The following is a 70,591-nucleotide window of genomic DNA, read 5'->3' as shown; positions in this document are numbered from 1 at the left end:
AAGAGAGTTCTTCCTCCCCACTTTCACCAATATTTTGGGATCTTCCCTAACAATATAAATTGCCTTGAGGCCACTATTTTTGTGAATTGGTGATGTATAAATGAAACTGAACTGGTTTGAGCTCAGTCAATATGAAGGTGAGGCGGGGCTATCCTCTTACACTTTGTCAAGGCGAGGACCCAAATAAAACAAAAGGGCCTTCGACTAAAGGAGATCGAACTGCTAAGAAGACAAAGCAGAAGTCCAACCAACAGGTTTACAGATAAAAACCAGTAGGAAACATGAGAGGCATGAATAGAAAGTGGGAGAAAAAACAAAGTGTCAAAAAGTTGTTTTCACTAATGCACTGCAGAGCCGACAGAGGTCCGTTTGAGAGCGTAAAGGCCCAACACTGTCAGACTGGACACGTGTGCTTCCTCCTCTGCTCTCAGTACCTTCTAATTTCTATATATATAAATTATTTCCTGTTATCTGCTACATATGATTAAGGAGAACTGTGCAAAAAATATTGATGCATGTCCTTTTTATGAGTGAAAATGGCTTCAGACACTAACAGGGGCCTGAACAGGGCAAAGCCAGAAAGTAAAATCACAGAAAGCCAGACGAAGATAAATAAACAATGATAACAAAGAGGGACATAGAATAAAGTCACAGATACCAACATGAAGATAGACCAGTAGGTAAAGGCACAGGAAACTGAGAATACTGAGTGGAAAAAGGGGAGGAGAACAGAGTCAGTGACTTGGATCATCCTCACCTCGTAACCCTCCCAGTTACAACCTGGTAACATGAGTAAGAGTAAAGAAAGTGGCACAGTGTTTGACTACAGTCAGAGATAAGGTGTGTCATCACTGCAGAAGCATGAGGAAGGAGCGATGCAAATGCTGATGTGGATAGTCAAAGCATGGCTAAAAAAACTGCCGCACACCCGGCTCTGGAATTATTAAGAAGATCGACTCCGAGAAAAATGTTGCTTCTATTAAACTAAGTAACTTTTTTATGCTAAAGTCTTAAACTAAAACTCCTGGCTTTGATATGGGATAGACTGGCATTTACAGAGCACCTTTTCGGTCTTACCGAACACTCAAAGTGCTTCACACTACCAGCCACATTTTCTTTTTTACACACTTCAACTCAGAATTTTATTCTGTGCATTTATGTGCATAATTTATGCACACAGGGAGGCCCAAAGCAAGAGATTTGAACCAAGAGACAAAACTACTTTTGCCTATTTTAACCCTCTGAGATCACAGTCATAGCTGGTACACTAACATGACCAATACCCTGAAAAATGTAAATAGTTTTTGATCTGTATTAGTTAGAATTATCATTTTATTTGCTCCCTGATTGCCTTGGGATTCTCAGGGGGTCGCTACTGCATGCAGCCCTGCATTGAGAACAAATTAACAAAAGCAGTAAACTGCATATTCTGACTGCCCAGGTTTAGTGTTCGGGCTTTCTGGTATTTTCCATATTTGTGAGTCGACTATGATCCGCTTGGTCCTGAGTGATGCAAATGCTGTAATCGGGTGGCGAGTGCGAGGGCCTGAGCAGATGTCTGTGTGCCTGCCGGTTTTTAATCATCAGCGGAGAATCCATTATGGTCCATTTGTGCTCGCCACATTGGTCATTTTGTGTGTTAGGTGATGTCATCGCACAGCCACATCCATTTATGCCATTTATGCCACTTTAATGGGCCCTTACAATGAACTAATTGTGAATGCTCCAGGAGGCGAACTTCAAGTAGACCTGACAGACTTAACAGAAATATAATGACTAATCGTGTCTCCAGCTGTCTGTGTCCACAGCAGAGTTTAATCAAGGCTTTAGGGTCAGGATTGGGTCATCACTGATAATAATGGGATTTATACTTCTCAGATAAATATATGTCATAGCTACACTGTAAGCCTTTGGTGCAGCTTGTACCTGATGTCGATGTAACCTCCACAGGTATAAATTCTGCAAACAGCGAATATGAAATGGCTCACCAACAGGATCCAATCTGGCCTCCTGGACACTTTGGCATCAGGAAAAGGAAGCAGAAAATTAGATTTTTTGTTTTCAAAATAATTTAACAGGAAGTGTTGTGTAGCAATTCCATATTTCATAACAGGAGATTATCATCTGAGTCATTGTTTTTTGTTTGTTTGTTTGTTTAACCTTCTCACTGAGAAAGACTGTTGTGGTCCACCATAACACAGTGAAGTTAATCTTTGGTTAAGGTGAGGAATTTCTCTGATTTATCAGAGTAGCATTTGAATTTGAATAACAGCAGATTGGCTGGATGTGGAAAAGCCGACTTTCTGACGACATTTCAGGCTGTTCGTTGTAAATTTTGTCGGTGAATCATCCATTAAGTGAGACTGTTTTCAAGAAGGAAAGGGACACGCTTGTCTTAAACTGATAATGCACTTCATAGCTGCTAGACATGAGCATGTTAGCATTTATATCCACCGTGCCTGAGTGCAGCCTCCCAGAGCTGCTGCCTTTCTGTGAACTCTTTCTCCTGTTAAAGCTCATTTCAGTCAAGATTTCCACCTTTAGGTAAATAAAGAGTCCATCAACACACTTCTCAGGAATATTTAAATATAGGATGTAACTCGGAGAATAGAGTCATAATAATAATGTGCAAATGCTTTTCCTCCTAATGCTCCAGGACAGTTTGATTTTTGCATAACCACTTGGTGACTGTGATATGAAAAGCATCATGGTCTGTCCAGGTTTGTACGCTTGCTGTCAGTTTGTTATCTCTGGTGCCACACAGACCCATGTCTTTACGGCCCAAACACTGTGTGAGCTGAGATAGAAGCCGGATGCCTTTTCCTGGGGGGATAAAATACGACCACTAGCTGCTCTGGCAAGAGACAAAACCTTAAACACAAGTCGTCTACTGTCTGCAGCTCAGTGATTCACCCAACTTAGCCTTCACATAAAAAATAAAGTGAGATCACTATCATGTTTATGTGATGATGACCATTTGATCCATAAGTATGCTCACTGAAAACAACATCTACAATTACATTTGTGTTTTTTTTAATGGTTTTAACATACCATCAGGTATCAGGTACATACCATCTACCATGCAGGAAGATTTAATGTGTGGCGGCAGAGGGTGAAAATCATCACAAGCTGCAGAAAGCATTTTTGAAAACTCTTGCAGAAGATGAACTATTTATAATTCAGATGCGATTTCTCCAAGTGGCTGTCAGACGGTCACAGGTTGGTGGAGTCTGTGCACGTTTCACTGAGGTTTCTTCTTCAAGCAAGGACACACAGATGTCTCCCTCTTGTCTGTTTTAAGCCACTTTCACTCTTCGCTGCAAGGTGAGCCCTTTCTCTTTCTCCATCTTTATTTTTTCATGCCTGAATGAATTAAAATGTATTGAAGACCCGCTGCTGTTGTCTCTGGTATGATGCACAAAAACAAACTAACCCTCTTGTGAAGAAAAAGTAAGAAAATTAAAATGAGTGATTTCATGTGTGTTTTTAAGTTTTCCTGCTGTTTCAGTTCCTCTGTTTTGGAAAATGACACAAATGCTCCAGCGGGTAAACAAATCCCTATAATCTCACTGACTTTACATGAATTTCATGAGCTCACTGGTCAAAGGTGTCCTCTGTCCCTTGGAATTTCCGACACCATAAACAGCTCGTAACAGACGGTGACAGACAAGGAGCGTCGTGTGGTCTCACACTGTGGCTGAAGCAGAGATTTGTCAGGTTTAAATTTAAGTCTGACACATATAAATGTCCAGCACCTGTGCTGCAAAGGAAAATGACAGTGATTAGGACGTGTTTGCATGCCTTTGTGGAAGGTCAACGAGGGGTAAAGGGATCTCAGCGTGCCAGACTGAGCTGTAAAAATTCAAACCAGGTTCTTTGTGCATGTCGAAAGACGCACAGTTGGCTTTGAGGATCAGCAGTTCATAAGATCGCAGTTAGATCAGCGATATAATCCTTATTTAAATTGTGTTGCTGTGTTTAAACTTTGTTTGTTTAATGAACCATTATTTTGTTTTTCCCTTTTTTCCCCTCTCCGTATTTCCTTTCTTGGATTCTACTAGAGTAGCTTTGCATGATTCACAGTTCAACAAGCTGTATTGTTAACTCCTCTTCCTTTAAGTCACCTTTCTTCTCATTGGCTACCCCTCACAAACAGATATTGCAGGTGGGTGTGGCTTTTGTGTTCAGAGCCATATTAGGGTATATCTGCTCTTTTTGACATCATTCAGAGCCAAGAATAGGAAAACTGTCTGGAACTGAGTATTTAGAGCAGTCTGAAGCCTGAGATTTTAGCTCATAGGGATTATTCCCAAATCCACCAATTATGTGAATTTTTGGCCATATTTAATATGACCAGCCACCATTATAACAGATTATAAATGACAGAAAGGAAGGAAAAGCTTGAAATGGGCCATTTAGAGTCACGTGTTGCTTTTGAGAATGTGTAGAAGAATACTTAAAGAATAGTTTTAAATGTAATGGATAAATATTTTAAATAAAGTAGATGGTAAACAGCAAGTGACATCAGATAAAAGCAATGGTTTAACAGTGACAACATCCACATCAGAATCAGCTCAAAGAAGCAAATTTGGATCAATACTGTTCATAGTTACAGAATAATTCAGGTATTTGTTAGATTAAAAATGTAATTTTTTATTCTGTTATGATGTACTTAATGTTGATGCAATTCAGTTTTCCATTTGCAGAAATGCATTTTTAGGAAAGAGTAACAAAGATACAAAATATGCAAGAAAAAAGACAGAAATGTAAAAAGCAAAATGCAAAAATTCAATTATACTCAATGATGTAATGAATACTTTCACAAATGTACAATAGCACTGTATTTTGCCAGACCTATTGCCATATTATATTCCTGACACAGTTGCTTTTTAACCCATCCATCCATTCATCAATTTCTAACTGATTATCCAGTTCAGAGCTGTGGCACAGTTTATCCCTAGTGCGAAAGATGAGCTACACCCTGAATAGGCTGCCAGTCTGTCAGGGTTAACACAGAAAAACATGCATGCAAATGTAATCTGAATCACTAATTAACCAAACATCCTTAGCGTGACTTTGGACTGTGGGACCAACCCACGCTGTCTCAGGGAGAACATGCAAACTCCACACAGAAAGGCTGATGGCAGGTTTGAAAATAAAAGGCTTTGTGTTGTGAGGCGACAGTGCTCAGCATTGACCCACTGTGCCACCTAAACCCATAAATATTAAATTAATGGACTTTTCTTGTTGTCACCACCTGATATTTCAAGTCCAGCAGGAGGTCAGCAGGTCACAAATGGTCCAACAAGAAGATCAGTATCAGCACTGCTCAGTACACAAAATCAAATACTTTAGACACAGTTTTAACCAAAGAGCTTAAAACTGACCCCAGAACAGAAAATTGTTGTTCTTTAACAGAAAAGACTTTAAAAATCAGAAGTAAACTGATATTCAATAAGAGCTAAAAACAGCTTATTATCTCAGCAACTTCCTATCTTTTTTATGTTGCTTTTGATCAGCTGTGACACTGATATTTAACGTGCACACTTCAAAGACATAAGAGCCAATTTGTTCTTTTATTTGAAAATTATTATTATTATTGTCAATGCTTGGGCATGCATATATTATATCCCATACAGTGATGTCATGCGGTATTTCTGCACTAGCAATGAGGTTTTGTTGTGTGTTTTCTTATGTTTGGATTTTGGTCTTCAGTTTATTATTCTAGCGTTTTTTTCTCCCACTATCTCTCAGATTATTTCCTGTTTCACTGTGATAGTTAGTTGTCTCTGATGTTTTGACTCATTGCTCCAATTACCCCATTGTGTATAAATAGTCCTGTGTTTCCGGATCATGTGCTTGCATTTTAAGCTTTGCCTGTACTTTACATCACCCGTGTCCTGTATTTGAGTCCTCCCTCCTGTACTCCACACACACAGAGACACTGTTAGTGTTGCTTAAATTAAAGTTTCTCTAATTATTATTGACGTATGCAACGGATTCTTAAAGACACCTGAACACACTGCAGTTGTAAACATTACATGAACATTTCAAAGTTTGTGAAATCACTAAGGTTCATCCATCCATCCACTTTCAGAAGATGGCATCTCCACTTTCTTCCATACTCCACTATCCCAGGTTGAGCTGACTTCAGTACCACCTTCAGTACCATCAACCCAGGCTTCCTGGTTTGGAATTTTCACATCCTTTCTGTCACTGGAGAAAAGACTTTCCACTAACCATCCCCACATGGTTAGGTTATGCTCCTGCCTCTCTCCCTTCCTAAACATTGTGTGCTGAGTCCCTTTTTTTATGTTCTCCATACCTAAAACTGTGTCCCTTCTATGCTATCAGTGACAGCATCGTCTACCGAGAAGAACCTTGGACTGAACTCTACCAAAACAAAATAACTCATAATAGTTTTCTTAAGATAACGACCCAAAACACATCAATGGACACTATGTTAAAAAAAAAAAGTTCCTCTTTTGAAGTTTTTGGGCATATATGATGCATATTATCACTCCTGATCCACTAACATTACAGTGGTAGTTGAGAGGGCACAACAGAGACTCCACTTCCTGAGGTTTCTCCAGAGAAGCTCACGGTGTCTTTTTACTGCTGCTCCATTGAGCACGTTGTCAGACTGCATCTCTACGAGGTATGCCAGCAGCTCCGTGGCAGACAGGCTAGCCCTTTAGAGGCTCATAAACTCTGCCCAGAAAATCACTGGCTGCACACTGCTGTGTTTGGAGGAACCTTTCAGTTCTCACCGCCTCAACGAAGCTGCAAGAATCACAAAAGATCGTCCCAAACCCGTGGTTCACTACCAACTCTGACATCTCCAGCAGAAATGACACAAGAGAGAATCTAACTTTACTGAATGTATTTGTGGAAAGAGGCTAATGGTCCACCAGCAGCTGCTGGCTGTCTTTATGTGGCTCACTCTGATAAAAATAGAGCACAATCTGCAGCCAGTGTTTACTTCACTGATATAAACATGAAGCGGTGCTTTTTGCTTTCACCAGTGGAAAGACAACATTTATTTTATTTTGTGTTGGATGAAATTTTAGACAGACTGTAAGCAGAGTGTTCATGTAAACCTGATTCATTTTCATCACCTTATTTGTTTTTAATTCATCTTTTTGGTCACCCAGTTGTCATCGTCTGAAATACAAGTTAATCAGATTTTCAGTCTTACTTTTTATTTTCATATTTGATGGTTTGATTATATTTTGTCATCATTTGTTTATTTATAGTCAGGGAGAATAGCTACTCCTGCTCAGAACTTAGTCAAAGTTGCAAAGAGTTATTAAATTTTTAACAGCCAATTTCCCATTTTTTAATGAAATTACATTCCTTTGTCCTCGATATAATTATCTGTGAACCTCGATGACTTCTTGGTGGATTTGAATGCTCATTTCTTTGTGCAATGAAGCCAACCAGTGACAGCAGAGCTTCTCACTTACTGTACTATTACATCAGTGATGTTCTGTTTTTTTCTTTAATATTTTATTTTCTTAATGTTTGTTTTCAGTCTTGTTGTAAATCATGTTTGCTTACATCTGATGTTTATTCTTCGAATCAGCTACAGTTTGTTGTTGCTGTTGCTTCCATGGTAGCACTCGTTTTGTGCAAGACTTCATGCTTCCACTAACTTAAAATGTTTAACCAATGTTTTACTGCTTGTAAATTTTAACTTTATTGCATGTGGACTGTTAGTGTTAATTTACTCTAGTTTCCCTGTATCCTCAATGTGCATTCTATATAAGTGTATGTTTTATAAATGCAGTTTACAAGTTTAGGTAAAGTAAATATGTAAAGCATTATGCTGTTAATAAATGTTTCATAAGGTTTTTATCTGAACCACCAAATAAAACGATGCAGCGAGATTGTGACTTTTGATTGAGTCTTTTATAAGGTTTATGTAGGGGATTCATGATCACTTTGGCCTTTGGTATTTTGCACGTCTGCCTTGCCTGTCTTGGTAACAGGCAGGTAAACACAGTGGGCTCAAACTCTGCTAGAGAAGCAGACACATGAACGTAAACAGACACACAAATCTAGTTGATGTGTTTTCCATCTATTTGTTTTCATTTTCATCTCTTTTTTCTTTGACCAAAGTCTTTTTAATTAATTAATCAATTAATGAATTACTTAATTTATATATAAATGTATTTATTAATTCATATTTTTAGTGATTTTTTCTTTTACCTTTCTGCTGGTTTTATGTGTCTTTGTAGTCCTCTTATGTAATTTTGTGTTAACTTCACATGTCTTTTGTGTTGCTTTGCATCTGAGTCATGTTTGTCTTTGTGTCTTCATGCAGTTGTTTTGCCTTTCATTTGCATGCAACTCACCAAGGCTGGTTTTGCTTTAAAGTTATGATGGATTTATCTCTTTTTCTGTTGTTTTTTCTTAGTTTTTTGGAAGCTACATTATAACTTTTGAAAGAGCAGCCTATATTTATGGTTTCTTGTTGCTTTTCCCGATCATTTTGTGTTTCTTTTTAAACAAGGGACTGGAGACACTCCATTTAACCTGTTTTCAAGCCTTATTTGGAACATCGTTATAATAAAAGTGTGTTCATTACATTTTCAGTAAAAGAAGGAATACGTACAGAACATGCAAGGAAGGCTTTGCGACAAGAAAAAAAACATATGTAAAACGTGAACTTATACAGGAGGTACAATTATGATGCTTTACATTTGCACCACATTTGTTTTGTTTTCTCATATTGTAGTTTATTTTATTGAGCTACATGCTATTCACCTTATTTAAACTATTATAAATTATATATATCTTTATGTAAATATTACAAATAGGCCAATAAATATTAGTGAAGTAGAAAAAAGCTTATTTTATCTTAATTAAATAATCTTATTCAGTTTATTTTATTTTTATTCTTTTAACAATGTCTTAAAATATAAACAGACATCTACTGGTTTCCATGCCAAATAGTAGCGTAACACTTTTCTAAATATTTTATTAAATTGTGTCTATAATCTTTTTTCATATATTTGTGCATTTAATGCACTTATTTATTTTTATATATTCCATTTATTCACTGTATATATAATTTTTTAGATATAGCACGTTTGAAAAAATATTTAATATACTGTATTTATATTTTATATTCTACAGGTTTCTCTCTCTGCGTTTATGTATCGTCACAAAAAGTCTCGCGTGATCTGGACTCAACGTTAGCGTTAGATAGCGTGAGGTCGGTCGTTAACTACCCGTGAATGTCGACAAAGCGCACTATTTAGCACAATTAACACAGAGAGAGAGATATCCCCGAGTAAATATGTTATGTAGTATGAGCGTGTAGTCCGAGCACCTTGCCTCTCGTAAAGGCACGGTGCGCCTGTTTTGTTCGCTAAGTTGGTTTCGGTGCCGCTGCTAACAGGCTAGGCGGCTAACACTCGCGCAGCGCACTAAACCAGGAAGGAGGGACCCGACGACCAGGCAGCCTGGCCTCAGAGGTTTGTCTACTTCTGCAGACATTTATTCTTAAAAAACACCTCTCGTCCATTCGTGTGGAAACGGGAAAAAGGTAAGCGAGTTTGATTTCGTGGTTGCGCTAATAGGTGGCGTTAAATGGTGAAAAATGAGTAACGTGTTCATTAACGTTGTTGCCTGCAGGGGAAGTATCGATAGCTGCAATCGGTTTTACTGGACTCCACGGTTGGGGTTGCACATTAAAACAAACCAATCATTAACACATCGATTTTCAATGTTATTTTGTAAAGATTTTTCTTTCTTTTTTCCATCTCTGTGACACCTGCTCTCCTAACCTCAGGCAGTCTTCTTGCTTAAAAACGCAGCCCTAAATGGTAATGGTTAACAAAATTAGTGACCCGATCAAACTCGAGGTTAAAGGTGAGTGCTGGTATCCACGCTGACCTTTATATAAAGTGCGCTTGTTCAAGGGCAAAATGAAATGTGGCTTTGTATGGAGTAGTTACAGGGCTTATTAGTGCATATTGTATAAAGCAAGGAGTGACACAAATCCAACACCATTTGAAGGTAACTGAGCACAGACTGTATAAAATAGATGGCTATAGGCTACACTCAAGGGTATTTTAGTGCATTCTTACCAACTTGCATTACTCCCATAAATCCAGCCTTGTTGTGAAACCCCATTAATTCTCGCCCCTGAACAGTTAACAGGGTGAGAAAGAGTCGACCCATAGTAACATATAGCCTCCCTTTTTTCCTTTCTCTATCTAAAAGCAAAGTTGAGGCACACACTGTAGCTCCTGCAACCTCAATGGTATTAATAAGCTTGTCCTCCATTTCTTATCCCAGCTGGTAGGTTTACACTATACATAATGAAACAGATTTTTTTTTTTTTTTACCAAAGTTCTAATATTTTAACCCACACTAAATGCATATTCGCCTCTATTGGGGTCAGCCGTCATGTGACACCAGTACAAATGACTACCAAATTTGCCTCAGTTTACATTACTGCATGTACATGCATTGCATGTAACTGCGTTGTCTGCTAGTCTTTCAGTTGCTGCCTTATTTCCCAAAGGGTTTGGTGCAGTGGATCGATCTACATGTTTGATTTGACACAGGTTTTTACGCCAGATGTCCTTTCATTCATCGGGGCTTGGAAAAAACTCTAGGAGCACACTAGCTTATGACCCTCTTGAGATTAAGGTTGGGTTTCCTCCAAGGTGTCTAACCAGGTGATTCATGTGTAAGTGTTAACTATTATAGGTTAAAACACAAAAAAAAAACCCACAGAAAACTGAGAACAGTCAGTTCGGCAAGGTTTAAAATAGGGCATGCAAATATTGTACGTGGCTTTAGGATATATGTGAAACCATTAATCACATTTTGCATGTCACTGTGCATGCCAAATATCCTTGCACGACATACTAACCCCACGTTGCTTTTCGATGCGTCCACTGGGGTATGAATGTGTGTGAATGTTAGCTAGAAAGCAGTTAGGTAGAAAAGGCATAGAAAAAAGTGCTTCTATGATTAAGTGAATGAGGCAAGTTGTGTTCAGTGCTCAGGTAGAGTAGAAAAACGCTGTATAAGAACCAGTTCATTTACCATTTACTTTGTATTTAAAATTGCACAAAGTCAGATGAGTTTACTGAGTGTGGTTAACTTGTTTATTATCCAAGTTTCTGTGCAGATGGTGATTATACATCACTTTGGTTGTGTGGTAGCGTTGGCTCACTCTGACAGAGCCAACACTACCGATCATTTTCTTTGTCATAGTACAGCATAACAGTTGGCATGGCTGCTATCATTGCCAATGAGAGAGGGTGGGGGTTAACCAGTCTGCTGTCGCGTTTGGATTGTAATATGTGTGAACCAAAAGGTAACTGCTGTTTGCGAATTAATAAAATTAGAATCAGTTATTTAACAAGACTAGTGTTTCTTGTGTTGACTAGTCACGCACACATCCCTAGTTTAAAGTAATGGTGAATAAAACATTAAGTTTATTTAGTTACTTTTTATTAGAGTCAGAAAATAGAATGGTATAAAATTTTCTCATTGGTAAATATCCTGTCAATAACAAGTTGTTAGCCAATAGGAATCTTCTCTCTTTAGTTATACAGTCAGAGCTACCCCAATCACGTCCAGTGGGGACGTTCAACAGAGAACAGGTATCACAACGGTTGTTATCAGCTTTCTTTCTGCTTCAGGCTCTGTACATGCTCACATAAAAAAGGGTGCTTTGCGGGTCATGTGACCCTTGTTCTGAGCAAAATGATCCCTGTGAGTGTCACCTCCACCAGTCAGATATGTTATCAAACGATTATTACCAATAAAATGCAACACTGTTGCAAATAAGACAAAATTAATGCTGAAAATTGTTAATCTTGAAATTTATCATACAGTGGTAAAATAAAGCTTTTGATTTGAGTTAATAGTTGCATTCTAAAATGTCTTCATTACTTCTAATTTAGCTATAATAAAATAGAACAGTATTCTGAAGAAACAGCTTTATATTGACGTAGCTCAGTACTGAAATACAGTGAAGACGCCATTTTGAAATCACCTAAGTTTAACCTGATTTGTTATTCTGGTCCTTCCAGTTTTCACCCACGGATATTTTCCGCTCGTAGCTTCAGTTTGTTTCATTCTTCGCTCATCATGCTTATAACCGTCAAGCAGCACTTACTGCTTTTCAGAGTAACCCCAAACCACTTCTACATTATTTATTGCACATTATCTGATAGTTGAGTCGGGGCATGACAAACACTTTAACATTCAGAAATGGTGTGCGGTGCAAGAGCTGAAGTTATTTTGTGCTTGTTTTCACTTCCTTTTTTTGGTCTGGGCCAGTGTGAGTGACGCTTTGGTAGCATACAGTAGGTAATGTGGCGAGCGTCACCTTGCTGTCATTATCATTCAAAGCATACATAAAGTCTGCAAAGGGGGCACACTCAGGGGTGCTGCTTGAATATGCTGCTGTGAATATAAACTCTTTATAAACTCGCAGCTTTTATAAGCTTAGATTTGCATAACAGTTTGAATTTTAAAATTAAATCAAGTCCTTTTGTTAATGAGAGACTCACTGCTTCAACAGGAAGCCTTTCGTGTAAGGAGATTGTTTTCTTTCCTTGGTATTAGACTGATTTTTTTTGTTGTTGTTTTTTTTCACTGAAGGAATTTTTTGGCTGACCTGAATATTTATCTTTGTTCGAACCGTGGGGACCTCCCCTGTGGGATTTCCGTCATAGGTTTATTCAGGGGACAAAGACGTATCTGATAATAGGTAGATACTTCTGAGCAGCCTTGAAAACAAAGCATGCAACAATATCGGGTTTGGATCAGATATTACTCAGATCCTGACTTGGAAAAGTAGATCAGACATCACTGTCAATGTGCTGATCTTTTAATTTCAGTTCTGTGTTTATTGGCCACCAACAGCAGGACATTGGTTACTAGTAGGAGAGCTCACAGCAGCAGTTTGGGGTTACTTTCTGCCTGCTACACAGACAGCTTTTCACATTTACTTTTGTACCTTAGACCTAAAGGTCCTACACCTCATCAGCTCTGTTTCCTTTTTCCTAAATATGCTCATCTTTCTCTCCTCCACACTGTTTTCCACCAACAAAAACACTCCATGGGGAACAAAAACTTTGAGGCGAGTGAGATGAACAAGCATTTTTTCAAGTGCAGTAAAATTAAAAGCTCTGAATTAAAAGTCAAAACCAGCAGTCAATTTTCTCTCACTTGATGATGATGATGATGGCTCAATCTAACCACTCCCACACACACAAATAATTTTCAAAGCATGCAGAGGTCCAGGCATGAACTCGTTTTGGTTATATGTACTGGGTAGATTCAAATAGGAATTATGTTCATTTAACACGTTAAAGAGAGGAAGTGACCACCTTGATTGATTAGCTATCTCCAGTCACTTTGATTATTTGGATCATCATACATCGCTGCAAGCTTAGTTCAATGCGTCCCTAGTCTTTATGTTGATTGACTAAACTGGGAGATGACTGCCACAAGCAAAAACCCAGCAACCTTGTGGTAGCCAGGGGTAAAAAGCAGGGCAAATGGAAGAGATAAAAAATGAAAGTCAGAAATGACTCATTGACTCAGTAAAGGCTTTATGGGCTTATTGCCGTGGTTTGGGCCCTGAGAAATTTAACATGAAAAAACAATCTATAGAGTGAATGAAGAGAGAAAAAAAGTAGTGAATCAGAGAAATAAAGCACCATTAAACTTGCCCAGTCCTCCTTACAACCCTGCAGGAAATTGCTGCTTTTAACTGAAAAGCAGGCTTTGTTTCATCTGCTGTCTGTCCCACAGACAGAAAAAAAAGACTGAGACAGGCAGCCTTCAACCTGGTCACTACTTTTTATGATGGCCTGTGTAGATAAACAGCCAATCTAAATAATCTTTGTTTCACAGACAAATGGAAAAGTGGAAACCAGACAAATTGCAATTTGAAGGAACCCTGAAAAGGGAAAAGGCATGGGTTCTTCTGAAGTAAAAACAGCCATTGAGCATTCACAAGTTTGGGGGGAAAAAACAAGTGAGGACCTTTTGCACCCTAGATTTGCACAAATAAAAAAAAACACTCAAGTGGTCTGCGGTGGTGGTCTGAAAACTTGCATAAAAAACCCATTGTTTAGCAGGTAGAAAGTGGCGTCTCTTCAAACCACAACATTCGGTTAAATCCCCCCACAGTTGTCATTTCATTGCTGTCTCAAAGTGAGATCTTAAAGGCTTCAGACTTTAGAGATGACAGTTTGACGTCATTATCACCCAGGATGCTGCCTCTTAAACATCCTCCTTGGTTCCTGTTGCTGTAAACGAGTTCTCCGCGCTTTACTGCACAAAAGCAGCTCCACCCGCTCCCAGCCTGCTGCTTTGTGAGAGTCTGAAAAACACCTGAAACACCCCTGCATCCAATTTAAAGTTAGTGGAGGGTAAAAATACTTTTTACTTTATCAGAAACTGGCTTGTAGATGAGTTATTCATAAAGTGTGGGCTGAGAGAAGTGGCTTACAAAAAATGTTTTATAAATAAGTTGGTGGTTAAATTTTTGATTAAATATTTACATCTAAAAAAATACTAATGAAAAATCATAAAACAAAAGCAAAGCTGTTGATTTTTTTAAAATTTACCAATAATAATCCTGCTTATTGATAGGAAAATGGATGAAATGGAGAGGTGGCTATCAGCAAGCAAAAAGAGCCATAGATGGGGGAAAAAACTCAACTAGAAATTCATCATAACATCACAATAAAACTGTGGCCTGTGATTAAAGTAGATTGGTACACGGCGTTCTTAAGTTTAGGAGTTGTTGCTGTAGATAAAGAAAGTCTCATCGTCTTATCCTGCAGTGTTGGGATAAAACACCATCTGCATCCCCCAAAGGCTTCTTTAATCCTTCACCTCCTCTGAGGTTTCTGTCAGCGTTGATTAATTAGTTATTTTTGGAGGTTACTTAACAGGAGACAGCGTCTGTTTACTTCACTGCTGCTCTTTAACTGTTGCACAAAACAATGTTTAGCAGAATTGGTAAGATTAAAAAAAAAAGAAGAAGAAGTAATTCAGCGATGAATAGTGTTGGACAAGCTGTCTTAAAGACAAAATCTACTTGTTGAATTCAGAAGCATTAAAAACCCTTGTTATTATTGCTTGATTAAACTACCAATCAGTTATTTTGGTGCAGTCTTGATTATTGAACATGATTTTTCATTAACTCAACAAAAGATTAATTTTCAAACCTGAACTTCAGCGCTAACTTGAATAAAATTAAACTAAAAAGAAGTACTGAAGTCACAGGTTTGCAACGCCACTCCCTCAAGAGCAACCGGTGCTCTACTGGCCTGCAGCTGTTGCACGCAAATTTAAAGAGCAGGTGGTAATCGTGAATTTCTATCTGGCTTTCGTAATCCTTTGATAGTTCAGTTGTAATTGAGATTAAAATCACCCAGCCCTATCATCACTGTGTGTTTAACTGTCACTTAAACCAAATCTTTACAGGGTTGTTATACATTTAGAGATTTGATCCTTTATTAGAAGAAAACAACAAAGGGAAAAAAGTGTGGAAGGTCTTAAAACATCTTAAATGTCACCTGTTGTTTTTAAACATTTGTAATTTGCAGTCATAAATAGCAATAACAAACAGTATTTTTTTTTGATTGATTAACCCCTCCACATGTTCCTTTTCTGCTGTTTATGTGGATCTAGGTGACATGATATAAAGGAGTTGTACTTTATTTTACCCTTGTTGGTTTCCCATAATATTGAAGGTGAAAAAGAGAATAAATTGCCTTCACTCTGGTTTTAAAAACATCTAACAGAGGGAACCCAGCAAGAACTCCCCCTTTTTGTTTCTTTTTTTTTTTTTTTAAGCCAATTTTTGTGAGATTTGAATTTTGCAAGCTACAATTTTTTTTTTCTACATCTGTTAAATCACGTAAGACTTTACGTAAGTCTTTACTTTATCTATACTCGGCTAGTCGTGTTTACATTCATTGTCAGTACCAAGTGGTCCGGTCCGAGCTGAGCCCTGAAAACAATCACACATTTGACCAAAGATATTCATGTTCATTGTCTTAACTCTTAAACACCCAGTAACTGCCCAAATATTAGGATTTCTCCATATGACACATAACACAGAGCAAAGTTCACCACAGAGCTGATTCTGCATTTCTGACTGAATTTATTTGATAAATTAATTTTTAAAGAAACAACAAGCCTCTCACATTTAGACCATGTTGTTTGTATCTTGTTGCCATCTCGGTGGCTCGACTGTGGATGTTGAAGTGTGTCTGATGTTGAGCCAGCTTTCGCTCCTCTTCAGCAACAGCCTGAATATCTTTTGTGCACAGAAGCTCTTCTCCTCCTGTCTCGTATTGCTGCCGGCTCTTGTGTACATGTTTACACCTTGATCCAGCTGTCTGCTGCAGACTCTAGGCCGGCCCATTGGCCTCGGTTGGTTGTGATTTATTTTCATGACCGTTCAAGGTCATGGGGGGCCGCAGGGTCTTGGTGATGGGTAAGAAGGTGTTGCGCACATTATTCAGTGTCTATCTGTCAGCAGGTTTTGAAGAGTGTAGCTGCGTAGTCCTGATATATTTTTGTTTCATTTGATGTTTGCCCAACATTACAACCTTTGGTACTTGTTTCATTTGCTTAGTGACGCCTGGAAAGTACATTCTGTGTTCAAGCAGACTGTTGAAAACACCTTTTCTTGTTCTATTTTTTTCAGGAAAGCAATACTTTTACTGGCCTGAGATCAAAGATGTCAAAGCCTCCAAATTCTCCTGCTCGGTCCCGCTCCAGATCGAGGTCTAGGTCCAGATCCAGGTCCTACTCCAGATCCCACTCTAGAAGCCGCTCAAGATCCAGAAAACGTCGTTACAGGTAAACACTTGACTGAACCGTTGGGTCACAAATATCAGTTTTTACATACTTTGACCTCATACTTAAATAAATAATAGATGGATGGATAGATGGATAGATATCATAAACAAGGAAAGCATATATTAGGTTGAATATAAATAAATATTTCAGTATGGCTCAGCAGGGTGGTGTTTTTGTGATATGTGCTGCTTGTGCTGGATATTGGCACTTATGACTCCAAGCAGCATTCCAGCAATGAAGAAAATAATATAATTATTAAGATAAACAAAAAACAAAATGGAGTAATTTTAACCCATGAGAATTTAACAATACCTGTCCACAGAAAATTCACATTTGTGTGTTAAAGGTGTCTGATTGTTACTTAGTAAGTAGCTTCTAAAGTCAGACCTACATTTGTCAAAGAGGTGTGGTTTCCTTTTGATGTTAAACGTAACTGATGAGCGTATAAGAGGAGATTTCTTTAATTAAAAAAAAATTGGCCTGGCGGTGTGCACATTTTACTCCTTAAATGGCCATGATTTGTTCAAAATTCAAATGTTTCAGAAAGAAGAGGAGATGAGCTTTAGGGGATATCATGGTAGCACGACGCATTCACAAGATACATTGTCATACTCAGACACTTGGCAAATAAACTCTCAAACGATGTGTGAATATGATCACCCGAGGACATTTGAGTCTCACGTTAGCTGGTATTCTCTGAACTTACTGGTTGTAAGTTAAGAGCTGGTTTTGTTTAGCTGGCTCTTCTCTGCTGTCCAGTAAGTCAACCAGTAAGACTGCAACCCTCCCACTGATGGGAGGGTTGCATGTCTAATCTTCTGACAGTAATTATTGTCGACAGTATCGGGAATAAATAAATGTATTGTTTTAGAGCTCTGATTTAAAAGAGGAGGAAGAGGAAGAAGTAGAGTTGAGTGAGAAGACAGCGCAACGAGGAAGAAATACATGATAAAATATACAAATGTTAAATGGTTGAATATAATTTAAAAGGGTTGATCTTCAAATTAAAAAGTAACTCATAATTGACACTTTACAGCATTTTTTTTTTAAGTCTAAAGTAAAGTTCATCGGATTTCATTTATCTTTCATAATTCTTGGGTATCTGTACTATCCTATTAGAAATCAATTGTGGTGTAGAGGGTTAGATGATAGAAGGCTTAGAGGGGAGTGTCTGCCCATTTCTAAAGGAGGTCAAAGCATTTATTTCCAGTAATCTTGCCTAGTTTGACAAACTAGACCTTGTTTGTTTTGGAACATACGATGTTTGGTATATGATGCAAGTAATAGTTGCTGTCATAGATTTTGGCATTTACTATCTAAGTAAAGTTCTAGGAGTCAAAAATGAGTGCAAGTGGGGTGTATTTGTGTACAAAGGTCTTTGTGGCTTTGGTGTTTACTGAGTACGAAATAACAAGGAAATGCTCTGCTCGTGTTTCACTCACTATCTGATTCGGCTCATCTTTCAGTAAAGCACTCATGCAAAGCGCTGAGCGGTTTCAGTAAAGATCGTTCCTAAATTATGCCTCACAAATACAGATGTTTTGCAGCTGCATGTATTTGTGTAGTATGCAGTATTTGCTCAGGTTCACTCTGTTGGTCCTTCATCCTTGACTCAACGCAGCTCATTCTAGGTTTGATTTTGATTTGCATGATTTGTTTTTAAGCAGTTTGCATCAGCGCACCTTCACTCTAAAAATCTACTGGCGTGCCTTTCCAGTCTGCCTGTTTTTGGAGCCAATAAACACATTCACAGACAGTTGTTAGATTGTTTTCTTTTTTCTTCTTGCCGCATTGAATGTCAATGATTTGTCAAAGCAGGAAATAGAAGATAAGAGTCACCACTCTTGGCCTTGTTGTTATCTCCCTCCCTTTCTGATGCCTCCTCCCTCTGGGTCTACTCGTTTTTCCGACACGTTCATTAAGGCCCGCATGTGCGAACAAGTGTTGTTGTTTTTTTTTTCGCGTCCTGTATTTGATGCAGCCGAGTCCACAACAGCTCTGTTTCAATGAAAAGGTCCAAGGGGTAAGCAGAGAAGATTTGTTTTCTTTTTCCAGGAGAGATAATCTGTGTTGCATGAGTAAAAGTTTGACTTTGATTTTATCTGGAATGTGTAGGTTAAGTTTCTTAAGTAATTTTGTTGTTAACGTAACCATTTGCTGAAATGGAACTCTTCTAATCACGGAGATCTGTAATGTCTGTTTTAGTTTACATGTGAGCAACCTGCTGCTCCTTCCAATCTGCATAAGGCCACAGTGCTCAGTAACTGAGCTCTTGTTGGAGTGTGCACCTAGATTAGGGTCTGTGGACCACTAAGGTCCATTTTGCAGCCCCAGAGATCCACAAGTGTTTAAAGGTTTAGTGTGATATGTGAGTCTCAAAGGTTATCAGAGTAAAAAGACCTGTACTTGATTTGGGCTCCATCTGCTGGTCAGGCAGCTGAAGTGTTTTTCCTGTATTATGAATCAGTATAAATTTAAGCATTTAACCTGCAGGGCTTCAACGTACTGCTTTCGATGTGTGTTTTCTGAGTTGGTTGTTTTTGGCTTGTAAGATGATGATCGTTGCTTAATTTGTTCAGCAGCAGCCCAAACAAAATATAAAGTTTTAAAGCAGACCAGGAAATAATCACATTATACTAATAATTTGTGCACTGATAGATTATCTAATCCTAAATTTTCTGTTTCATATCTGTTTTTAAATGAACAAAGCTGCATTTTGTTAACCTCTCAGCCTTTGCAAACATTTGATAGTCAAGTGGACATTTATTTTATTTTAAATCAGAGGTTGATCCGAAATATTGTCTTCCCAACTGTGCAGGATATTACGCTGGATTTGCATCAGAAAAGAGAGATGTGAATAATTTAACCTGCATTTGATTGGTGCAGATGAGTGGGCAGATATCAGTGGTAAACAGTGTTTAGTCAGAACATTTGCCTGGATTTTATTTTTAAAGCTCGTTGTTTGTACTCCCTCTTCCAGGCTGTTTCTATATGTGAACGTAATGGTTAACTGTAACAGGGTGATAATTACATACATGAGTTATTTTAACAGATTTAGCTTGTCTATTAAAATCTTAAAAATACAAAATTCCTGATGCTTAGCCCAGACGAGGCAGAGTTTGCCGGAGTGATTTTAAGTTTGAGTGGTTCAATTCAGGTTTTTTGTCTAGTTTTAGTGGCAGTAGTATAATTTAATTTTTGTCTTCTCGACAGCACAAGCTTAAAACAAAAGGACCAACGGTGACAAAAGAAGCCCACCTCGTCACAGAACTTTGGCTCAGTAACATAAGTTTTCTAAGACAGTTTTTCCTCTCTTAGTCATTCCCAAAGGCTGATTCTATCTACTGTGTGTGTTGGGATGATTCAGTCCTCCTTTCTTAGTCCCCATTTCTCAGTCCTTTAGTTTTTACTAACTGGTGAAAGACCTAAACCCCTTCGTTGGATGCCAATTTTTTTTACGTGCAGAAATCAGTACACAGCTACAGCATAGATGTTTGTTTTCAAAGCTTTTTGTAGCACCCACAGACTACTAATGTACTAAGATAAGAAACCTTTAGGTTTATCAGAAGTTTTCATTCAAATCTTATATCCACATGTCGAGTAGCACCGGTTGAAGTGTGTGATACTTTGCTAAGGAGACAACAGTTTGACAGTGATCTCTTTGTATTTGGTGTTGTGTGAATTACCTGTACTGACTTGTTCGTAATGTTATGAACAGCTTTTCAGATGTATCTCCTCTTCTCTCTCCCCCCTCCTCTTTTATTCAGTTCTAGGTCTCGTTCCCGCTCTCGCTCGCACTCTCCGTCCTATAGAAACTATCCTTCTCGGGACTATCAGAACAACAGAGGTGGCTTCAGAGGTTACAACAGAGGCTACCGTAGGCCGTACCACTACCGAGGTAGAGGCCGAGGCTATTACCAACGCGGTCATTACCAAAACAGAGGCGGAGGAGGTTATGGCTATAAGGGTAATTGGCAGGGTGGTGGTGGTGGAGGAGGAGGAGGCGGCGGTGGTGGTGGTGGCGGTGGCGGCGGCGGCTGGCATGATCGTCATCATGACCAGGACCACCATTCTCACAGCCCCAGGAGGGGCCGCTCACGCTCCCGTACACCCAGGAAGCGCTCGGGCAGCCGGAGCCGCTCCCGCTACTCTGATCGTTCGTCTTCTGGACGATCCCGCCATTCTAGGCGCTCCAGCTACTCCTCTCGGTCCCGCTCCTCATCCCCACGCCACCGCAGCAGCAAGGGAAAGCCCAGCAACAAGGATGCTAAAGACAAGCCAGTTGAAAGTCAGGTTGAGAAGTCTACTCCGGAACCAGATGGAAGCGTCATCGAGAAGGCTTCTGGAGGCAAATGGATTGACTACGACGCAAGCCCCAAACCAACCAGCCCAGAGACTAAGAAAGAGGACGCTCCTTCTGGTCCTGAGGTCAAAGGGCCCAACAGTGGTGGCACTATGTGGAAAACCATCAGCAGTGCATCACCTCCGGCAAAGAGCCCCACAATCTCTGGACAAACGGCCTCGTTCAGCGGATTTGGATTCTTCTCAAAGGATGATGCCAAAACTACAGATAAGACTGTGATCTCTGCTGCCTTCAAAAAGTATGTCCAGTACTTTATTTTAGATATTGAAATGTAATTATATTATTTTCTCTTTTTATTTTTCCTAACAAATCATGAACGTTATTTGTCTTTCAAACATGTTTAGCTTTTTTCAAAGATCCTTGGAAGAATACAGTTTAAAAAGGAATGAAACATAAGACTCCTGATTTTAAGTGAATTGAAAATGTAGCCGGCTGTTTTCTGAGAGGAAGTTGTATGAAATCCCACTTACTTAAGACGATGGTGTTGACGTGAGTATATAACCATGGAAATGTGAGTCATGGTCTGTACTGTTTGCATTGGGGATGGGCTTTTTTTTTTTTTCATAAGGTTGTTGGTGTCAAATGAGGACGACCATCCTGAAATTTGAATTGGCAGAAGGTCACCAAATTTGGTTTTAGTGCTTGTTTGTCTGCCATCAGTCTCTTGAGCAAAGTGAAGGGTAGTTCAAGCTTTTATTTTAAAAAACACACTAACTGGGGAATTAAATTAGCGGTCCTGGTTCTTAAAAGCAAATGTAGAACTGCCTTAAACCTGTTTTTTCTTTTTTTCTAAATGGCCAGCAAAGGGTGATGTTTTAGGTTGCAATAGACTTGTGGTTCTACAGAAATATGTGAGAAAACAGCCTCCGTTATTTCGTGGTGACTTTATGATATGCCCCCAGGCCATACTGTTTAAAATATGAAGCCATTTTGTAAATTATAATAATTTTTTTGAGTTAGAATGGACAATTGTCCAGGATTTGCTTGTTGGCTCACGAGTAATTAGTCGCAGGTAATTAGCAAATGAGCATGCTGTCAGATCCACCCCTTCACAAACCAGTGGGAGATGCTGCTGTCTACAACCCTTTAAGGCATTTTTCTTCAGAAAAAACAAGGTCTGCTAATGGATATTTGAATATGAAGTCATGAAATTCAGTAATTATAGAGCTCTGAAGGGCCTTAGTACACAGCCTAACTGCTAAAGTGGATCTGACATTAGCTGCTTTAGCTCATGTCCCTTGAATCGAGGAATTACCTTTTCATATTCTGACCTCAGTGACTTCAAACCTTGGCGATGTATATTTGAGCACTGGCCATTGTAAAAATAAATGGAGACAAAAAATAAGGTGCTTTTATATTGTAAGCTAAAGACCCTACAATAACAGACTCCAGGTCATGTAAATGGAGAGTCTTTTTTTTCACACATTAAGGTTAATTATGGACTTTGAACATTTATATTTACATTATATATTCTTAAATATATAGAAGGCATACATTTTCAATGCTATGCAGATGACACCCAGCTTTATCTGTCCATGAACTCAAACAAGTTAGCTGAACTACAGGAATGTATTAAAGACATTAGTTTCTGTATGACCTCTAATTTCCTGCTTAGAAGCAGTACAATAACCTCTGATAACTGAGGTTATTGTATGTGACTCTAATAATCTCTAACCAGATAGTTACTCTGGATGGCATTACCTTGGTCTCCAGTAACACTGTGAGGGATGTTGTAGTTGTTTATTAAACAACTAAACAAATGTGTAGGACTGTTATATTTCATTTGGGCAGTATATCTAAAATTAGCAATATCCTGTCTCAAAGTGATACTGATAAGCTAGCTCATACATTTATTACTTCTAGGCCATTTCTGCCTATAAATACACATTCAGATTCATGATCCTGATTTTATTAAGTGTCATTAAGCATTTTTTCTTTCAGAATAAAAGGTAGTTTCAAGATTATTTGTGATACACAAGTTTAACAGAAATGATAATGAAAACATTAAGGAAGGACAGAAGGTTGGGTAACAGGAAAATGTCTAATATTTCGCTAAATAATCTTTTTACAACCTGGTTTTAAGCATGCCCATCCCCAGTGTGTATTGTACCTTTCACTTTCAGCTTGTTAGAACATGTTGCACTTGTGTGGTCTTGTTTTTCCCTCTTGCATTATTCATCCCAGTCTGAAATTATTAATTTAAAGCGTATTATTGGTTCACTTGGAGGTGCTGATGCTAAAGTTCACTTTGAATTTCTCTGTTTCAGGTTTTTGGCTGAGAACAAAAACAAAAAGCAGGCAGCTGAAAAGGAGAACAGTCGTGAAAAGGAGCAGGTCACTGTAGATAGAGAGCAAGAGAAAAGTGGCAAAACTGGAGAGCTCTTCAACGTCTCGTCCTTTGGTGACATCAAGGAAGACAAGACTATGCCTTTCTTTGAGGCTGGAGAAGAAGAGTTCCTCACATCACACGGGATGAAAGGGAGGGACCGTGAGGAGGATGCTGAGGTAAAACCTGCCCTCGTAGCTCGGGACATGTTTGGGAAATGGGGGGACGAGTCAAGCTATTCAACATCTTACCCGTCCCTTAAGGAGAAAGTTCGTGTAGACCCCGAAGACGTAGACGCCATTGATCGCGTGGAGGAGGAGTTGTACCGAAGCCGCAAACATAAGAAAGAGGAGAAGTCCAAGAAGAAGGAGAAGAAAGAAAAGGAGAAGGCCAGAAGGAGTTTGTCCCCACCAACTACTTCAAGAGAGAAAGACCGGCCACTGTTCCCTGGAGCTTTTCCTCCTCGCGAACAATCGCCTGCACCGCGTCTGTTTGCATCAAAAGAAGACTTTGAGCTCAGAATCGCTTCTTTAGATGAACTTCCCAGGTATGTGCAACATGACGTCAAACTGCTCACGGGCAGTAAAGGTGGCACCAGTAATCTTAAAGCTTAGCTGGACAGTTTTCTATCTTTAAGATTTCAAACTACCAAACCAGCAAATCTTTCTAGAAGGAAAGAAAGAGGTGATTTTTTTATTGGTGTGACGTCTGCATTTTAAACTTCACAGCCTCCTTAAAAACAAAAAATAGCGTCTGTATTTAACACTGATGTCAAAATTTGGTGATTTTAAAAACACAATATTCCAATGCCATTTTTTTTTCTTTCAGACACTTGAAACATGAACAGACTTCCCTAACATTTGTTAGATGTAATTATTTATTTACACTGTTCAGGGAAGTAGTAGACTATCATCTGGTGGACAAGCTGTGCATCGTAATTACATGGTTGAAGGGTGTTTCTCTCATCTTTTTTTTTTTACTCTTTAGTTTTAATTTGTCAGCCATTATAAATGCAGATACCAAATAGCAAATATTTAATCATATATTTGTTCAGCATGTTTGCATTAATCTTTGCTCCTCCCTTCCTGTTTGCTCTTAGCTCCTCCCTCTCTAAAGATCGCCACCTGCCCCGGGAGCTGCTGAATACCACTAAGAAGGATCCGGAATTTCGCTCCATTTTCCAGCACATTCAGTCCGCACAGCTCCGTCGCAGCCCGTCTGAGCTGTTCGCTCAGCACATAGTCTCTATTGTGCACTACATCAAAGGTACAGTGTGTTGGCGGCGTTACGTCCGCGCAAAAGTTTGGGCAAACTGACGAGCTCCAACGATTCATTACTTGCATATTAGCGAGTTAGCAGCGTTAGTCTTGTGTAAATTTGGAATAATACCTTTCTGTGGTTTGTCTGCAGCTCAACACTTCCACTCCTCAGACATGACTCTAAGTGAGCGGTTTGCCATGTACCAAAGAAAAGCTGCAGAGGCAGAAATGATGAAGCCAAGGAAGAGCCCAGAAATCCACAGGTAGCCTCCGCAAACGACTATCTGGTCATTTTTGATTAATTCATCCGAGAAGCTCTGTTCTGAAAACTTCCTACAATCACTAATGAGGCTTTTCCCTCGTCTTTTAGGAGAATCGATGTTTCCCCCAGTGCTTTTAAGAGGCACTCTCACCTGTTTGAGGATTTGGAGGAGGCAAGCTACAAGGTGACGAGCCCTTTTGAAATTTGACGTATGTGGAACAAGCAAATCTGAGACAATCCAGAGCAGCAGTGGTTCAGCTTTGTGCTTTTCTTTCAAAGGATGCGTATTTCTAAATCAAAAGAGCCCAATTGTGTTTTATAAGTGCCAAGCAAGCCCCCCAGCCTATGAGATATGGTTATTGATTGGGTATATACGAACCCAAGCAAAGGCTTAAAGGAAGTGAATTAAGATCCTGAGTCCAAGCCTCTCAAGGGACGATTATCAGTGCCTTTACCTTGTAAGTATTTTTCTTAAAAAGAAAAAAAATCAAGCCACAAAACTGTGAAATTCAGTTTATTTAAATAAGCTACGTGCATGCTGCTGGTTTCCACAGATATTTCCACAAATACCTGTAAGATATAAACATTTTGTTATCATAGTTTTTCTACATTTGTAACAGTTGCAGATTACAGTAACATGTTTCTTGACCAACTGAGGGAACGCAGTGTTTGTATATGTTGTATACAGTCTGGTGCTCTGTGCATTCATTCAAAAATTTCCCATCAGCCCTGTGAATGGCTGCTTTAACTGTTTGCTGAAATCGAATCTCTGCAGGACCCAAGTAAAAAGTTCAAAGGCGACGTGATGGACCTTCGCCTGGATATTGAAAGACGTAAGAGGTTTGCTGGGAAGGAGCGCGACTTCAAGCGTGAAGGGGCCAGGAGCCCGGAAGGCTCCCGGGGACCGAGTAGAGAGAGGTCCTCTGAGAAATCTGGGAAGCACCACAAGAAATCCAAGTACGTCTGTTTAAGCATAGTCACTGGAGGTTGAGATGAAAAGATTTCTCTTCACTGTGTATGCTTCAGCTGACTGGAGGGATTCAGTTCAGTTGAATTTGTTTTTATTTATTTGACACAGACTCATAACAGCAGTATCAGTATATCCACTGATTCAGAATTTAGTTTTTAATGACGTCCATTATTTTTTGTCGCCTGCCTCACAGGAAGGGTAAGAAGAAGCGGGATCGCTCTCCTTCCTCTTCTTCCTCCTCATCCTCCCAGTCCCCTTATCCTCCACCATTCCGAGGCAAAGAATTCATGGGGGAGGGGATGGAGCACCCCGAGGAGGGCTTCAGCCACACACGCTATCCACCGCGGGACTACGGTGGCCCTGGGGACCGAGGCCCTCGAGATTATGAGGGACATGGCATGGAGAGAGGCCGAGGCCGTGGATTTGTAAGTTCCCTTCATCTTTGAATGTCTCCTTGGCTTTTTTGTTGTTGTTGGTTTTTTTTTAACTAAGGTATTGACATGTCATCTTGCGATTTCCTATCCTAATGGCAGTAGACAGTAGACTGTGCTTCTCTGCTCTGTCCCTTCCTCCTAATGCTACGGATCATAATGTGGATGATGATAATAAATGATGATGATGACAGTCTATCATACATATTCCGTGCACTACCTGGTTTTTATAAAGGTAATGTAGCGCCAGTCAGTGGAAAGTCAACTCATCACTAAACTCTAATGCCTGTAGTCCATCAGTTTGGCTGTGTGTGTGTGTGTTGTCTCGTTGTCACAGGACCGAGTTAATAATCTTCTCCTCCATCTCGTTAGATATCAAAGAGTTTGTCTCAAGACTGCGAGTTTCAGTCCTGCCTGTTGTTTTTGCTTTCAGTTCCCCAGAGTCAGAGGAAGAGGTTGGAGCAGGGGAAATTATCCCGGCAACAACAGCAATGGAAACCCTGCCAACATAAATCCTCCAGTGCGGCCGCCCGAGGAGGAGTGGGACCCTGAATACACCCCCAAGAGCAGGAAGTACTACCTGGTGAGTGTCTGCAGCTGCTAATTGATTTACTGGTGTAAATGGAGGACATGCAAGGCCTAAAAAGTAGTCCAGTGAACGACAGCTGTTCAGTCAGTGCAAGGCATAATCTAAAAAATATACTCACTGCTTTATTAGGTACACCTTTCCAGTATTGAGCTGGACATTCTTTGGCCTTGAGAGCTGCTCTTCTGGATTGTGATTTGATGACTGGGGTCATTTGAGTACTTCTGCTGCTGCAGCCCATCTATGTCATGTGCATGCAGCGATGCTCGTTTGCACATCTTGGTTGTAACGAGTGATTGCTTGAGTTATTGTTTTCTTCCTGTCAACTTAACTCACCAAGACCATTCTACTGAACATGACATGGCATCAACATGACATTTTCATCCAGAGAACTGCAGCTCACTGGATGTTTTCTGTTTTTCAGACCATTCTCTGTAAAGAAAATAGTCTGTAGAGACAGTTGTGTGAGAAAATCCCAGCAGATGTGCAGCTTCTGAAATACTTAAACCACCAATAACCATTAAAATTAAAGTCACTTAAATCACTTATATTCCTTATTCTGATAATCAGTTTGAACTTCAACAGGTCGTTTTGACCATGTCTAAATGCCTAAGTGCATCGAGTTGCTGCAATGTGATTGGCTGACTAGATAAGTCTTAAAAAGCAGTTGAGCAGGTGTGCCTAACAGAGTGAGTGCCATTCCTACAAAGTTGATTCTGTTCATCTGGATGTCTGTTTTTTTTATTTGTATTTCTTTTTAAGTTTCTGTTTTCAGTTACGTTTGAGTGAGTTTTGCTTGATCCTGTTCAGCTTTTATTGTTTTCAGCGGTTCAGTTGGTTTATAAATATAATGCAGAAAGTATTTGCCAGAAATTCACTGGAGTTTGTCTGAAAATGTTTTAGCTCCTTCAGAAAAGATTGGACTTTGATGTTTAAGCTTGTGTGAATGTTTTGGGATAAATAAATCACATCTTTACCCTTCCAGCACGATGATCGCGATGGAGAGAAAACCTGGGTTGATAACCGGGGCCGAGGCCGCGGCTCCTTCCCCACTCGCCGAGGACGCTTCGTGTACCGAAAGGGAGGCAGCAGTCCAAAGTGGACCCACGACATGTATCAGGGAGGAGAGGAGGGGGAGCTGCCAGACGACAGCCTGGAAGTCGACCATAAAGAAGCCAAGGGCGCCGGAGATGCGCCGAGCCTGAAGCAGTAAAGCTCTCGCTCCGTCACCTACATGTAGAAGTCCGATCAGAGCGGTTGGAGTGGTGATGAAGGGGTTAAATTTCTGTTTTCTCCATTTTGCTTCATCTCACCATTTAACGGTTAACGTGTTCAGTGAGTTCTCTCTGTAGAAGTGAAAAGAGGAGCGTAACTGTTACTGTGATTGTTTTTTTTTGTTCTTGTTTTGTTTAGGTGTAAAATGGTGAGTTTTGATTTGTGTTTATCGCATCAGCAAAGATTCAAAAAGGTAAAAAATGTTTCCATGGACACGGCAAAAAAGAAAAGAGATTGTGCCTTAGGAAATAATACGGTCACGTGTCCGTCTGATATGTTTGAAGGTGAAAGCGTGTAGGAGAAATCTGATTAATCAGTTTATTTGTTATTTGTTTTTTTTAAATGCATGAGACATTTGATTCATACGTTGCTCAACGGGACCAATCCGAGGCAGCTGCCCGGCTCGCTGATTCGCAGACGTGGCGGTCTCCCCGGGCGTTCGTCACTTCTGCTCTCTGAGCTTTTACACGCAGCTCATCAGCAGCTGCTGCGTGTTCTCGTTGGTTTGTGGATGTTTCCATAGTAACATGGGTGTCTCCATCCGATCCTCTGAGATGTTTTAGACAGAAAACGCTTGAACGTTTTTCCGACGCCGTCATATCTGTTTAGATAAGAGGCCACGTTTGTCTAGATTTTTAATTAAAATGAGTAGTGTTACATGACATAATCCATGTATAGAATTAGATCTGAAGCTTTGTAATCCTGCAGTTTTATTTGTGTCAAGAAAAAAAACAAACTGAAGAGAAATGTGAAGATTTGTGGGGGAAAAAAACAAACATGATGTGATGATTTTTAAATGGAATCGACCTGAACTAGCAGAACTAGTTTGACTACGTCTCGCCACGCCCTTCTCATCCACGTTCGACTGTACATACTGCATGAATCAAACAGGACTGTTTTTGTTCGGTCTGATGCTGAAATCTTTTTTACTGTTCAAGAGCTTTGAACTACCCATCTTTTAATTTTCAATAAATTTTTCTTTGATTCGGGGCATTTTTGTGAGTGTGTTTTTATTTTTTTAATTTAATTTTAAATCATCTCTACACGGGCTGTGTTGTGTAACTAAGACTTGTGTGGAAAAAAACACTTTAGTTGACTGAAAGAAAATAAAGATTGTCCAGATGAACTAAAAGTAACTGAAACAGGATTTCAGACTTGCACAACTAAATGAAAATATTTATCTTATAAAGACAAACTGGAAGCAATAAAACTTAAACTGAACATTTTTAACAGTAAACTAAGCAAACCTGCTCTGCAAACAAAAAATAAAAACCTATGAAGATTTTTTTTTTTATTTTTTTTTTTAATATATTTTCTTACCTGCTTTTCCAGTTTAAGGTTGTAGAGAGTGAAGTGTATCCCATCTGGGAGGCGCATCCTGGAGAAGTCAGATATCTGTGACAGGTTTGTTTAACCTCCTAAGACCCGAACTCTTCCACAGCATGCATTTTTAATTTCTCTTTGATATTTGGGCATATTGGGGCCCAATAAATGTAAAAACAAAGAATTACCAGATTTTGTTTTTTGTTTTTTTTTTACCTTATTTTTGTTTTTATGAAAAATCAGAGCCACATATGAGGATATTCATTTAAAATTTTGAGAGAACAGTAGCAGTATGCCCTCGTAAATGGATATCAGGCCCTTGAAGAGCAAAATTGAGTATTTTGGTCTAAATAACCCAAAATGTGATGTCCACATATGTGGACGGCAGGTCCTAGGAGGTTAAAGATAAAGCAATGGACATAAACGGCAGACTCAAGAGACCAAGATTACCAACCTTCGTTACTAAAAAAAACAAAACAAAACCCTTACACAGCATAAACCTCGTTATTAAAATGTCATGGTAGTGTTGTTGTCATATCTTTGGCAATTCCTGGATAGTAAAGTTGCTCTTATGTACCATCTTACAAGGACTGATTTCTTCTAGTCTGTACCGCTCTGGGCACCTCACTCATGAATATATCAGCTCCCTGCTTTCTAAGCACAAACATAAAGCATGTTAAGATTACACTATATACCAAATTTTAGACATTGGTCCATTTTCTGCACAAGTCAAAATAATCATTTAAGCCACAAAAAATATTAAAATGTTTTGAGATGGTTAATAAGCATTTTTAAGGAGAAATGAAAAACCATCGGCGATCATAAATACGAGCAATTTCTACTGATACCACGAAATCGTTTTAAAACAAAAATAAAACAGGAACTGAGTAATGGTAAACAAGACGGGGAAGACGGGTGGAAGGCAACCTGATCTGGAGGAGCTGCTGTTCAAGAGTTTTTGAGCTGCACATCTGGACCGCTGAATCGCCAACAGCTGCTGATCTACGCAAGTAAAAAAACAAACAAACTACACGGGGAAATAAAACTGAAAGTTTTATATGAATCCTAAACTTCACAGATCTGATAATGACTCACAGTTCCAGGTATTATAAAACAACATTATTGGGCTACCAAGAGAGAAAACACTTCAAGTTGTCAGAATTATATCTTAGAGAACAAATCCATTCATCTTCAATGATCTAACATGGTTAAGACTTTTTAACGTCTATTTAATTTCACTGCCTTTTCTCATGCTATGCTGTGGATCCACAGACATCAGATTTCACTTTAAAGTGTATTATTTGGACTCTGCTGCCCCCCTCAGCATGGATTTAACTTTGATGGTCAGTCATCAGCAAAACATCCCAACCAACATCAACTCAGTTTGGACTGGTTCTTATATCGCAACTCTATCTGAGCACTCAAAGCGCTTTACACAACTTGTACATTCACCCATTCTACCCTGTTTCTAAGTGTTTCCTATCTAACATTCACACGCGTTCATACTCCGGTGGATGCATCGGAGAGCAACATGGGTTTGGTATCTTGCCCAAGGATATTTGGCATGCAGACTGGAACAGACTGGGATCAAATCACCGACCTTCCAGTTAGTAGGTGACCTGCTCCACCACCTGAGCTACAGCCACGCCTACAGTAAAGAGCTACAGTAGGGTTATTGCTGCCTCAGGTGTACGTGTACCAATCACATTAACTGAAACTGATGTACTTTAAAAATGCTCGAAAAAGCAGCAAAACAAACGAAATATAGAAACTGTATGTGTAACTAAAGCTAGTACCTACTACAACCTTTTATGGAAAGTGGGGGAAAACTCCAATAATTAACCTAATAGCTCCTTAACTCTGCCCACAAAATAAACAAGTATAATAATATAATACCAAGTTTTTTAAAAATAAACTTGATAATATAAGAAATAAACCCCGGTGCTTCATAAAGCCCCAGTTCACAACAACAGTCAGCTTCAAGACTGCGAGCTAAAGACCCTGCAGTGTTAGAGCGAGAACTTCAACTGATTCCCTGTGAGCGCCACTGGGAGACAGAAGAAGCCACCGTGAGGGGCAGCTATCAACAGAGCCTGGATGGGTGGTGAGGAGGAAAAAAGAGATCACGGAAAGACGAGAACAAAAGAGAAACTTTGTGAGATATTAATCTTAAAAGTAGAGAGTGGGTCTGTCTCCTGAATCGAAAGTGGGAGCTGGTTCCATCATGAAAACAGATTTATCTCTGGGTCTACAGCCTTGTCATTCAGCTATCGTATATTTTATATCTATATAGCAATATCTCTCTCACATTTAATGAAGCAAACAGATAATGAGCAGCCTGAGATATCTTAAAGAGAAATAAGTGCTGTTTCAGGGGTATATCTTAATACATTTGGGTTACAGGTCACATTGAATATACAAGAACACAAAATCTTCACATAAATAACTGTAGGTTATTTCACTTTATCTACATCTAAAAACCTGCTTATTTTCATGCCTCTGTGCTAATAAATTCTTGTAAATGCTGTGCATTTATTTAAAAACTGGTATTATTGACTTGGACACTCTGACCGGCTCGGTTTGGTTTTGATACATTAAAATTGTGCAGCTAACTCTAAAAGCAGTACAGTAATCAATCAAGAGACATCAGTTAAGAACTGCAAAAATCTCAAACGACATCATAAAGCTTCTCATTTTTCATGAACACTTTTAACCCCCCCCCCCCCACCCCATATCAATGCTTAAGCCTTTAAATGTCATCTGATATTTATTTTATTTCGTGAATATATTTACTATCATTTTAAAATTAGGATGCAAGCCTGTATTTCTGAGCTCGTTGAGTGCTGTTTATTTAGCGATTGCAGGGAAATTAACAGCACAGAATAATTTGCTGAATAAATTGTTTTCAGCAACTAAATGTAGAGAAGAATGAGGAGATGGCGCTATCTAGTGGTGAGAGTCAGCTCTTTTCCGAGCACTCAGTTAGGATTAGCCAAGAAGATAGCTAATGCTCTGTGACATTAAAGGTCAGTTGTAACACTACTAACACAAATATAAAAATGTAATATAAAAATTTATCTCTCAATGTTCAGACTGATGAGAGACTTATCAAGGTGTCCAATAAACATAATATAACTGGATGCGTAAGATAAGCATATCAAATCAATTTTTTTCTATGGCACATGTTAAAAAACCTCAGTTGATCAAAGCACTGTATGTGTCACAAAAACTGGTTTTCAACAATGTTTTAAAATTATTGAGAGACTGGGCAACTTCAATGTGAAAAGGAAAGTTGCTCCAAAGATCAGAAGCTGCCTGGATCTAGGAATATCTGGGAGCACCTGGTTTGAGGACCGGAGTGCTCTAGTAGGAATGTAGGCTTTAAAAAGTTCTGTTAAGTAAGAGGGTGCCAAACCATTAAGTGAACCATTAAGTAACCATTAAAAACAAGAAATAACATTTTAAACAGGATCCTGAAATGGGCTGGATGCAAGTGTAAGGAGGCCAATATGGGTGTGATGTGATTTCCTTGTTTCTTTCATGTTAAAATATGAGCTGCGGGAGTTTAACAGCTTGTAGGTGACGAAGTAGCGACTGATCAGAGCTAACATGTTAAACGTTAGAATAGTTTAAATTAGAGGTAATAAAAGTGGGAATTACCCTCTCAATCATGTGTTGGCCACAGTTCACTACTGCCCGAATTGAAGCATGGCTGTTGGTTTGCAAAGCAAATATACCTGTAGGTCATTTGCAAAGGAGAGGAAAGGAGATGTTATGTTTGTTTTTTGTTTTTTTTAAATGGACTCCAAGGGAATCATATATTAAAAGAAGCAAATGGGACCCAATACAGAACCCTGAGGTACCCCATAGCTAAGTTGGTCTTAAATGGACATAGAAACGTCTGACTAACAAATATGACTGGGACCATTTAAGGGCTGTACCTTAAATAACCAGACACAATTCAAGATGTGGCAGAAGAATGCCATGATCTACCGACTTCGGTCCAGTCAGGTCTAAGAGCACAAGGAAAGCAGAATTATAAGAGTCAACAGTTAAAAACAGGTCATTAAAGACTCTTAGAAGGGCTGTTTCTGTGCTAACTGAAACCTCTCAAAAACGAATCCAGATAGTTTATATCCAACTTCGGTCCTATCTTCTCTAAAACCTTTCTCAGACAAAGGACCTTGGAAATGGGCCTGAAATTAGAGATAAGAGAACAGTCCAAATAACTGTTTTTGATAAGACGGCCACATTTGCTGAACTATTTTAGTTAAAAAGAAGAGAGACATCTGTTCAAGGTTCTCAGTGACAGATCTAGGACAGGACCAGAAAGAAAAGACCTGATAGTAGAAATCTTGTCTTTAAAAATGTTTTTCACTAAATGGAGACGAGGGCACAAAACAAGTAGCTTTACTTAAATTTATAAGAGAGTTATGTGTACTAAAAAGAAAGTGAGGTTTGTGGCTATGATTTGATACAAGTTTTGATAAAAAATTGTGTTGTGTTGCAGCTTTAACAGGTACTTTAGTAGGCTGTTTTTATAATATCTAATGAAACGGTTCCATCTTCTCTCTGCGCAGCCTCAGCCTCAGAGCAAGAAAATAGGTCTTTAAGCTGCCATTTACACAAACATCCACAAATAATTGCTTAATTTGTATTAGTATAAAAACCTGAAATAGGTGGAAAATGCTCATAAAATCAGTAAAAGATGAAGAAAAGATTTTTTCTAAATGAGCACCAGCTGTCAGCTTATGGAAAGCAGTTCTCCCCCCATCCTAAAACAATCTCCAATTCAGGCAGTGCCACTTAAAACATGACAGCTGACAGACAGGGGACACAAGCTCCCCCACTGTAACATAATCGACCTTTTCATGGCGCACGAGAGAAATTCGGCCAGCAAAAAACGAACGGATCTCCTGGGAGTTTGCTGGGATCCACTCTGAGACGGTCTGTTGGGTAAAGCCTACAGTATTTTTGAGCTAAATGGTTTTATTCATACCTCCAAACAGACATGTCTTTACCAGAGAGGAAGTGCTGTTGCTGTTGAGAGAAGGAGGCAGGGAAAATGGGCTCCAAAGGTTTCGAAAGTCTAAAGACGAGTTCTTTAGAGGTGTGTGAGAAGCTATGTTTTTAGAAGTGACTTTTGGCTGATTTTACTTACAGTTCATTCTCATTAGAATTAACTTAAAAGGATTATCTTCTGATTCATCTTATATTTGTGCATCTTATCCTAAAACACCAGCTATCAGTTCCCTTTAATGCAGTCCCAGGCAGTTCACCCCCCACTTAAACCTTGACCCATCTGATCGCAACAACTCACATGGTGACCCTTAATGACCCATATGATTGCAGTACCGTCATTGGCCGCTACATTGGCCACAGCCTAGCATGAAGCAACCCCAGAGCTGAAAAATTACTGCCTGGTAGCCTCTGTGGATAGTTTTCTACTTTATTACTTTATAATAATCATTAGTAGAGTGGATTTTATTTTATTTTTCTTACAATCATCTGTCTAGATAACTGAGTTTAAATCAATAAACTCTTCGATGTGTGTGTGCAATTGGAGTGCTTTGGAGCATTTTAACAGCTTACTGTATCTGACTAATAGTGTGGGATGCTGTGGGGTACTGACGATCCCAAAACTCCATGCTAACATTGAAGCTTCAAAATGTGTGGGAAAATCAGAGGCTACGCCCTTCTTTTATTCTGACTATGGTTTTTAACCTCCCTTATTTCACATCATTGTGATATGGAAGCTTGTTTCTGCCACATAAAGAAATGTTTTTGCCATCTGCAAGTCATCATTTTGGGTTTTTATATCAGCTTTGACTTATTAACTTGAAATGTATTTTTCAGTTGTGGAAAAAAAAACATTTCAGTGGAGGAAACCAGATGCCACATTACAGCTGTTGTGTCGGTCATGCTTAAATATTAAAATAAATTAAGATTGGCACCAGATAGAGTAAGAACAGCATATTCTTAACAATTTTTCTTAATTTATTCTTTCTTTCTTTTTTAAAATTGTTTATTCTTCATTTTGGAAAACCATGACTATAAACATTTGTTTATTAAAAAGTGGTTTAACTTTAATTATTCACATTCCAAAGATGAATACACATGAAGCCAACCCCTCCAAAAAGACGAACACTTGTGCATAAAATCTGTGATATTCCACATTTATGGAGGCCCGAAGTGTCCGATTTTCCATAATAATAAATTAAAATAATGAAATAAAAAAATTATATGAGGAGATACGAAACATGTAACCCAAAACCTCTAAAATAATTTGCTATGCGTTTGTTTGTTTTTTTACTTCACATTTGTAATTTGTCATTCATAATGCCACTACATCTTGACTGAGAAACACCTCAATCATGAAAAAAAAAGCTGATTAAAAATAACTTTTATGAATTTTTAAATGGTTTGCTTGCATACATATTTTCTTTCTTATTATTCATATTTATTTTTGTAATACTGCAATTTATATAGAGACTTTAAAAATACTAGTATTTAGTTGTGAGTAGAGTGGATTTTCTTCTAAATTTATATTTTATTTCAGTCATTTCACACGATAAAAGTTACGTTATTGCAAACTCTTTAATCGGTAAACATAATATATTTTTTTAATGTTGCGGGGAGTTTGCGCCCATTTTTAATCTTGACACTTTTGTGCCTCCATACAAAGCACGTTTCTCTCCATTGGTTGTCCCTTGCAGTTTTTTTAAAAGCTCAGTCCAAGTCTCTCTTAGTGGTAATGAACTCGTCCAATCGTCCCGGTCCCCGTAACCAGGATGTCCGGCTGCCCGTTCCTCCAGATCTCCCTGACGATTCGCTCCCTCTCCTCCAGCCGTCGAGCCTTCTCCAGCTCCTCGGCCGAGGTGAACACGTTCAGGCTCCTCAGAGTGGCGTTAGACTGGCTGCTGCGGTCACTCAGAGGACCCACTGTCACTTTAGGGATCTCCGTATCCACTGCCCTCTCCTCTCCTACACTCTCCTCCTCTTCTTCCTCATCCTCCTCCTCTTCACTGGACTCCTTGAGCTGTCTCCTCGATGGAGACGGAGGTGGTTTTCTGTGGCGCCGAGCCCTGCAAGTGATGCCGGCCACCAGGAGGCACAGCGCCATGAACAGCCCGAAGCAGACGCCCATCATGAAGTAGAGGGCAAAGCTCTCTGGATTGGCTGCACAAGAAGAGGGAAGAAAAACTAATTTACTGAAATAAAAGTATTAAAAAGTGGAATTATTAAGCTTTTCTTTATTTTCTGTCATCTCTATACTATTAGAGTGGTGAATGCTCATATCAAAGACAGCGAAAGTTTCAAATATTCAGATCAGTGTATGTTAAAGTAACCCCCGTGAGCCAAAAACTCAGATTTCAGACTCTAAACGCTTGATTTTCACCAGATTTTCTACTCTTGGCTCTTTGTGATGTCACTAAGAAGGGATATCCCTAATATGGTTGCCTCAGGCAGAGCGTTATTAAATTAAACCCTCATGGCTCTAGGTGTGAGCACAAAGGCCCCACCCACTAGTTGTTAAACCCTTCTGTTTGCATGAGGCAGCCAATCAGAATGAAGTTTAAAGTATAAAGTTAAATAAAGATTTCTTTGAACTGTAACTCATGCAGAGTTACTCGTGTAGGAGCTTAGAATGAAATATTCATGTACAACCTACGTAAAGTCATACAGTGTGGTGTAGCAAGCTGCCTGTGGTTTTATAGATTCATCTAACAATCCCTCGAGGTTGTCCCCAACCCCATGTTGGAAACCACACTTAAAGCCCTGCTAAGATTTTACCTTTGATGTGAGCGTAGGTCGCCATGCTGTTACTCAGCAGCTCCATATCTCTCTTAATGGGTTCCATCTTGGTTCACTGTGGGTTCAGACATGCACCATCTCCTTTTACGCGTTCACCTCCTGGATAACCCGAGGCAGATCCTGTCAGAAAAGAAAAAAACAAATGCTTTCAAAGTTTCAGAGTTCATCTCAAAAAAAAAAAAAAAAAAAGTGCTTAAATCCTAAAAAAATGCATTCCTCCAAAGCACCACCAGTTATTCTTCAGATCTAAATGGGTGTCAGAGGTCAGGAGACATTGTGTTCCTCTGACGACACTCAGGCCGGGCAGTGAGGACGGCAGCGAGAGGTCTGCTGAGACCGATGGGGATGTTTATATTTATGAGAGGGGCGCCTTTCCGGCTCTGCAGTTTTAATTTTTTTCCCACGAAAGAAGTGGCATGTCAGGTTTCACATGTTCACTCCAAGAAACTCACACACGTGATGGAAGACCGGCAGGAAATGAAAAGGTCGGGTTCACAGAAATGTAGCAGTGAGTTTCTAATTTCTGCCTCTTCCCCAAAACAATGGAGCTGAGAATAGTTTTGTTTGTTTTGCACACAAGGTTTCACAGCCTAATACCTGCAAACAACAAAGTTATTTCATTATTTAATTGGTATTTATATAAAGTAGGAGCATTTCTCTATTGTTAGCTTGTGATAATCTTTTGGCAGGTGTTAGATTTTAGTAAGTCATTAAACTGGACTTAATATTCTTTTGTTTATAATCTGTCATATACACTCACTGGCCACTTCTTTAACTACACTTGTTCAATGCTCTATAACATAAATATCTATTATATATCTAAATGGTCAAGATGACCTGCTTAAGATCAAACTGAGCATCAAAATGTGGAATAATGGTGATCTGAGTGATTTGGAATGTGTCATCATTGTTGGTGCCAGACTAGTCTGAGTTTCTCAGAAACTGAAAAAGAGAAAGTATGCAGAGAGCAGCAGCTCTGTGGCCAACATGTCTTGTTGATGTCAGAGGTCAAAGGAGGCCAGAGTGTTTCGAGCTGATAGGAAGGCAACAGTAACTCAAATAACCATTTGTTACACCAACGTATGCAGAAGAGTATCTCTGAATGTTGAAGCAGTTGGGCTACAACAGCAGAAGACACAGATCCACCTTGGCTTGTATCATGGTGCAATGGTGGGGTGGATGTTTCCTTGACACCTTCCCTTTGTGACCACAATGCACTCATCTTCTCATCGCTGCTTCCAGCAAGACAATGCACCATGTCACAAAACTCATATCATTGCAAACATGACAGTGAGTTTCCTGTACTTGAATGACCTCCACAGTCAGCAGACTGTGATCCAACACAGCACCTTTGGGATGTGGTGGAACAGGAGATTCTCATCATGGATGTGCAACCAACAAATCTACAGCAGCTGCGTGATGCTGTCATGTCAGTATGGACCAAAATCTTCCAGCACCTTATTGAATCTGTGCCACAAAGAATTAATTAAAGTGTCCCGTGAGAACACAAACAGAGTACAAACATGGCAAACACTCCGTTGTCCCTCTTTGCAATGCACTGAGGAAGTAAAAAAGCTGCTCACAGCTGCAAAAACTTAAAACTAATTGTTTTAATGGGGGTTAAACAGCCTCAGGGATGCCTACAAAAAGAAAAAGAAAAATGGCACCTAAATCTCCAGGAGAGACATTCTGTTCTTTGTTAGAGATGTTTAACAAGTAATTCACTGTTAGCAAATTTAATTATCATTCAAGAGAGTAATCGATGTTTTTAAAAAAAAAATATTATCCTGAGGACAGCCACGGATGTCAGCACAAAACGACCTGACATTTTCCATACAAAACAAGCTTCTCAGAGCGACTGCATTCTTCTGTTATTTGGCTGAACCGACCCTTTAAGAGAGCGAGGGGCTGCATTAGACCGCAGTAGATGGATTTGCTCCGGACCCGTCTCGCAGATGCTCCCACGGTTACAGTAAGGCTTGACGTAAACATGATGACTGATACTTCCCACCCCCTCACATTCCCTGTCACTACAAAAACAATTTCCATGGGAGCCGAATGTTTTTCTTTCTCCTGCTCTCTCTCCGGGGAGGACCAAACCGTGCCCCGTTCCAGTCGCTGCTGCTGGGGGTTTGGGTCGCTCTCCCACCCTGATTTTTATCCCAGCGACTTTTGGCAGCCCCAGTGTGCTCTCAAAGGCTTTCTTTAATTTGTTTTTGGGCAAATTACAGTTGTAGTTGCTTTGTGGCTGGCTTGGGGTCCACTTACTCATGGGAACTGGTCTTTCCCAACCAACGCTGCCTTCTGTTTGGGATTTAATCAAAGAAGAAGCGTGACTACTTCTGCACTCTCAATTTGCTGCCCCCAGACCTTAACAACATAAGTGAGCAATTTAGTTTTCAGCTTAGCTCAATTCAAACGATTAAAGACTGACTTTACACCCTGTACTTTTACACAGTTTATCAAGACTGCAGCATTTATCACAGTGCACCTATCATCTTATTCTTTCTAAGTTGTTTTTGTTTGCATCCTATAAGAAATAATCATAAAACATTAAAGTATAAAGTGTTTTCTCACAGAGCTGGATGAGAAGATCAACGCTCACGTGTCTGTGGGCAAAAATATGAAGCAAATCTTAGTTTAGGTAACTTGAAGGCTCATTCCCTGGGTTAGTATAACTCCATCTGCACAGAGATTTAACATTAAGGTTACATTTTATTTATTTTTTTAACTTAAATTTTAAATAAACACGAGGAAACAGTTATAATGTGTTATGCAACAGCAGGGTGCGATTTGTCTGGGGATTGGGGGAGGATTTCCTTCAGTCTCTGCTTAGTTATTTTTATTTTTCCGGTTGGGATAAAAGTTCTTTTCATCATCTGATTTTTATCGTTGCATCTTGAAGCAGTCCACAGCACAAACAACAATCCCAAACTGACTTTCACTATCAACGCTGGGAAAGTGAGATGACACTGTAGGAGGCCGGATGATCCAGATCCACGCTGTTCCAACTTTTCATTACGCTGCCAAGCACCGCTTAGAACAAAAACTAGAATTAACTTAAATTTTTAAGAGTGATCCTTTGTTTTTTATTTATTTAAATTATTATTATTATAATATATTTTTTAGTTTATTTACCTGTTCTTTTAAACTACCATTCATGGAATAAAAACAGAGAAAATCAAAGACTCACAAAATAAAACAATTAATTAAAAAACATCCCAGAAACATGCAGCTTGTTAAACTGCAGCTCAAATATATATGTAGCTTCTGGGTCTGAAACGTGATGCTAACACATTAACCCGCATTCCTCATGAGGGCCACTAGAGGGCAACTCTGGTTGTATAGAAGTCTAGGGTGGAAAAACAGTCCCAGACCTTCCTGCTCAGTTTATGTTTCTACTTTCAGGTCATACAGAATAAAATAGTTAATTTTGTAAATTTTGGGATTTCTAGGTTCTCAGTCGTCAAGGTCGTGTGAGTCTTGAGCACAGGGAGGAGCGTCCCCATGGAGGTGGTCCTGAGGGTTGTTGACCCACTATTGATCATGTGAGCAAATTTGTGACAAAAGGTGTGGGTCATTACGATCAGACGTTTTGCCTCTTGGATAAGAGACTAAATGTCTTCACAGATCTAAAAAAGGTCGTCCGGTCATTCTAAGAGTCGGAGAGGAGGATTATCCAGGCTATGTACAACAGCTTGTTAGCCAGTGAGCGTGAGGTTTCATAGTCAAATCCACAATAAGTGGTCATGTGACCAGTCACTACGTTAACGACTGCAAAAACTCATAGGCTTTTTGTTAGGTCCATATTTTGGAAGTAACCATGAGAAGACTAAAGGAAAAAAACTCACTTAATTATATATTGAATATGACCTGAAATGAGTGACTGAGGCCATAAACTTAGTGTTTGCAAAGGGCTGTTCAGGACTTCTAACCTGTAGAGCTAGAGGTCTTTTTCCCCCCTGGTGGTCATGAAAAAGAATGCAGGTTTAAGGCACTTTAGTGTTAGCATCACCTTTTAAACCTTCATCGTTTAAACTGTCTGTCTGCTAATCAACACACATCGCATTTGTTCACTTGGCTAAAAAAATTAAAGAATTAGGGTTTTACAATTTATGTATGAGGTTATTTTTAGGGCAGACACCTTTTATCCCAGCTTCACTTTAATTGCAAATTTTTCTTTATTTCAGTGCAGCAATCAGACTTTGTAAACTTTTGGAAAAAGTCCCCTCCATGAACTTTCTCATTTGTTTTAAGAAGGCGACATTTTTAAGACTTAATTATACAGAGAAATGACTCAAAGAGGCGTCTCTTGTTCTGTTTTCTCGATTACAGAATGAAATTGTGTATAAATATTTCTTTCTTCACGACTGGCAGTTTGTGGTGAGCTCGAAGCACCACACAAATACCAGAGGGAGGGACACATTTTGTGCAGCCGCAGTCTTGGGCAGACAGATTTAACACCTAACATTTCCAGACGAGTCCAACAACCTCTCAGCTGAACTAACTAAACGCAAGCATAGCCTGGCAGCTGTAGCTGTTTATGTGAAACCCTGCTTAGATAATCCTGTTTAAATCCAATGAGGAAACTTAAAACTGCTGGAAAAAGCACTTTTTAACAGTAGTCAAAAAAATGAGAAATGAGGTGGAGCTGCTGTCAAAAACATTTAAAGAGAGTGATTAAGACTGATGGAAAATACGTGTGACAGACTGGGTGACAGCATACTCACTGTGCTATAATTTGGGGCATGTTGCAGCTCCTCAGCTTGTAAAAACCTTTAATTGTCTGTGGTGTTGTAAAAAAACTGGAGGCCATGCTAATAAACTACTGAGTTGCATGACAGTAGAGCTTTATATTTGTTAAGGGGTGTAATAAAAAAATAAAAAAATCTTACAGCTAATTTCCCTGCAAAGATAAAGTTAAAAAAAAGGTCACTCACCTCAGTCATGCACAGGTTGACAGATTTAAAACTTCCGAATGCGAAACAAAGAATTCAGATCCACGTTTGAAGCTGGTCACTTAGATAAGACTCCCATCTTCTCTCGGGCAAAAAAGCAGCAGCGAGAGGTTGTGGGTCACTCAGCGTACGTGACAGCTGAGCAGACGCTGCTGGGCTGAAGAGCGAGCAGCCCTCCACTGTGGTTCACTCCCTCCCATCCCTCAGAGGGAGGAGGACCAGCCAGCAGTGGTCCACACTTGTGTTTTGGAGGAGGTCTTTCCTTTTCCTGAGAGAAGTGAAAGCCATGCATGCTTCACTGCCATCTAACTCCAAAATAAAAATTCCAAACTGTGCTGAAGTCTTTTATTTTAGCTATTCTATCCTCTCCAGGTATGACCCACGCACTCCTGACCAGAGGGAGGTGATCTCTCTCCTGCTGGATGCCCAACACTGAGGTCTGTTCACAGTTAAGCCAGGAGGGTGGAACAGGAAATAGCTAGGTGGCTGCTGTGGGCATGGGGGCACGCTGCTGTGGGGGCTCCCGGATTAACTGAGCTCTTTGTGTTTTAATCTGAGCCTGGAGGGGAGTAAAAAGAGCTCAGAGTGAGGTTTGTGAAGCAGGAGAGGAGACCGATGAATAGATTGATACTTTATGGGGAAATCTGACGTGGACTTTACAAAGCTGGAGTTTTCCACACGACACCAGGAGATACACATTTTAAAACCTATCAAACAACCGAAACAGGAGGTGCTCATAGTGGATTTTAGCTACACTGCAGTGTCACACAGCCAACACATTGTTAATATAACTGATCAAAAGAGCAAAATAGTTCTTAAACCAGTCTAGTTTGCACCTTTGAACTCAGTCCAGCAGTCCAGAACACCCAATCAACATAAGTACATGCCAGGTTATCGAGTTTTATGGAAACTATATGGTCACTAAGATTTTTGTAGTGCTGGACTTGAGTAATTGAATGCTTATGAATAACCATGGGACTATGGTCGTCAATTTGTGTGTCAAAGATAATCTCCTCTGTCTTTTATTACATTTAAAAACTCATTTCACTTTCGCTGCTTGATTTTAGCAAAACCATACAGGCTTGGAGACCCTTGGAAACCACTGGTTGCTAGGGAAAAATAAGGATTCCACAACTGGTTGGCAATTGATTGCCTATAGTTGTTAGGTCAAATGGAAATTCTCCTTGCAATAGGTTGCTAGCGGTTTCATGGAAGACACCAACTCATCCGCAACCACTCACCAACTACTCGCACAGCAGCAGTGAAACTTGAAAAGGTGCGATGCAAACCGGAAATGGAGAACGTTAACCTTCAAAGTAAAAGTAAAGCACTATTTTGCTCTGAAGGTCAAGTTTGTGTTGCACTTTTCCAAGTTTCGTTACAACTCTGTGAATGTTTGCAGACAAGTTGGCATCTTCTATACAAACTACAGGCAACCACAGCAACCTACTAGCAACAAAAAGCAATCACAGGCAGGTCTTTGGTTCAGCACCCTGTTGGCAACCATTTTCAAACCAACTAATACTCAACCACTGGTCAGGGGAATACACACATTTCTTCTTAGTGACTGGAGACTGCAAGGGGGTTGCCAACTGGTCTATAGGCCTGTGTGACTGAGAGCTTTGTCAAAGAGGCAAGTCTATATTTTTCCATTCAATTCAACTGAAAAAACTAAATTAATTCAAGTGAACTGAAGTGAACCTGACCCTGTGGCCTGCTGGGAGTGAATTTAGACCTCAGCGGAAGCCAAAATATGATTAATTGCACAGAACTGGATATGAGCGCATTCATCATTTTAACAGTATGTACGACAGAAAATAACAAAAACCAACACAGACCCCCTTTAATTTCTAAATGTATGAGCATATAATTCTACAGACTGACTACAGCGATGAAAGCAGGGCTTTTCTTTCTTATTTATACTGGTGCTTTTTCCTGTAACACTAACCCAGACTCTTAAGTATTGCAAAAGACCTGTTTATGCGGTTGTAAAGTACTATTCTGAGTCTAGTGAGTGTTGATGTGGCACTCGCTGGTGTTTTTAGCACAGCAATAAGCGGTTATTATGTGGTTGCTGTCATTCAAACACTCAAGGTTGGTCAAGAGAAAAATATGTCCCTAAAAGCACTCTGAGGCCATAGCCCAAAACAATGATCCAACTGCTGAGGGACATTCCTGCGTGCATATTCCTCCTAATTTAATGCACTCAGTAACGGCTGGTGAACCTCCACCCTTTTCGTCCACAGTGTGGGGTTTATCTGCTCCAGCTGCCTGTGTTATGTCAGGCCTGTCCTCTTCCTGATGCTGTGTAGGAATAACATAGCACTTTGCAAATTCCCCAGATTCCCGATCGCAACTGCGCACGGGGAGAACACCAAGCAAAACACTCCCTTCCTTTCACCCGCAGCACTCATCTCCACTGGCTAAAAAACAAGAGTGGATGTCACTGTTGTGACTGAGAGCGACTTGCTCGCTGATGCAGAGATGTTTGTGGAGCGTTGGAAACAGGTCGACTTGTTTTTCCCCACCAGTGACTAATGTTTTCCTGCATACAGGCAGTGATTAACTTAGGGCTGTTTTTTTAAACACACAGAAAGATGGGCTTTGTGATGCTCGCCATTCACCAGTAAATACACTGACCCTCACACCACAACCGCATTCAGTGTCAGCTGCAATATGAGCCATTCAATTCCCATAAAACCGAGCTGGAGCAGAGAGATTAACTTTGGGAATAATTTGGTAAGAAAAGACGAGTCCCTCAAAGTATTTTTACAACTAAATTAAAATGTTAATGAAAAGAGAGACAAAAGAGATCTTTAATAATGCAATAGCACAAAAGTTATGACTGGATAGTTAATTAAGTTGCTGGCTGGAGGGAGTTATTAGAGAGTGACACATCAAAAGGCTCAGAATGACAGTGAGGAGGTTAATAAGTTGAGTCATTTTGTTGTGGGGAGCAAACCACAACTGTGGGAGAAGTTAACTAATGCTTAAATCCCGCTAAAGGGAAACCTACTTAAAAAAAAGAAGTAGGGGGCCAAAATAAACAAGCTGCAACCTCCGGCAGTGGAAAAATGGAGCCTCTAGTTGCTCCAAAAGCGAGTCAAATCTCATAACACCCCCATGTTTAAATTTCCTCCTTTATAACAACAGTGTGGAAGTGACCTTTGTTTTAGCTGATCTGTCTAGTGAGTTAAAAGCATGGCTGCTTGCATTGACAGGTGTGTCACAGGCAGCTGTATCTCACTGGTGTTATAATAGCTACATCCACCTTCTATATACAGTCTACGCTCAGAACCAGAGACAGGAAGATTGTTGTTAGGCTGCAGGAAAGTGTCACAATAAAGTGGGAACACACCAAAAAATGTAGGTGTCCAGATTCTGCAAATGAGGTGTAGAAAATACTATAAAAATTAGGAGAAATGTATGATATTCTGTATTTTTGCTATTTAGTACAAATATGAGGAGGTGCACCTTAAAAGGCACAAAAAGTGACTGCTTTATGGTATTCTCTATGCTTAAGAGAATAAGCATAGAGAATGCAGAAACAGTGCTCTTCACTGTTTCTAAGTCAGCAAAATATGAGAGAAGCTGTGGCGTCATTTAAGTTAAACCCTTTGTGCAAAAGAGGATCTATACCTTAGTTGTTATAATTATATTCAAAAAGATTTCACTTTATTTTCAGATGGATTTGATGTTTGTTTTTTTTGTTTTTTTTACCATTTTCATCATGTCTCATTTAAAAATCCCCCAAAATAGTTTGGTTGAGATAAAAAAAGACATAACAAAGAGCTTCTTTGAGTTGATTCAAGGAAAATGCATCAATTAATCCAAGAAATAATCCGCAATGTATTAAAAAGAATTGTTACAGTGTTTACGTAGGAAAAAAATCAGTCTGTGGAGTTTTATTTTTAAACATTTAAACAATTTACTGATATCAGCCTCCAAATACTCCAGCCTTTCGAGTTTGTGATCCTTACAAGAAATCAAACCCAGATTGTGGTCTTTCATCCCAGGTTCGAAGCAGTTCAGTTTTTATAGCACTAAAGACAGTTTCCAGTATTTTACAACGAAAAGGAGGACTGTAACTATGTCTTACTGTACCTGAGATCTCTCTCCCTGTTCTTCTCCCTGGAGTCACTTTGTGGGCCCTCAAGATGTAAACTACTGGTCTAGACTGGTGTTTGTCCTCTAATCTCTGAACCTTACACAAGCAGCGTCTTTTCCAAATTTAAAAAAAAAAAAAAGTCATTTTGTTTTCTTGGCAAACTCTTTCCTGCCTCCGCCTTCACTGCCGAAGTTGCGTACGCGGTGAATCTTGGCCAGCTGGCTCTCTATGGTCTTCATTATGTCCATATGGTCGGGGATGTGGACATAGCGGATGTTCCTGCCAGTGATGAATAGGTCCTGCAGCTGTGTGAGCTGACCCCGCCGGTCCCGGTACAACACGTCCTCTAGGCGTATGTTCATGAAGGCATCTACGTTGACCACGCGTCCACGGGCTGTGCTCTCGTTCCTCAGGTCCACTGTGGTCACCTCTCCCTGAAGGCCCTGCAGGAGGATCACCATGCTGTTCTCTGTGATTGTTCGCTCCCGAATAGAGTTCACCACCTCAACCGGCCCCACGGTGGATGGCTGAGACTCAGCCCCCTTGGACTCCATAGGATCCATAGACACCTGCAGAAAAGCAGAAGATTGATAACTTTGGATTAGAGTCTGTCATACAGTGTTGGTACCTGAGACTTGTTTCTGTGGTTTACTGATTCTGACCTTGAAGCAATAAAGCAAAAATGAGCAAAAACTTGCACACTTTGTGGACAGAATATTAGAATCCGAAAATGAGAAAACACAGGAACATGTCAAATAGAAAATGTCCTGCACAGCTTAAATGCGATTTATCTCATATGTCACAAACCAAACCTGGATTTAATAAAGGTCAGACGACTCAGAGGCTGTGGTCAAATTGTTAAAAAAAATTCCCTCCCTCCATCTTTTCTTAATCACTTCTCTGATTGAAAATAAGGTCAAGGAAGAAGAATTTCTAAGGACTTAGGAAAAGAGCAGCATGCCCAGACAATCTGACTGCATTGACGTTAGAGCCTCTTAGGCGGTTAATGGGGCTCTACTGAAACTGCAATGTAGGGACCACAAAAAGGCTGTCTTAGATACTTTCTTACTGCATTTTTTTTTAATGGAGCTCACAAAAAAACACATAAAAAGAATGAAGTGAGATTAAATGTTTCCAGTCTTATTTTCTTTATCTGCTGGAGAGATGATCCAATGTAACTCTGGAAACTGTTACAAGTTCTGAGGAAAAAACAAAATAATTTTATCCCTCTGTCACTTATTAAAAATCGGGATCAATACGAGCTAACCTGACGTAAAGACAATTAATGGTAATCCTAATTGTCAAAACAACTACTACTTCTCCTTTTTTTCAGCAGCTCACTATCACTGCTAACCTGCCTTCATCTAATCCTATCCCCGTCACCACCAACTATCAGCATGTCCTCCTTCACCACATGAATCCTTTGAGGTCTTCCACTTTTCCGCCTGCCTGGCAGCTCCATATTCAGCATCTTTTGTCCAATATAGCCACCATCCCTCCTCTGCACATATCCAACCCACGTCAGCCCCCTCCTGCCTCACTGTCACATCAGCTTCTCATTCAGACACACGTAGTCTGTTTTGCTTCTTGTGACTATCATACCTCTTTACCGCATTTTCTTTAATGGTCCAAAAACACTTTCATGTTTGGCTTTCAAATTAACCCCAGAATATGCACATTACAACCGAATACAAATGATAATACAGAAGATATAGTGTCATATAGTGCAGTGTAATCTTAACTTTAACTTAACCTACAGAAAACCTAAAAACACGTGTAACATGACGCTTACGTTTGTGTCTGCAGGCTTAAAGTTAGTCTTCTCTGTTAGCTTTTCTTTTTTAGCGTTTCCTTAGCTTTAGCAGCGACTAAATAAAGCTCCAAAATGCGTAAAACATGAGTGTAAATCAAAGCTTCTCCCTCCGCTGTTGTCTGTAACATTTACCTGAATTATTTAAACACAGTTTTTATGTGGAAACGAAACACCGGCCTGCAGAAACCTCTCAAAACATGTCAACAGGTTCGTTTTCCCACAAAAACCCGACGGAGGAGCAGCGACGTGATGACGTTTCACCATCGTCTTTGCGTCAACCGTTTAGAAAAAAAAACAAAAAAAAAACTTTATTCACAACTAGCTTTAATACAGTGTAATCCAGGACATAAATGAGGAACCCGACAACAGGTTTCCCTGCGTCATCACAGCAACATTATTTTTCACATATATGCTGGATTTTTTTTCAGCAAAGTATATATTAACAAATTTGCTCGCTGGAGTGTAAAATTTTATTAATTAAGCGAAAATTCTACTGACAGATTTAGAACATCATAAAATTCCCCATATAAACCCACACAAAACAAATACATTAAAAATGTTAATCTTAAATGTGTTTAAATTGGTGTTTTTGTTTGTTTTGTTTTTGGATAAATTCAAGTTATACATAAAATCTTCAAAACTACTTAAAGGAAAAATCATACGATATTCTAAACTGTTTTTCCCACCATTGCCATTGTATGCGTGTATGACTCTTTTATTTAATAGTACACCTTGCTGAAAGGATGATGCTCAATGATCTTATGCCAACATGAACGTTTATACTCACTGCTCTGTTCCCTTTTTGTAATTCACTGCACCTTATTGGATTCATACAGTACTAGTTGTCATATTTAAAATATAAGTATTAAAAAATAAATAAATAAAAAGCCGGATAAACAAAGAGCAAAGGCTCCGAATCAAAGAAACCTTCATGAGATTGTTCTTTTCTTACAAAGCCAAGACAACAGCACCCCCTACAGGTTGCTGCTGCAGAAACGAAATCGTCTCAATGAACATTTATTTTCATTATCCAAATAATAATTTATAGGTTATTTAAATTAGTACTTGTTCCTCTCAAAAATCACATAAATATGAGTCCAAGGTCGTGTCCAATTAGATGTCTTATTTAAAAATTTGATCAATCCTTTTCATTTAATTTCTTCCCAGCAACATTTGCAACTCATTTTGTTTTACAGCATGTAAACACGAGCCAGCCTAATCATTTCAATATAAATAAATACTTTTATTTAACATTAAATTGTTAAAAAGAAAATAAAACCTCAAACACAGCAGGTGTTACAGTTTAACATCCAAGTCAGTTCAGCTGCATTATAAACATAGAAAGCAGTTTCTGTCTATTGTGTCTGTGTTATAATGTTGAGTTCTTGCATCTGTTTCATTGAATACTCCATCTCCAGCTCACAGTGGAGATTAACCATCCGATCATCATACAACCACAGACTGAATAAATGAGTCAGAGGTCGTCCATCATGGCCAGGAGCTCTTCTCCCTTGTTGTTGCTGGGTTTTTCAGGTTTCTCTTCTTTTTCTTCTGCAAACTGTCCAGCGATGCGAGCCAACTCCAATGCCGCCTGCTCATCCTGAACCAAAAACTTGGATTAAGTTCATCACAGATGTTTTAAGAGAGACATGGCAGCCATAACAACAGTCCAGAGAGTAGCCAGACACTCACACTAACACACTTTTTTTGCCAGATTTTCTGTTTATATTGTTAGGTTTGTTCACGTGCTCAGCAGTTGCCTTTTTTTAAGTCAAACTAAACTGTTTTCTTGACTGTGGTTTAGTTTTAGTTCACTGAAATACCCCAGCACAGTCTGCATGATCGTACCTGCATTGCTTGAATATTTATCACTCCATACAAGGATTCCTCAGCACTAGCTGACGCTCCTCTGTGAAACAAGATAAAAAGGCCTTGATGAGGGAATTTATGTTAATGTAACAACAGGGAATGAAAATAGAAAAGAAGAACACCCACGCTTCCTCCTCCTCCTCGTCTGTGTTAAACAGGTTGATTCGAAAACCCGATTCATCTTTGGGCTTGTTCTCCGTCTTCATGCTGCCCATTAGACGAGCCAGCAGGTTCAGCTCCTCCTTCGCCAGCGGGTTGGGAGAGCCGTCTGTCTGCAGCACGATGGAGGTGCAGAGGCAGGTTATAACAGAGCTGTGAAAAAAGTATTTCCCCCCTTTCTGATCTTTTTTTATAATTACTATACTTATATGTTTCAGGTCATCAAACAAATTTTAATAATAGAGAAAGAGAACCAGACTAAATACAAGATGCAGTTTTTAAATTATATAATTTATTAATGGAAAAACATTCTCCAATGCTACCTGGCCCTCTGAAAATTCCCCCTAAACCCAATAACTGGTGGCACCTCTGTTGGCAGCAAGAACTACAATCAAGCGTTTGATTGAAAATGACTCTTTCACGTCCCTGTGGAGGAATTTTGGCCCAATCTTCCTCCTTACAGAGATGTTTTTAATTCAGCCGAACTGGAGGATTTTCAAGAAAGAACAGCCTGTTTAAGGTTCAGGGCAAGAAATGATAGCTGGAGAGTCTCCTTCAGGTTTTTTTTGTAGAAATCAGAATTCACGGTTCCACCAGTTTTGGCAAATCATCCAGCAAAGCTCCCTCAGACCATCACGCTACCACCACCATGTCTGACTGTTGGCATGATGTTCCTTTTAATAAAATGCTGTTAGTTTTACACCAGATGTAACGGCATGCAAACCTTAAAAAAATTTCAGCTTCTTTCTCATTATCAAGATGTTTTTGGCAAATGTGAGAAGAGCCTGCGTGTTCTTTTTGGTCAGCGTTTTTTTTTTTCTCTCATGGATGCCAGTTTGGTCCACTCTGAAACAAGCGAGCCCTGCAGTTCTTTAGATGTGGTTCTGGAGTCCTTTTGCAATTAATGCGCTCCTGGGAAGTTTCACAACTGTTCCAAGTTTTCTCTATTTGTGGATAATGGTTCAGGAAAGGAGCAAATACTTTTTCATGTATACTTGTATACAAGTATACATGCAAAACTGAAGAAGTTTTGCATGTATACAAGATGTATTTCTGCTTAAGGGGGCACATCTGAGCTCTTACTATCAGGGGAAGGATAAATGCGCTGGTGGTGCTGCATAGCTGAGTTTTATTACTTTGCATAAAATGCTCTATTACAACTTAGCAAGGTTTCAAACATTATTAATGTTAATATTGACTAATTAAACATTACGCTGTCTAACCAGCCGTTTAATGTTGACATGGTGATAGTATAAACAGACACAAACATTCACAGTTACTGAGAAACACTATTATTTATTATTTTTGACTTCATTAATCTGATTGCCATCTTCTCTTTGTACAACAGTAGCACTGAGGTGTGGTTTCCTGGCTCAGCTGAAGAAGACAGGAAACCACAGTAGTGTGGTTTGGGCACACCTGTCTTACACACCCAATTAAGCTCTTCTTTTATAGAAGGTGTGAGGCTGTAGACAGACACACAATGATGAGCCTACAGCAGTGAGACGTTTTGAACAGCGGGGCAAGTGAGGTGAGTTTAAGTGTATTTGCAAAAAGTGTGTCAATAAAGAACAGCATGTGCAAACCACAGGGAACGGGCCACTGCCATAACAGCATTTACCAGCATTTACTGTGCATCAATGTCCAGGCAAGCAGGAATTTCTGGAGCTAATATACAAAGCCAACACAGAAATACAAAACAAACTAAAGTTCCTTGAGTGGCCACTTGAGGCAAGCTGCAAAAATGAGTGAATCCCTGCAGACCTCCATTAAAAAATATCCAAATTTACAGCATTTAAATGCATGTTCACAGCCTGGTATAAAAAGTGATTTGGAGGCACATGGACAGTTTCCCACTCCATAACAAATGTATGTTGGGTTCCTTTGGTGTAAATAACATATAATAATATATTGATATATCACGTATACGTCTGTTTTTTGGGTTTATTGCTGCAGCTAGATAACCTTAGCTAACTTGGTGCCCCACCATCTGATCCAAAAATGGTCACTTCTGTCTCCAAAAAACACTAGGAAGCATCAGGTTAGCGGACAGTACTAGATACTAGTGGAAAAGTGTGTGTGTGAAAGTGGTGCAACCGCGCGGTGGATATTTTTCTCAGCACACTTTGAGCCCCTTGGCGCCACCTGAGCATCCTTTAAACACCACTATCAAAAGTAAATATCACCTTGTAGGAAAAAAACTCCACATGATATGATTTGCTATTATTGCTTAAACATCATTTCATGGTTTCACAACAGCAAGAGCTCAGGTGTAGTTCAGGAAAATATTAAGTTATATTTTATATATCACCAACCATAACTGTAAAATGAAATCCGTGACCTCCCTGACATGTTATTACCTTTACAGAGGGAGCCCTGGACGTGTGTGTCTCCTCTGGATGGTCCACAGTGTACCTTTAAGTCACGAAACACAGCAGTGTCACCCACAGGTTCATCAGTGTGTGTGTTCACCATCTAGTGTCCAGCAGCATATTTACATACATGTTCATGCCCAGTCTGATCACTCTGTTTCCATGCAGCTCGAAAGACCCCTCTCTGATGGAGCTGGTGTAACTCCCTCCAGAGGGGAACTCCCTTCGTCTCACTTCTCTGCCGCGACAGTCAAATATCCTTTGAAAACAGGAAACAGATGGCGACACTCTGGATTGTGGACACATTTTTTTAAGAAAATTGAAAGTTGGGATAGGTCAGCCTTTTGGCGGTGACTTCAGAGCTGCATCAGACCACCAGGCCACATCTAGTGCCGTTAATGAAGTGGCAGATGTGAAACCAGGCTCAGTGTATAAACATTGACAGTAGAAATTCATTCTGCTTATAATGTCTAAACTTGAATTAGAATCAAATATGTGATAAAGACACTGAGAATCTGACAAACAATGGCAGACTGTCTAAAGACATTAATAAAGTGTGTATTAGTTTGCATGAATGATGCATACAGCACATGCTTTTAATCAGCACTCATGTAAAAATATCACATTGTAGAAGTAAAGGGATACGTGGTACAGTGACAGGAGGTGCTTTTCTGATTCAACAAAGACAAACAAAGTTTATATTTTGGTCTTTTTTGTGCTTATTTTTCATTGTTAACGAAATAATCCAAAGAAATTAGTGAAAGACTTTTGAAATGGCTGCTTTGAAGTCTTTTGATATGGTCACTTTGGCACACTCAAGACACATATGGGCCAAAGCGCAGATCTGATACCCTTGTGGATGTTGTGGATAGATTTGAAATAGGCAGCATGTGCAAAAATCCCCCCAGAAATCTTACAACTGAAGAAGTTTTGCATGTATACAAAATGTATTTCTGCTTAAAGCGGGCACGTCTGAGCGCTTACTATCAGACACGCTGCTGCATAGCTGACCTTTATTACTTTGCATAAAACGCTCTATTACATTAACAGTAACAGATATGACTGAGGACATATTTTTGATTTACATTTTTGATTTACATTTATGGATCCCTTGAAATTCATTTTAAAACTATATGTAAAGTATGTGCACACACTGTAACCTACATACCTAATAAGCCCAGGAACATCAGTCCCATGAGGCACTGGGCCTGAGGTCATCAGGGCGAACCGTCCGTTGGGATTTTGAATCTGATTTTTTAGGAAAAGTGACACCTTAAAAAAAAGAGAGAGCATTAATTGAAATCACTAGCAGAAAATGAAATGTTTTGTTTGATATTAATATGTTTGAGGAGGATTTCAAGCAGGGGACTCACACGAACGTGCATGTCTTGAAAAAATATGAGGAGCGTCTGTCTGAGAAGCTGGAGTTCACCCTCTGATAAAGACGAGTATGCCTACATCAAAGAGAGACGATGGGTGCAGAGGATGCTTGCACCTTATAAATACAAGGTTTACATAACTTCAGTTACCTGAGTCATACCTCAATGATTTTCCTGTGTGTCTCATCCACTTGGTTCACGACCATGGGAGTGTCTTTCACGAATTCCCTGATGGTGTCCATGTGATTGTATGAGATGAGCAGTAGGTCTTTTGGCCGCAGACAAAGGAAGACTTGATATTTGAAAGCCATGACCATTAGCTCATAAAGCTACAAGAAAAAAAAAACACAAATCTACATCTTAAAAAATTAACAGAGCTGTAAAATGTTTAAATTTCATGTCATGTTATGTATTAATAAGATACCAGAACAATCTGCAAATCAATTATCTATCAATATCTGAGAGAAAGCAATTTGTGTGGGACTTTCCGTGAGGTTAGTGCACTTCAAACTGCTTCACATGACTAATAAGCCAGAGAAAGATGCAATTAAAACAATAACATTAAAAGCTAATAATAATAACAAAGAAAATAAAAGCTAATAATAACACAAAAAGAAATTATAAGACAAATCAACAAAGTAAAAAGTAAAAAATCATCTGACCCTCAATAAAAATTAAGAACTATCAGAAACAAATAATACAATTATAAAATATATGTTGAGTTACAGTCCTGTGAGAAACTAACTACAACCCACGATTCATTTGCTTGTTGAACTACCTTTAGAAGTAATAACTGCTTGACTTCATCAGTCTCTCACATCATTGTGGAGAAATTTCAGCCCACTCTACTTTACAGTGTTGCTTCAGCTCAGTAAGGATTGTGGGAATTTGCTTGTGCACAGCAGTTCAGTCACATGACATTTAGACTTTGACTGGACCACTGCAACATTTTGATTCTTTTCTTTTGCAGATTTGCTGCTGTTCTTGGAATCATCGTTCTGTTTTATGACCAAATTTCAGCCAAGCTTTAGCTAATGGACAGATGGCTTCACATTTTATTCTAGAATACTTTGGTATACAGAGGAGTTTGTGGTTTACCTAATGACTGCAAGCTGTCCAGGTCAAGCCCAAACGATTACCTGTCCACCACCGTGCTTAACAGTTGATGTCAGGTGTTTTGCTGGTATGCTGCGTTTGGCTTTCCCCAAATGTGTTGCTGTGCATTTTACCCAAACATCTCCACTTTGGCCTCATTCGTAAGGACACTTTCCAAAAGCCTTGTGGTTTATTCAGATACAACTTTGCAAACCTGTGCTGTGCTGCCATGAATGATTTATAGAGAAGACGCTTTGTTTGGGCAACTCTTATAAACAAACCACTTGTTCAGTCTTTTTCTAGTTGTGCTGTCGTGAACTTTAAAATTTAACATGCCAGTTGTTGCCTGTAAAGTCTGAGATGTAGCTCCTGGGTTTTCTGCACAGTCTGACATTTGAGTGAATTTGCTGGGACATCTCATCCTGAGAAGATTGTGGCATTGTGTTAACACACACCTGAATGGTGCTGACCTGCAAAATGTTGTTTTCCAAATGCATTTTGTTAGACTTGAGAAGTGGACATAGTTGCTCACATTAAGTTTATGAAGTGCATTGATTAGCAGCACCTGGCTGCTACATACAGTATTCCCCATGGAAGCAGGAAGGTTTTACAGGACTGCTTTCTTTTTCACATGACTATAAGTCCCTAATGACTCAGGATGTGTATAAAATCATTGCTCCATTAAGTGAAGTAAATTTTATGGGTGCAGGTTTGACAGTCCTGCATTATAGGGAGAGGTAATGAGTAAACCATGGAAGCTTATTTCTGAATTTCAAGGATTGAGTCAAAGGTTTGAGATCAACGAATCAACTCTGTTTTTCCTGGCATTTTTTTCCAGTAAAGGGAAAAACTTTCATTGTGAACAAGGGGAAGATTTTTACTTTAAAATGTTTCTCAGTTCACTTGCTGTTTATAATCTAATGCTCCTGTTCCTGGTATTTGGTATTTACCCTGTCCATGCTGGCCGGGTTCAGTCTCATGATGGAGGCGTGCGCTAACCGAGTTAGCACCGTTTTCATTGTCCTGTGAGAATACAGCTGCTGAGGTTTGAGAAGTTCATCCATGAAAGCTTTACTGAACATGGTCCCAACGATGTCATTCATGACTGTGAAATGGAAAAGCAGCCAAACAGAAAGGTGGAGAATTTTGCTTTTGAATTGAAGCTACTTCTTTCTTGGTGCGGCAGATAAACACAGAGGTCATGAAAAAGGAAAAAATGGTAAACAAATGGTTGTTTACCATTATTTTATGCATTTTTTTCATTTATACAACTCCAAATATATATGGGAGACAGTCTAAATAAACTCACTGGCCACTTTGTTAAGTACACCTGTTCAAATGAAGCTTAAGTGTAAGTTACGGAAAATCTGTATTAACGCATCTGCCTGAATTCCTGGGTGTTTGGGCTGATTGTCTATTCTTTACATCACTTCCTCTTTCCCAAGCTGTCAAACTCACTGCTGACATCATTGCTCTGGTCCAATCATTTTCTTGTCCACCTTCTGTGAGCAAATAGCCTCATATGTCATATGTGTTTTAACTCTGAGTGCGCTTTTTTCAGACTCATTCATGAAAGCACAGATCCATCCTTGTGTCAAAGGTTCAGGTTGCTGGTGGTGTAATGGTGCAATGACATGGAGGATATTTTCTTTCCTTATGACCACAGTATACCCATCTCTTTTTTTTGGCTGCTTCCAGCTTTATGCCATGTCTCAAAGCTAAAATCATGCTATACTTTACTTACACAAATGGCCTCCACAGTCACCAGATCTCAATCAGATAGGGCACCTTTGGGATGTGGTGCAATGGCTGACAAATCTGCAGCAACTGTGTGATGCTATCGTGCCAATATGGATGAGAATCTCTGAGGAATGTTTCCAGCACCTTGCTGAACCTGTGCCACAAAGAATTAACGCAGTTCTGAAGACCAGAGTGCAAAAGTGTACCAAATAAAGTGGCTGGTGCACTGTATATACAAATTTATGGTAGGTGTCTAGCTACTTGTCTGGCTCTGTGTGACAATTTCACGTGTTTTCAAGAAAATTATATATTTTCTGACTTATTAAGAGAGCTCAGAGATGCTGGAGGAGCTGACTAAAGAACATTAAGCTCAAGTAATACCTCTTTTCCTGTCATTTTCTGACCACACTCCTGCAGCCATGTTGGGTTTCCAACAAAAGAAGAAAGAAAAAGAAGGAAAGCAGATTTGTAATTTGGGTAGTTATGCATCTGACATAAGAGAAGCACTTTTTTTTAGTTTATAAATTGGCATCAGACTGCTACAGCTTGACGCAAACCAGGAAGACACATCTACAAAGATGTCAGCTGCCTCTACCTTTCTCTGAATTGTCCTCTGAGGTGTTGTGAGCTCGCAGGCGTTGGTCCAGTATGTAAAGCATCTCTCCACCCAGATTAATGAAAACCAGGGGGAGAGTTCTCATAGACATCTTGCAAAGTCAAAAGAAAAGGAGGATTAGCTCCTTAGCACAAAGCTGTCGGAGAGGTAGGCGTTAGAAGGAGAAAAATCCTTTGCAGCTGAAAACCACTCTTCTCATTTCCACCCAGTTAACTAATTGTTCCTCTTGTGGATTGCTACTGTTAAGTGAATTGTTCATGTTAGGTCTTATCTGATAATTCTTCAGCTCACTAAGATGTAACAGGTGGCCAACAAGAGGATAAGCAGTGTACAGACAGAAGCTTATTGGACAGGATAAGGATGACGTTACGGCACATTACAACCAAACACAGAAGGTAAATGGGTATGCCATGTGCAAGATTAAACAAACTAACTAACCCTTTATAAGCAGGTTACATTTAAAGGGTTATTCAGTGAACCAAAGTCCAAAACTGCTAAAAGAACATATGTGAATGTGTAATTGTTAAATCTCATTCTGCACTCTTCTGTGGAGACTTTCCACCAGATCTTTTAACCAAACCCAGCTTGGATTTGCTCCCATTCAACTTAGAGAATTAGTATGGTTGGCAACTAATACTGAGAGATGAGGCCTCTCTTCATTGCAAAGCTCTCAAAACCTCATGTAGACAAGTTTCTCCCAGCACCAAACATGGAAACAAAACATGTTTGTAAACAGTAATGATAAAGCTTTACCAGTCTTTAATGGTATCTTTTCACCTCATCATTTAGGTGTGTAGCATAGTTAGCTTAGCATGATAACTAGCCTTAGCTAGCTTAGCTTATTTGATTTGGGACATCTTGTACATACCTTGTACAAAAATCAAGATCCACCCCTTATTTCTTTATATTTTACTTCAAGTGAGCCACAGTTTCTTGTAACTTTTAAAGAAGTCTTGAGAAATAGTTCTCCTGACTTTCTGAAGCTTTTCTTTTGGACATTGGCTGCTTTTTCACTCATTTTTATACCCACGGTGCACTTATGTGTATCTGCACTGACAACAAGCTGAAGTGGAAGATCAATACAGAGGTTGTGTACAAAAAGGAGATGAGCAGACTCTATTTCCACCATATTCTGAGTTTTATTCACATTCTGAAGCAGATGATTCCTCCACAAAAGCATTGTCCTCTATACTCCTCCTGCTGCGCATCACTAATACATCCAAAAGAGTAACACAAGAATTTCTCTCCTTCCCTCTCCCACACTACTCTAAATAAAAGATAAGAGAGCAGAAACATGCAAATCAAAGTTTATCTTCATGTTCACTTTTCCAGCAGCTCACTTAAGTGCACACCATTGTCTGTTGTTACAGCCATGTCTGCAGCTAACAGCCTTTTGAGTTTTTGTGAATTATTTCCCTGCTGAAACAATCATTTAAACACATTTTGAAAAGAAATTTGGAGCTCAACAGACAAGCCTACAAACTTATTATGGAGTTCTATAATTTCCTCTGGTTTTTCTCTATGTAAGTAAAACATAAAATTATAAATTGTGCTGTGTTTTAAATACTTTACTTTACTAGTGTTACTTTTAAGACTAATTTGTTGTGATTGCGAAAATATATTTAAATAGCAAATATTGCTAATATGCCTTAGTTTTGGGGGGGGGTTTCTGAATGAAAAATAATTAACAAAGTAAAAATGTCTTCCTTTCATCAGAATAACCTGCTCAGGTTCACAGACAGTTTTCAATAAAGACCCAAACCTGAATGAAAGATCTTATAACCTGGAGTGGATGAAGTCTATACCTGAAGAGACCCCACTATCTGCTATCGCTATCCCTGGAACACATGAGAGCTTAACATTATACAAAGGACTATTTGCAAGTTATTTGCAAAGTCAAGTTTGGAGTTTGAAAGACCAACTTAATGTAGGAGTACGATATTTTGACTTGCATTCTAGAAATTGGATTCCTAAAAAAATCATTTATGTTGGGGATAGTCACTGGCTTATTGGGAAAGAAATTCCCTTGGGTGAAGTTCTTAGATTTATTCTTGATTTTTTAGAAAAACACAGCAGTGAGACTGTGATTCTGAAAGTGACATTACATGATTTCATTGTTTCTAATAAAAAGAATGCTGAATACTTGATGAACGAAATAATTGACAAGTTCCGAAGTAAAATATGGACAAATACACTAGCACCAAAAATGAAGGATGCAAGGGGTAAGATTGTTTTTCTCAAGACTCGTGTGTTTCAAGCTGGAACAGAAAGCCATGACTCACATTTCTTTGAACATAATAGGCTCATAAATGTGGAAAAAAAAATAAAGAATATCAAGTCAAACCTCTGTAAACATCACATTATGGTGAGTGAGACGTCAGCATCAACTACTGAGAAACCAATAAAATTGGCTCAAAATGTTAACAAACAGCTTGACAACTTTCTGAACCAACACGGAACCAGTTTGGAAAATCACGGTTGCTTAGGTGTCATAAGTATGGACTTCCCCAGTGCTCAGCTTATTAAAAAAATCACTGAACTCAAACCATGTAAATGTGGACACGGAGAAGGAACAGGACAGTCTGGAAAGAAGGGACCACCACTTGTACCAACAACTAAACTGACAACGTCACCTGTAGCCACAACTTCACCTGAACGCACAACTTCACCGGAACCAACAACTAAAATAATAATCATACCCAGCCATTCCCCTGAACCACCATCAGCACCCACAACTTCACCTGAACGCACAACTTCACCGGAACCAACAACTAAAATAATAATCATACCCAGCCATTCCCCTGAACCACCATCAGCACCCACAACTTCACCTGAACGCACAACTTCACCGGAACCAACAACTAAAATAATAATCATACCCAGCCATTCCCCTGAACCACCATCAGCACCCACAACTTCACCTGAACGCACAACTTCACCTGAACCCACAACTAGAATAATAATCATACCCAGACCTTCACCTGAACCACCATCAGCACCCACAACTTCACCTAAACCCACAACTTCACCTGAACCCACAACTAGAATAATAATCATACCCAGACCTTCACCTGAACCAACATCAGCACCCACAACTTCACCTGAACCCACAACTTCACCTGAACTAACAACTTCACCTGAACTAACAGCTTCACCTGAACCATCAACTTCACCTGAACCTACAACTTCACCTGAACCAACAACTTCACCTGAACTAACAGCTTCACCTGAACTAACAACTTCACCTGAACCAACAGCTTCACCTCAACTAACAACCTCACCTATACCATCAACCTCACCTGAACCTACAACTTCACCTGAACCATCAACTTCACCTGAACCAACAGCTTCACCTGAACCTACAACTTCACCTGAACCAACAGCTTCACCTGAACCATCAACTTCATCTGAACCTACAACTTCACCTGAACCAACAGCTTCACCTGAACCATCAACTTCACCTGAACCATCAACTTCATCTGAACCTACAACTTCACCTGAACCAACAGCTTCACCTGAACCATCAACTTCATCTGAACCTACAACTTCACCTGAACCAACAGCTTCACCTGAACCATCAACTTCACATGAACCAACAGCTTCACCTGAACCTACAACTTCACCTGAACCATCAACTTCACCTGAACCATCAACTTCATCTGAACCTACAACTTCACCTGAACCAACAGCTTCACCTGAACCATCAACTTCACCTGAACCAACAGCTTCACCTGAACCAACAGCTTCACCTGAACCATCAACTTCACCTGAACCATCAACTTCATCTGAACCTACAACTTCACCTGAACCAACAGCTTCACCTGAACCATCAACTTCACCTGAACCAACAACTTTACCTGAACCATCAACTTCACCTGAACCAACAGCTTCACCTGAACCTACAACTTCACCTGAACCATCAACTTCACCTGAACCATCAACTTCATCTGAACCTACAACTTCACCTGAACCAACAACTTCACCTGAACCATCAACTTCACCTGAACCAACAACTTCACCTGAACCATCAACTTCACCTGAACCAACAGCTTCACCACAACCAACTGCACCTCAACCATCAACTTCACCTGAACCATCGACTTCACCAGAACCAACAACTTCACCAGAATCAAAAAAAATGGGACCAACACATTATTCTGTGCTTCCTAAACCAGTAATTGATTCACATCCTGTTGTTCCCCCGGTCACACAGCCCAAGAAAGAGCACAAATTAGATACACACTGGAGAAGGCGCAAGTGCTTTAGAGGATAAGTGGAGTAATAAATGTAACAGTAAAAGTAATACTTAAGTAATAATTATTTGTAATAAATTACAGAAAATGAATACAATTGTGTCTGTAAACAAATATCTTAGAAATGGGAAAATGAAAATTCTGCATATTATAGTGTCAGTGATGAATTAAACTATCCTCATTTACTTTCTCTTTTTTTATTTTAGCTGTTCTGGTACAGTAGAGAGAATTTAAGAGAAAATTTAAACATTTTGTAAATAATCAGACATGTGGTCATATAATTAATTACCACGGTACTTTAGATTTAAAGGTAGTTAAGTTGCTTTCAGAGTTCAGGTGCATATTTTTTTCACAGTTACTTATGTTATCAACAGGACTCAGGAGGTTCAAAAGTGATCTTTAACAAGGTAAAATATAAGTAATCAGTCATACTTGACCTTTCCTAGCAAGCCTAACAAGTGAGCTAATAGCTTTTAAAACATGTTTGGATTTCTCAGTATCCCCAGCAGTACGGTCACTGATATATTTTAACAACCATTAGAAATGTATATGAGTTTGGCTAAATATCACATATGGAGGGGTTTTTGGTGTCGTCTTAAAGAGGTTTAATCCAGAGCCAAAAGAAAATCACTAGCATTATGGGTTTAACTTACTCAAGCATAATAGAATTTTTTTGTTGTTAAGTCCATTCAAAAAAATAAACATGCACGGAAAAACATGCACGGATCTTCTTCTACATAACAGAGTGATTCTAAGGCCCCAAACTCAGTCAGAAACAAGAAAAACCTGGTGTAAAAAATAAATAAACAAATAAATAACTGAGACACATAGTGTGTGTAAAAAAATATTATTAGATTTTAACCCATAAAATATAGAAGAAAATATACCGTCCATATTTAATTACAGTATATTAAAGCCCAATTACAGTAAATGAAAACTTTACCGCAAAAAATCCATGTGAAATTTAACGAGAAGCTTTTGGGAGGGAAATAGATCAATTAGTATTGGAGAATAATTTCACGTTTATTACCATCTATTTTTTTCTTCTTAGTAAGTAGTTAGTTTAATGATCACCATTTGATAATAAAACTCTTAAAATTTACAAAATCTACTAGTTACATAATCCTAAATATTAGGAATAGAAGCTTTACTCTGTTTTATGTCAGTTTAACTAATATGTGATACTCGGGTAATTGTCGTGCCTGAGTATCGTGTGTATGAAAACTAAGTTTTCATGGAAAATTTCACCATTTAATGGATCTGAATATGAGGAATATAAGCTTCTCAATGTGTCTATAATTAATGCTAAACAGCATTAAAATAGTCTAAATAAATAATATCAATATAAGAAATGGTCTCAAATGTTAAACAGTGAGCACCAGGAGTGATGAAGCTTCAAAACATTTGCTTAAAAGAATGGTGCTAAACTCATTATATTATATTATATTATCCCAGCTCAGGACAGATGGCCAGCCTGACGCAGGGCTAATATTATATCATATTATATTATATTATATTATATCATATTATATTATATTATATTATATTAGAGAGACAGCCCGGTTGAGTTGTTTAAAGATGAGCAGGAAAGGCTGTGGTGGTTTGTAGGGATAATGGATATACTGGACAATGGATGCTAAATATGGAGCTGCCAGGCAGGAGGAGACAAGGAAGACCACAGAGAAAATTCATGGTTGTATTGATGGAGGACATGCAGGCTGGCGTCACAGCAGAGGATGCTAGGGATTGGGTGAGATGGTGGCAGATGACCGTTAAAGGGAGGAGCCAAAAGAAGAAGGTATTGCCCTCTTGTGGTCATTAAACAGAATGAAGGTTTAAAGTAGATGCTGGCTTCACTGTTCAGACCCCGAAACTATGTCCATCTCTTAAACTGTCTAAAGCTAACACTAAGATAACTTAAGCTAAGTGACTCACACTTCTTATGTAATGTACTCTGTATTTGATCTCCCTGTTAACACAGTGTTGTGGTTTTGATGAGTGTGGTGGGAATGATGAACCAATCCTTAAAGATTTCCTTATATAACTCACGGGCTAAATCTAAAACTATCAAGGTGCTCCAGCTAAAGAACTAGAGTATGTCAGCTAAAGAGTCCGGACACTCTTATTCTTACATGTAGTGTATGTATAATATGTAAAGGATAGAAAATTGAGCTGACTCATCACCTCCCTAACTATCTTTAATGTCATATTTTACTAAAACTGCTACAACATGGCCTTCACGTGTCTTTTACCATCTCTTTCTCTCTCAATTTGTCTCAGTGTCTCTCTTTCTCTCCCCTACACTACTAAAAATAAAAGATTAGAGAGCAGAAACATGCAAATCACCGTTTATCTTTATGTTCACTGTTACAGCAGCTCACTTTACCGGAGACCATTGTCTATTGTTACAGCTATATCCGCATTAAATATACATGTTTTGGAGTTTTATGAATTCTTTTACAAATTGGCCGGTGAAAAAAAAATGTAAACGCATTTTGGAAAGAAATTTGGACAAATCCTGACTTTCTGAGCTCAACAGACCAGCCTATAAACGGATTATGGAGCTCTATCACTTCCTCTGCTTTTTCTCTATGTAAGTAAAACAAAACTTTATGGTAACACATTAGTAAGGTATTAGTGCTTAATTCAGTGAGTGTGTATTAGTAATCATTTATATGTTTATATGTTTATTCTTGATTAATGAGCTCATATATAATGTGTTCATGGTATCAATTAGAATGATTGTGTTGCACATTTATATATATGATCCTTGAGATATGAGCTTGTTGTTTGTAAGTGTGTTAATAGAGGTTTTATACATACTTATTTCATGCTGTAATCCATGGCTACTTTAGACAGTTATTAGGTAAGTATTTTGTGTGACCTCATCTAAAGTGGGAACTGTTATTGCCTTATAAAACATTTATAAATGAAAAGAAAAGTATGTCAAGACTCAAACAAGTATTAGCTACCTTCACAATGGAAAAATTACAGACAACCTATAAAGAGATACAGAATATATTTATATACTGATAGCCAGATGCAAAAAACAACCTATCTGAGAGCTGAAGAATACTGAAATGAGTTCGTAAGAGAGGTTTAATTGACAAAAATACTCTGAGCAATCTTCCAAAAGAATAAAAATTTAATAAGGTTATCCCATCATATTAGATTGATAATGCAGGAAAAAGTCTTTGGCATTTTTAAGAGTTTGGAATACCTTTGGTTCATTCCTGAGTTTCAGTTTTCCTCTGGTTTGTAGTCTGTTAGCTAGATTTAGTCAGATAAGTCAGCCTCGAGTAGCTTCACTTCCAAAGTGCTCCTGAATTAAATGAAATAGTGTTATCACAGAGGTGAACTCAGCTGGAAAGAAACGTGTACTGGATGATCTCCTTCTTTTTCTCATTTATATAAAACAGGGATGGTACTGCATTAATATCAGTAAATACCTGTATTTAAAGGCCATAATAACAATAAAATCTGAATTCTCAAAATACTGCGCCACCCTTTTCTTTTTGGTACAGCAATGCTTGCGCAGTATTCTACCTTTTTATATCCATCTTCTTTTTATTCTCTTTTTAGTAGCAGTCAATCTAACCATAATAAATATTAGTATTATTAGCACTAATGGTGAACGAAAGGCAGCCCCTGCAGATGTACACGGTGTAACAATAACACAGGAATGAAGTAAGCTAGCATCAAAAACAAAGGCATAAATGTGTAAAACAACCTTAACAGCAGTAACAAAGACTGTGTAAACAGAGACTGTGGTGCTAATGGGTCAAAAACATGGCTAAGAGGCTAGTTAGCCATGCTAGCTTAGCTCAGCTATACTCACAGAGAAACAGTTCTAGGACAGTTACTTCTGATGTGCACGTTTCTGAATCTCCTCTTTCCAGACTACAGTTATCCCCATCTAACACAACTTGTTTAACTGAGTGAGTCTCTAATCTACTCTACTTTGATTTCTCTTCCTCACGCTAACTTCTCTGAATATTTTGAATGAGAAGGAGGCCATGAAGTATTTTTTTCATTCCAGCAGAGTTTGCCTGTGTGAAAGCGCAGGGCTGGATATTCTCACTAATTAGTTTATTTCAGGAGCACTTTAGAACTGAAATGACTGGACAATGACTTATTTGACTAAAGTTAGCTAATAGAGGATCTGGATTAGTGTTACCAACTCCTCAGTAAGGAAAATCGCTATTGGCTAATTGGTCATTCTTATAATTGTAATTGTAACCGACTATGTAGGAGAGAGAAATAACATCATGGAAGACACATAAAGTGAGTAAAAAACACCCTAAAAGCATTTAGAATACATTTAGAACTACACATCAAATTTCTTTTAGCAATTATTGTTTTTTTAATGTCACAATTCCAACTATCCTTCTTTATCTGGGCTTGGGACTGGCAAAAGTGTCCCGAAATAGGCACTCTGGCACACTTTTATCGTGTGTGTTTTTGAGTAGTTTTAAATCTTGTCACCCTCAAAAAGTAAGAGTAAAAGAAGAATTGACTGCGTTACAGTCAGGGCGTGATTCATTTGCAGTTTGGAAGCGTATAGGTGAACATCTTCTGCTCTGACAGCAGCTGGGGGCAAGTGCTGCGTGAGGACTATCCCCCGCCTGTGAGCACTTTGGCACTGGCGAGCTGCCCTTGGCAGCACCCGTTGCTTGTTGAGAGTAAGAGCGATATGTGCTTTCACATCAAAAAGTCATCATAAGTCTCCAATAACACCAGCAAAAGTCGCCAGATTTGTCGCTAGTCACTAAGGGGGTCTGAAAACTCGCTAAATATAGTGACAACGTTGCTAAGTTGGCAACACTGATTTGGATTTTCTCTATTTCTTTGTGCTTTGCCTTTGTTCTTTTTATGTGAGCTTATACTTTAGGTGTTGAGGTACTTTTACTTTATTTTTTAAATCTTTATAAGGCAAAAATAGTCCTGGTTACACAAAATACTTAACAACTAGTAACTGTATGAATTAGCCATGGATTACAGCTTGAAATAAGTATGTATAAAACCTCTATTAACGCACTCACAAACAATAAACTAATATTCATATCTAAATACTTTGTTGATCACTTATTTAGACTTTCTAAATAATACAATGAATACGCTGTATATGAGATCTTACATGAAAAATAAACATTATATCTAGATTTATAAATTCTATAAGTTACATACTAAGGAGAAGTAATGCTTTATAAATGATGCATTAAGCACTTACTAATACATTACTAATGCTTGATAATGCGTGACAATATTCTAAAGTGTTATCAGTTGTGAGCTTTATATTTGTTCTACTTACAAGTAAGACTTGTTGTGATTTGAAAACATATTCAGCAAATATTTCTGTCCTTCTTTTTTTTTGTTTGGTATAGAAATAAACAATTAGAACTTTTTTTCTGAGTTTGAAAAAATGATGAAAGAATTAAAAATAGAAGTAAAAATGTCTTCCTCTCACCAGAATAACCTCCTGCTCAGGTTCATGGCTGGGTTTCAATGAAAACCCAGACCTGGATCCAAGATCTTATAACCTGGACTGGATGAAGTCTATACCTGAAGAGACCCCACTATCTGCTATCTCCATTCCTGGAACACACGAAAGCTTAACATTATATGGAGGACCACTTGCTATATGTCAAGTTTGGAATTTGAAGCAGCAACTTAAAGTGGGAGTACGATATTTTGACTTGCATGCTGGGATTTGGTTGCCTACACAAAAAAATGTTTATATTCGGGATAGTCACTGGATGTTTTGGCAGCATACTGAATTAGATAATGTCTTCAGAGACATTCTTGATTTCTTAAGAGACCACAAAAGTGAGACGGTGATTTTGAAAGTGACATTACATGGTCTTTACAAGAAAAAAGTTGCGCAGTTGACAAAGGAATTAATTGACAACTTCAGAAATAAAATATGGACAAAGACAATGACACCAAACATGAAGGACGCAAGGGGCAATATTGTTTTTCTCCAGACTGATGTGTTTCATGCTGGAACAGAAAACCATGACTCACGTTTCTTTGAACGCAATAGGCTCAAAAATGTAGAAGAGAGACTAAAGCAAATCAAGTCACACATCTGTGAACATCACATTGTGGTGACTGAGACATCAACGTCACTTTTTAACAGTCCAAAAACGTTTGCTCAAAATGTTAACAAGTGGCTTTACAACTTTGTGGAGCGGCATAAAAAAATCTCTAAAAACTATGGTTGCTTAGGTGTCATAAGTATGAACTTCCCAAGTACTCAGCTGATTAAAAACATCATTCAGCTCAAACCATGTGAATGTGGCCAAAGACCAGGAAGAGGAGGAAGTGGAAAGGAGCAACAAAAACCATTTGGGCCAAAGATTAACTCAGAAGTACCATCATCTGAGCAACATACCACCAGTTCACCTGAATCACCACAACAACCTGAACCAGCGGCTGAACCAACTAATCCACCTGCACCAAGAGGTGCACCTCAACCAGTCACTGCACCTGAACCAACAGTTACACCTGAACCAGTACCTGAACCATCCACTGCACCTGAACCAGTACCTGAACCAACAGTTGCAGCTGAACCAGTACCTGAACCATCCACTGCACCTGAACCAGTACCTGAACCACCCACAACACCTGAACCAACAGCTGCACCTGAACCAGCAGTTACACCTGAACCAGTACCTGAGCCATCCACTGCACCTGAACCATCCACTGCACCTGAACCAGTACCTGAACCACCCACAACACCTGAACCAACAGCTGCACCTGAACCAACAGTTACACCTGAACCAGTACCTGAACCAACAGCTGCACCTGAACCAGTACCTGAACCAACAGCTGTACCTGAACCAGTACTGGAACCAACAGCTGCACCTGAACCAGTACCGGAACCATCCACTGCACCTGAACCAACAGCTGCACCTAAACCAGTACCCGAACCAACAGCTGTACCTGAACCAGTACTGGAACCAACAGCTACACTTGAACCAGTACCTGAATTATCCACCGCACCTGAACCAGTCATTGAACCAACAGCTGCACCTGAACCAGTACCTGAACCAACAGCTATACCTGAACCAGTACCTGAGGCATCCACTGCACCTGAACCAGGACCTGAACCATCCACTGCACCTGAGCCAACAGCTGCACCTGAACCAGGACCTGAACCATCCACTGCACCTGAGCCAACAGCTGCACATGAACCAGTAATTGAACCAACAGCTGCACCTGAACCAACAGCTGCACCTGAACCAGGACCTGAACCATCCACTGCACCTGAGCCAACAGCTGCACCTGAACCAACAGTTACACGTGAAGCAGTACCTGAACCATCCACAACACCTGAACCAACAGCTGCACCTGAATCAGTACCTGAACCAACAGCTGCACCTGAACCAGTACCTGAACCATCCACTGCACCCGAACCAGTACCTGAACCATCCACTGCACCTGAGCCAACAGCTGCACCTGAACCAACAGTTACACCTGAAGCAGTACCTGAACCATCCACAACACCTGAACCAACAGCTGCACCTGAATCAGTACCTGAACCATTCACTGCACATGAACCAACAGCTGCACCTGAACCCACAGCTGCACCTGAACCAATACCTGAACCATTTACTGCACCTGAACCAACAGCTGCACCTGAACCAACAGCTGCATCTGAACCCACAGCTGCATCTGAACGCACGGCTGCACCTGAGCCAATACCTGAACCATCCACTGCACCTGAGCCAACAGCTGCACCTGAACCAACAGCTGCACCTGAACCAACAGCTGCACCTGAACCCACGGCTGGACCTGAACCAATACCTGAACCATCCACTACACCCAAACAACCAGATGCAACTAAAGGAACTGCTGCACCTGAACCACTATCATAAGTCTGGATAAATGTGGAGTTTTGGGGATTCTCCTAAAGAGTCTTAAGCCAGACCGAAAAGAAAATCACAAGCATTATGGGTTTTATTTACTCAATTATAATAGAAAATATTGTGTTGTCAAGTCACAAAAAAACATACAAAAAAACCTCCCCAAAAAACCAACCATAGATCTTCTCCTGCATAAGAAAGTGGTTCTAAGCCCCCAACTCAATCTGAGACAATAAAAACCTTCATGGTAAAACATAAGACTACTATGTTAACTTAGAATGTGTTAAAACATGTGATTAAATTGTAACCCATAAAATACAGAAAAAATGTACTGTCTGCATTTAATTACAGTATATTAAAGCCCAACTGCTTCATATTAACACACAGCAAATGAAAGCTTTACCACAAAACAAATGTGTGAGAAATTTAACAAGGAGCTAAGTTTGTCTCTGTTAAGCCGACTTTTGGGAGAGAAACAGACCTATTAGTAATGGAGAAGAATTTCACCTTTATTTATTGAATTGTAGCAGTGATTGCCAGTTATTTTTCTCTTTTGTTTGCTTATGTGATATTAAAGTTAGTAAACTGAGGTTTTCCCAGCAGGAATGCCGAACATTGCCTGGTTTCAACTTTTAAAACTGAATGTCTTGATGCATGCTTAATCATCCAGGTAGGTAAATCCCAAAAGGTTGATTCTGTTCATCTGGACATATGATTCGTAACTTGGATGAGTGACAAGACGTTTCTCCCAGTGGAAACGCTACGTCCAGATGAACAGAATCTACCTTTTGGGGGTTTTAAAACTGAAGAATTTTCTCCATCTTGTTTGATTATTAGTTTAAACATTGGGATTCAGCTATGATTATCAAACCATTTTTTACCATA

General features: G+C 39.2%; 6 protein-coding genes across 12 annotated transcripts; 3 read left to right on the top strand and 3 right to left on the bottom strand.

Moving 5' to 3' along the window:
• Nucleotides 1-9,180: 9,180 nt before the first annotated feature.
• thrap3b (thyroid hormone receptor associated protein 3b) lies at nt 9,181-29,329 on the top strand. 4 transcript variants are annotated; one of them, XM_005452764.4, is made up of 12 exons: nt 9,181-9,553; nt 16,712-16,866; nt 20,634-21,467; nt 23,497-23,734; nt 23,819-24,102; nt 24,655-24,821; nt 24,966-25,077; nt 25,185-25,260; nt 25,852-26,033; nt 26,240-26,471; nt 26,911-27,060; nt 28,049-29,329. In XM_005452764.4, the coding sequence occupies exons 2-12, from the start codon at nt 16,745-16,747 to the stop codon at nt 28,274-28,276; spliced, it is 2,625 nt and encodes an 874-aa protein (XP_005452821.1). In that variant the 5' UTR covers nt 9,181-9,553; nt 16,712-16,744; the 3' UTR covers nt 28,277-29,329. The 4 variants fall into 4 exon arrangements, with proteins under 4 accessions (XP_005452821.1, XP_005452820.1, XP_005452819.1 ...); XM_005452763.4 differs by having other exon boundaries at nt 9,181-9,482; nt 23,497-24,102; XM_005452762.4 differs by having other exon boundaries at nt 23,497-24,102.
• A 6,396-nt stretch (nt 29,330-35,725) lies between these two features.
• Nucleotides 35,726-46,661, bottom strand: eva1bb (eva-1 homolog Bb (C. elegans)). 3 transcript variants are annotated; one of them, XM_005452766.2, is made up of 4 exons: nt 46,539-46,661; nt 42,417-42,993; nt 37,456-37,596; nt 35,726-36,840 (listed from the first exon to the last, which is right to left on the bottom strand). In XM_005452766.2, exons 3-4 carry the CDS (start codon nt 37,520-37,522, stop codon nt 36,407-36,409), a joined length of 501 nt encoding a protein of 166 aa, XP_005452823.1. In that variant the 5' UTR covers nt 37,523-37,596; nt 42,417-42,993; nt 46,539-46,661; the 3' UTR covers nt 35,726-36,406. The 3 variants fall into 3 exon arrangements, with proteins under 3 accessions (XP_005452823.1, XP_005452824.1, XP_025758109.1); XM_005452767.3 differs by lacking the exon at nt 42,417-42,993 and having other exon boundaries at nt 46,539-46,659; XM_025902324.1 differs by lacking the exons at nt 42,417-42,993; nt 46,539-46,661 and adding an exon at nt 40,054-40,493.
• On the bottom strand, nt 45,496-48,628 carry lsm10 (LSM10, U7 small nuclear RNA associated). 2 transcript variants are annotated; one of them, XM_013272587.2, is made up of 2 exons: nt 48,335-48,628; nt 45,496-47,111 (listed from the first exon to the last, which is right to left on the bottom strand). In XM_013272587.2, exon 2 carries the CDS (start codon nt 47,103-47,105, stop codon nt 46,683-46,685), a length of 423 nt encoding a protein of 140 aa, XP_013128041.1. In that variant the 5' UTR covers nt 47,106-47,111; nt 48,335-48,628; the 3' UTR covers nt 45,496-46,682. The 2 variants fall into 2 exon arrangements, with proteins under 2 accessions (XP_013128041.1, XP_003447234.1); XM_003447186.3 differs by having other exon boundaries at nt 48,488-48,628.
• A 264-nt stretch (nt 48,629-48,892) lies between these two features.
• oscp1a (organic solute carrier partner 1a) lies at nt 48,893-65,683 on the bottom strand. Its single transcript, XM_003447238.5, has 12 exons — nt 65,677-65,683; nt 57,565-57,676; nt 57,351-57,380; nt 56,180-56,334; nt 54,296-54,463; nt 54,129-54,209; nt 53,924-54,027; nt 52,886-53,014; nt 52,744-52,798; nt 50,351-50,496; nt 50,204-50,264; nt 48,893-49,955 (listed from the first exon to the last, which is right to left on the bottom strand). The coding sequence occupies exons 2-12, from the start codon at nt 57,674-57,676 to the stop codon at nt 49,830-49,832; spliced, it is 1,167 nt and encodes a 388-aa protein (XP_003447286.2). The 5' UTR covers nt 65,677-65,683; the 3' UTR covers nt 48,893-49,829.
• Nucleotides 58,952-61,905, top strand: LOC106098379 (cell surface glycoprotein 1-like). Its single transcript, XM_013272544.2, has 2 exons — nt 58,952-59,108; nt 59,302-61,905. Exons 1-2 carry the CDS (start codon nt 59,074-59,076, stop codon nt 61,856-61,858), a joined length of 2,592 nt encoding a protein of 863 aa, XP_013127998.2. The 5' UTR covers nt 58,952-59,073; the 3' UTR covers nt 61,859-61,905.
• LOC106098380 (cell surface glycoprotein 1) lies at nt 64,264-70,368 on the top strand. The gene is made up of 2 exons (XM_013272545.2): nt 64,264-64,431; nt 67,309-70,368. Exons 1-2 carry the CDS (start codon nt 64,397-64,399, stop codon nt 69,716-69,718), a joined length of 2,445 nt encoding a protein of 814 aa, XP_013127999.2. The 5' UTR covers nt 64,264-64,396; the 3' UTR covers nt 69,719-70,368.
• Nucleotides 70,369-70,591: the final 223 nt, after the last annotated feature.

Source organism: Oreochromis niloticus, linkage group LG22 (assembly GCF_001858045.2).
Source record: "Oreochromis niloticus isolate F11D_XX linkage group LG22, O_niloticus_UMD_NMBU, whole genome shotgun sequence".
Classification (NCBI taxonomy): domain Eukaryota; kingdom Metazoa; phylum Chordata; class Actinopteri; order Cichliformes; family Cichlidae; genus Oreochromis; species Oreochromis niloticus.
Note: the sequence above shows the minus strand (reverse complement) of the source record. Positions and strands in the feature narration are given on the sequence as shown.

Coding starts and splice junctions, on each gene's coding strand:
- thrap3b (XM_005452763.4), top strand. CDS start 16,745: ATGTCAAAGCCTCCAAATTCTCCTGCTCGGTCCCGCTCCAGATCGAGG. Junction 16,867..20,633: donor TCCAGAAAACGTCGTTACAG/GTAAACACTTGA, acceptor TCTTTTATTCAG/TTCTAGGTCTCGTTCCCGCT. Junction 24,103..24,654: donor TCTTTAGATGAACTTCCCAG/GTATGTGCAACA, acceptor GTTTGCTCTTAG/CTCCTCCCTCTCTAAAGATC.
- eva1bb (XM_005452766.2), bottom strand. CDS start 37,522: ATGGAACCCATTAAGAGAGATATGGAGCTGCTGAGTAACAGCATGGCG. Junction 36,841..37,455: donor GACCTACGCTCACATCAAAG/GTAAAATCTTAG, acceptor CTTCTTGTGCAG/CCAATCCAGAGAGCTTTGCC.
- lsm10 (XM_013272587.2), bottom strand. CDS start 47,105: ATGGATCCTATGGAGTCCAAGGGGGCTGAGTCTCAGCCATCCACCGTG.
- oscp1a (XM_003447238.5), bottom strand. CDS start 57,676: ATGTCTATGAGAACTCTCCCCCTGGTTTTCATTAATCTGGGTGGAGAG. Junction 57,381..57,564: donor AGAGGACAATTCAGAGAAAG/GTAGAGGCAGCT, acceptor ACATGGCTGCAG/GAGTGTGGTCAGAAAATGAC. Junction 53,015..53,923: donor GATGTTCCTGGGCTTATTAG/GTATGTAGGTTA, acceptor CTGTTTTCAAAG/GATATTTGACTGTCGCGGCA.
- LOC106098379 (XM_013272544.2), top strand. CDS start 59,074: ATGGAGTTCTATAATTTCCTCTGGTTTTTCTCTAT. Junction 59,109..59,301: donor TTCCTCTGGTTTTTCTCTAT/GTAAGTAAAACA, acceptor TCCTTTCATCAG/AATAACCTGCTCAGGTTCAC.
- LOC106098380 (XM_013272545.2), top strand. CDS start 64,397: ATGGAGCTCTATCACTTCCTCTGCTTTTTCTCTAT. Junction 64,432..67,308: donor TTCCTCTGCTTTTTCTCTAT/GTAAGTAAAACA, acceptor TCCTCTCACCAG/AATAACCTCCTGCTCAGGTT.